A 72,089-nucleotide genomic window follows, 5' to 3' on the forward strand; every position below is an offset into this window, starting at 1 on the left:
GGTCGAAGAGGATATCTACACCGCAAGAGAACTCTTAACTGTATAAGGGATTTTTGTGTTTGACATGTTCTACATAACTGTGACAATAAGACAATGCTGAACCAATTTCATCCACACACTTGTAACAATGTTTGATTTTTGATTAGGGAGGATTCGAGTCTTTTACTTTCTCCATCGAAAAAGAAAAAACAACTGAAAGAAAGAAAAATGTATGGAGAAAGATGTTTGGCTCGATTGCTCCTCCGGAGTATGGTGGCATAATTTCAGTCATTGAAAAAAAGAATGAGTGACTTAATTTAGTCACTAAGGTAGTATAACTGAGGGGACTGGATTTTGAAACTACACTCTGGAAAAGGATAGCGAATGTGGGGCTTAAATAAGCCCCAAAGGAGGGAATGTTGAAGATTTTATTATTTAGAAAATAAGTAATTTAACTGGTTTTTGTACACTATTATTTCCTTGTCTGTGGGTGACTTTGGCTGACTTTGGAACCTGAGAGCACAAGCTGTTGTTACAGCAGAAAATTCTATTTCAGTAATGTCACATGGTACAAAACTATTTCTCAAAATACCTATAGAATGTATTACCATGTTTGGGACAAGGAGAGGGTATATACGTTTGCTGGGCAATTTTTCTTGAGGGTCTTTCTGCAGAGGGACACTCGGCTTTGTTTTGTTAATAAAGTCTAATTTTTTCTGATATCAAATATCTTTGAAGTCATTCCCCTGAAAATAATTAAACAACAACAATACACATCTTAATTTTAACAAATGTATCTTATTCAAACAACTTCCTTCCAGGTGTTATCTGTCAGGATCGGATTGGACCCAGTGGCCAGAGGACCAGTGTTATCAGTACAGAAGGAGATTCAGTGACACTGGAGTGTACATATGATTCAAGCAGCAGCTATGTTCTCCTTTATTGGTACAGACAGTTTTCTAACACACAGCCACAATGTATACTGCTGAAAGGCGGACGATCACAGACATATGAGAATATACCAGACCGTCGATTTGGATCAACTACATCCCAGACATCCACCACACTGACCATTACAACTGTAACATTGTCAGATTCAGCTCTGTATTACTGTGCTCTAAGAGTAACAGCCCAGTGATACAAAATGCCTCGGAGGCTTTACAAAAACTCACTCAGAAAACTTTCTTTGAACAGTAAGTTATCAAATGAATATAAAACCACATTTGTTTCTTTATAAACCACAGAGCCAAACTGCATGATTTGGTAACACCTGCTGGAAATAAACAAAGAGTTGCATGTGGCCTACAGTAAACACGAGCTGAAATGTTTAAATCAGGTCATTTTAGTGATTAATTTGTATGCTTTATATATTCCAAGCATGGTTCTGAATCTTAACAGCCTGTAAATACTGAGTAACTTACATTTTAGAAACAACATTGCAGTTGTTTTTGCTCTGTCAACGCAAATAATTCAATACAAAGCAACAGAAGAAACACGGAATCTCCCAGCAAACAAACTGTGTTTGAACGAATCGATTGAGTGAATGATTCAGTGAATCCAGAGGTCTTGTAACCACTCTTTACTCCATAGTGGTATTGCCAATATCCCGGACAAGCTCCAAAATATCTTTTTGTCATTCTACATGCTTATGGGAAAGTTACAAAAACATCAGAATTTGTTAGTGTAGATCCTCAATTTCCTGGAAAACTGCATGTTTTTCTGAACACATTCTGTGCTCATCTGCTCTGCTGTTCATAGTGTGTATTATTAGTATGGTGTTTACTGAGTTTGATAATATAATATAATTTATTTATTTTAATATCATGTCTAATCAGTGGTTAAAGTGTGATTTGCCAGGTGGGGGAAGCCTCAAATTTTGTGTAGGTGCAACAGGGAAAAATGACTCACCGTGGGACAACATATTGAGTATTGTGGTATAGCAATACTTTTTGGGACAAGAGTGTCACTGTGGCACCAAGTATCACAATACTTATTTACTTGATATTTTAATGGTTTTATTTTGGTCCATCTACATCTACAATGATGACGATACTATGTTAAAATTGCTGAACACCACAATATGGAGCACAACCTTGTTTTTCACAATGTAAATTCAAACATAAAAGTGGCTGAAGACAACTATAACATAAATAAATCACAACCACAATTATGTAAATTTGACATTAGCCTACTTAACCTTTGACTTTTAACTCCACTGCAATACCCACTTGCCCTGGCTAGAACAGCAACTGTCAGGGGCGAACTGGGACAAAAATCCAGCCCTGGCACTGTAGCCACACCAGCCCACATTAGAAATTGAAGGATTTTCGTCTATGTCAGTGAAGAAAGTAAACATAGGCTCAACTGATATTTAGAAGTTTTATGAATCATTTTCTTAGACAAGTTAATTTACGCAAGGCTACCAGGGAAGCTGTAGCCTAAGTCAGTATTGCCAATTGCTCAACCATCATGAGTGCATTTCACGCATTAGTAATCGCTGGCGTTCAGCGGGGAGGGGAGGAAGAACTTTGTCTGCATACGTGAACCAGCGTAGATGCACTCAAATCAGACAGGAGAACCGTGACTGAGAACATAACGTCGGGAAGCGTGTTTGTGAAGGCATTAATTAATCTATTTTTTTTTATTTATCTGAGGTGCCAGAGCGCAGTTCCAGACCGTTCCGGCCCACTTTAACCCCTGTTCACTAGTGAAATGTCACCATAGGCTGCCATTCAAATTCAATTGTTGATATCAACAATTGATTTCTTACTAGTTGAAATTCCAATTTCACATATCAGAAATACAATTCTTTCTAGTAAATCCTTTATTTTCGATATCAAGAATTCAATTGTCACTAGTTGAAATGTCTATTCTTGATATCAACAATTCAATTGCTTCTAGTAACAATGTTAATTTTTCCTAATTTTTCAGACACAGTGGTGTCCGTGCCGGTGTCTGTTCCGAAGAAGTTGGTGTCCATTCTGGAGAAAGTGGTCTCCGTTCCGGAGACGGTGGTGTCTGTGCGAGAGACGATGGTGTCTGTGCCGGACAAATTGGTGTCCGTGCCGGAGAAGGTGGTGTCCGTGCCAGAGACATTGGTGTTCGTTCCGGAGAAGGTGGTGTCCGTGCCGGAGATGTTGGTGTCCGTGCCGGAGACTTTGGTATCTGTTCCGGAGACTGTGGTGTCCGTGCCAGAGACGGTGTTGTCCGTGCACTTGTCTGTGCCGAAGTCAAGTCAAGTCAAGTTTATTTATATAGCGCTTTTCACAACACAGGTTGTATCAAAGCAGCTTCACAGTATTAAATTAAAATAATACATCAATGTTTGTTTCTAGTGGAAAATGTCCACGTTTGGTAATGCTGATCAATAGTACTGATGATTGATTAATTAAATTAAATTAAATATCCGAAGATGGCGGAGACGTGCCAGAGACGGTGGTGTCTGTGCCAGAGACGATGGTGTCCGTGCCGGACAAATTGGTGTCCGTGCCGGAGAAGGTGGTGTCCGTGCCGAAGACTTTGGTGTCCGTTCCAGAGAAGGTGGTGTCCGTGCCGGAGACGTTGGTGTCCGTGCCGGTGTTGTCCATTCAGGAGACGCTGGGGTCCGTGCCGGAGACGTTGGTGTCTGTGCCGGAGACGTCCATGTCGGAAACATTGGTGTCCGTGCCAGTGGTGTCTGTGTTGGAGACTTTGGTGTCCTTGCCGGAGACGGTGGTGTCCGTGCACTTGTTCGTGCCCGAGACAGCGGAGACGAGCCAGAGACATTGGTATCCATTCCGGAGGCGGTGGTGTCTGTGTGGGAGACTTTAGTGTCCGTTCCAGAGACGGTGGTGTCCGTGTTGGAAACATTGGTGTCCGTGCCGGTGGTGTCTGTGTCGGAGACGTTGGTGTGTTTGCCGGAGACGGTGGTGTCCGTACACTTGTTCGTGCCCGAGACAGTGGAGACGTGCCAGAGACATTGGTGTCCATTCCGGAGATGTTGGTGTCTGTGCCGGAGACGTTGGTGTCAGTGTCCGAGACTTTAGTGTCCGTTCCGGAGACGGTGGTGTCCGTTCAAATTACAGACATGGCCGATTCGCACATGCTTAAGATCACAGACAACCTCCGCAATTATTACAAATTACTAGAGGTCCCCAGGTAATACTTATCCCGTGCGAATAGGGCTTATGTAGTCCAGAACACGCTCCCCACTGAGTCTCAAAGGTGAAAGCACTGCATTTTTTGTGAACGTACGAGGAGCATGACACCTTCGAACACGAATCTCGGGAAGCGCTTGTGCTATCTGAATGTGAAAGTATATGCGTCTTTCAGATCCATCGCTATAAACCAGACCAGTTTAGCTTGTTTTATTAGCCTGGTTAAAACCAGACCATTCTCAGTAGTAACTGAGTTATGGTCTGACAAAGCTCCTTTAATAACTCATTTCCAACGGATGTCGCTCAAATGCCTCTGGGCGCAATTGGATAGACCTAAAACTCCTAAAACCAATCAGAGCGATCGGCATCATGTAAAGCCATATGCGGTGTCCCAAAGTTACACTACACCATAAAAGTATGTACTCTTTTTGTGAAGAAAATGTATTTACTTTTGAATGTGTAGCAAAAAAGTAGGCAAGCTTTGGGACATACTACTTCGTCATCTTTATCGGACGGATCTGTCGCGTGCATCCTGTCACGTAAACTGCCCTGTCAATCATCTTGTCACAGTTAAAATCCTCTATTAAATCTAATTTAATTTCCTACCGTTTCGGAGAGAAATGTAGTAGCACGTTCATCTGCCAGTGGGTCTTTCATGGAGACTGTCCTCATGTGTTTGCAATTTGAATATAATAATGCATTTAAAAGTTGGTGCGCTTCACCAACGGAGTGGACGTCGCTCAAATGACTCCGAGTGCAATTGAATAGGCTAGACCTAAAACCAATCAGAGCGATCGTCATCTTGTAAAGCCCACCTCAACGTTTCTGATTGGTGCTGTGATTTCGAGGCCATGTAAATGGGCTTGAATGAGCTCTTTGCCAGACTACTTGCAGAGCAAATCTAAATTTGCCAGAAGTTGTCTGGGTTTTCCCAGGCTATTGTTTTATGCCACTCGGTACCAATTGAAGATACTCTTTACCACTATGGATTTTGTCATGTCTAATGTATTAGTAATGCCATCAGAATGTAACCAAAGCACAGAATAGCAATGAGTAGATGGTTATAAGTAATTGTAAATCATACAAAATAAATGCCATGATCACCAGATTTTATACAGGTGTTACTATAATGATTTTGTTAATGGTGATCAGCAACCAAATATTGATAAAGTGGAAGTTACTGCCTTTTGCCTTGGTATGACTTCTCACTTTTTGAATACAAAACAAAGGCAGAGTACAGTAACTTTAAAAAAGTAACTTTCCAAGGTTTTCCAAGGTTAAGGTTTTTCCACACTCTAGCGATTTAAGGTCTTTTGCCTTTGTAGGGCAGAATATTTGAGAGAAATGGGCCTTTACAGTTTTAGATCTTTGAGTTTAGCTTATGAAAAATGGGGGCAAAAACAAAAGTATTGCGTTTATAATTTTGTTCAGTGTAGTATAACGCGAGAATAGTTGCAAAAGTCAAGGAGTGAAATTTGAAATTGCAGTGACAGATTTGAGAAGTTGCAAGTGCCTAATTGTGATTGTACTGCAAATGTGAATGTAAGAATAAGTGCAACTATGTACTACAAGTTTGTGTCTGTCATTGTATTTTTGTGAATGGCATTTTACACATTTTTGACTACTTGTCTGCAACTGCAAATTCAGAATACAGCTTTGAGACTTATGTCTGCGAGTGCAAAATCTCAACATTCAACTTCAGATTTTTATTTTACAGGTTTTCACATTGGAGCTGTGAGTGTAAATTTTAGTGTGCAAGTAAATATTTATTGTACAAGTTCTCAAATTCACATCTACATGCTCGAGATTTGCTACTCTTTTACCTTCATAATACTGTCACTCAGTCTGTTTTTCAATGCCGTTTCAGTTGCTGCTTTAAGGGGAGGAGCTTGTTTGAGGCATCTTCTGTTTGACAAGGAAAGAATGCAAAGTTTAGCTGAACAACAGAACTACAACTTCATCATGCTTATCAACATGTTACTCTTCTTAACTGGTCTGATTTGTTCTTTTGTATGTAAGTATTCCATTGCAGGCAGAATATTTGTTTGTCTCTTCTATTCTTTTATGTCTTGTTATTAATAAGTGTGTTGTTTGTGTTAGTTAGTGTTTTCGTTTTTATGTACATTAAATTTCCATGAATTTTGATTCTAAATTTTGAAGGTGGCAGTTTTGCAAATATCACGCCAGTCCAGACTGAAGTTTATGAGAAAGAGGGAGAAAATGTTACTCTGTCCTGTAACTACTCCTCAGCATCAACACTACAGTGGTATCGACAATATCCCGGATCAGCTCCAGAATTTCTTCTTCTCATTATACAGTCCACAGGAAAAGTTTCACAAAAGTCAGAAATTGTGGATCGAGATCCTCGGTTCTCTGGAAAAGTGAATGAAAAGAAAACCCATGTGGATCTAGAGATCTCCACTGCTAAAGTGACAGACTCTGCAATGTATTACTGTGCCCTGGTGCCCACAGTGACAGGAAACACAAGAACACTGTACAAAAACCCTCTCAACTGCAACAGGTTAATGTACAGTGCATTGCATGTCTTTATAAAATATCTGCAAAAAAAAAAAAAATAATAATAATAATAAAATAAACCTTGTCCATATATTAAATGCATTTTTAGAAGTAATCAATAATTCAATAAAATAGCTTTATCATATATTAAAATATTTTTCATGGGAAAAAAACTGAATCACAAGAATACTACTCAAATACATAACTCACCAACTACTACAACTTTTAGTAACAATAGGCTTTTATGGACAAGAGTACAAATTATGCTCAGAAATATAGTACTTGTATGATATTAGCTCGCCACCTGCTGGAAATCGTAGGAACAGTTAACACAGGAACAGTGGAACCTACAAGTCTTAGAGAAGTGCAGATGAATCATATGACAAACAGTTGACATCATTTGTACTTCCTGCTTTTGCATTCACCCCAAGACATTTAAAGATCAACATCTCAAGAAACATTAAAGGTCCCATGACATGAAATTTTCACTTTCTGAGGTTTTTTAACATTAATATGAGTTCCCCTAGCCTGTATATGGTCCCCAAGTTTCTAGAAATTTCAATCGGTGTAAATCGAGCTTTTGTTATCTTTCTCTGCCTTTGAGAAAATGGAAGCTCAATCGCGCTGATCTTGAATCTCCTCCTTGTGACGTTATAAGGAGGAATGTTACCTCCCTTGTCTCTGCTTTGCCCGCCCAGAGAATATTTCTCGCCCATGAGAAAATGAGCTAGGAAGGAAGTAGGAACGCGCGCGCGCGATTTTAGTTTGTCCACGAGAGATATCATGGCTTTTGAGCGAGCGAAGCATAACAATTGCTCAATAATTGGATGTCCAAATGAACACGAAAGGGTCAATACAGAGCTGGGCTTGCTGAACGTCTGAAACTAAAGTCTGGATCACTCTCTTTGGCTCAGCTACACACCTCGGAACAGTAAGTCAACTAATGATATATAAGTGTGTTGCTTTACTGTTTATGTTTGCCTAGACTGTTACACGTAGAATGTGGCTGTCACATTAGCTATGCAGCTATGCAGTTTATGTGTGTGAATACACACACTGTAACGCGAGTGTTGTACACTTCTTTGTTATTTGGATAACCGTTTTCCTGTTGGTTATACGGCGCGCGCGATATCCGCATTTCAAGATCGCAGAGCTTGATGATGTAATTGTAATAAGATAAATTACAGATGTTACAGATCTCTCATGAAAAGGCAACAGTAGGTTAGCGTTAGCTACATGATAACTGTAAACCATCCGAATAAAGTACCGTATCCAGACATAATATTTTAAACTAACCATTCGGAAACGTCCTGCTGGAGCCGCTGAGTTGCAACTTCTTCATCCGTTGCTTCTCCATCCGGATCAGATTCTGGGTCAAACTGAAATGCTTGAACGACTGCGTGTCTCCGTGCCATTGCAATGTAAACATGCATGGTCTACCGTTGCCGCAGATGGTCAAGGCCACACCCACCCTCCACCTTGCGCCGCCTTTCTCCTCCTTATTAGTATTTAAAGCTACAGACACCGAAACGGCCTGTCTGAAGGAAGCTCATTCTGGGACTGGCTTATAGTGGCTATAATTCTGCACTGAGACTGAATTTTTGAAAAGAGATTTCAGATACAGTACTAGGGACCACTAAGGCCTATATTAAAGCCTACAAAAAATAGCATGTCATGGGACCTTTAAGACTCATCTGATGTGATCATGGAAAGAGTCCAAATGGCCAGTCAACAAATAGAAAAATATCTGGTGATTCTCCTTATAGTATCAGGTACAATCCACAGTTCAAATACATAATTTGCATGCTTATTCAGATCTTTAAATATCTATACATATCTTAATTTAAACAAATGTATCTTATTAAAACAACTTCCTTCCAGGTGTTATCTGTCAGGATCGGATTGGACCCAGTGGCCAGAGGACCAGTGTTATCAGTACAGAAGGAGATTCAGTGACACTGGAGTGTACATATGATTCAAGCAGCAACAATGTTCTCCTTTATTGGTACAGACAGTTTTCTAACACACAGCCACAATTTGTGCTGGTGAAAGGCGGACGATCAGAGAGATATGAGAATATACCAGACCGTCGATTTGGATCAACTACATCCCAGACATCCACCACACTGACCATTACAACTGTAACATTGTCAGATTCAGCTCTTTATTACTGTGCTCTAAGAGTAACAGCCCAGTGATACAAAATGCCTGGGAGACTTTACAAAAACTCATTTAGAAAACTTGCTTTGAACAGTAAGTTATCAAATTAATATAAAACCACTTTTTTTTCTGTATAAACCACAGAGCCAAATTGCAGGATATGGTAACACCTGCTGGAAATAAACAAAGAGTTGCATGTAACCTACAGTAGGCTATAGGGGGACATGTTTACATCAGGTAATATTAGTGATTACTTAGTGAGCTTTATATTGTCAGCATGGTTCTGAATATTATTAACAACATGTAAATACTGAGTTACTTACATTTTAGAAACATTGCCAGAACTTTGTTTTTGCTCCGTCAACGCAAATAGTTCCGAACGAAGCCGCAGAAGAAACGCGGCATCTCCAAGCAAACAAACTATGTTTGAACGAATCGATTGAGTGAATGATTGAGTGGATCACTAATTTGTTCTTGAATGAATCAGAGTTCTGGACGAATCAGTTAAATGAATCAATTAATGACTCACTGGAACTGGATAATATTTTGAATGTTCCATCCAATCTGACTTCTGACCATGTTGCCTTATCATACACTGTTCGTTCGTTGCTGAGCCCTCGGCTGAGCTTGGTTTCTCCCAAGGTTTTTCTCTCCATTTGTCGTCCTGATGGAATTATGGTTCTTCAGCCACTGTCGCCTATTTCCCCTTTGTCGCCATTGGCTTGCTTAGTTGGGGACATTTAATTTAATGTTCAACAATATTATTGATCTGCCTGCATTGACACCATTGATGAGAGCTGAACTGAGCTGGATGATGGCATCACGTTTTTCTCCAGAGCGGCTATATATATATATATATATATATATATATATATATATATATATATATATATATATATATATATATATATATATGAACTAAATGAATAACTTTTTTTACAATAAAAATGAAACATCATGCACTTAACTTAATTAAGCTGGACTGTGACGCTATTTTCTTCTGGAAACAAACTCTGCTGCATTATTTTCCTGTTATCTCTGTAAGCTTTGAAACAATCTGCTTTGTAAAAAAAAACGCTATATAAATAAAGGTGAAATGACTTGACTTGACTATCAAAGAAATTTCCAGTCACTTGTCGCCACCTGTTTTTGTGTTTGGATAATGGGGCTGCATCAATTCTGCATTGTAATGTGGTAACATGATGAAATGAGCCAATCAAACACTAACAATAATGCCCTTGCATTTATAAGAAGCTGACAGAACAATCAAAGGATTCGCTGCTCAGGGGTATAATTTATGCACCGTATTACATATTCATTATCATTTTTAATGTCCTTCAATATTTAATGCATGTTTGAATAAATCTGGAAAGATTTTTTTTTTTGACAGCCACCATTTAATTTTTTATATAATTTCATATAACTTTATTATTATAAAAATAAATAAATGTGTATTTTAAGTGTTTGTATATAAATCAGTTAATTTTTACCTTCAATATTATAATAGGCTAATGAAGCCATATAGGCTACAACTGACTCCCATAGTTTACAATAATAGTTAAGAGATTTGTTTTCCTTGAGAAAATTTGCAATGTATTGTAGCCTACCAGATATCCAAAATAATCAACATTGAATCGAATCGTAATCAAAATCGAAATCGAATTGAAAGCTTGTGAATCGAAATCGAATCAAATTGTGAAATTTGTGTCAATACCCAGCCCTAATAATTACTGTACAATGTGGAGATGTCTACATCACTTCTCTTCTGTATCACATTGCTGGCAGGTACAAAAACACTATTACTTCAACATCTAACAAACAGTTTAGCATTTTCTTAGTTAAATGTCCATTGATGTTTTTTGCAGAAATCACTTTCTGCGCTCATATTGCACCAAATACCAAAACTGACACTGGCAGAGAGGGGGAATCTGCGACTCTCACATGAATCAAGCAGCTCTCATGTGTTGCTCTTTTGGGGTAGGCTGATCCCAAGACAGGCACCCGAGCTTTTACTGCAGAGGGGTGCACGATCAGAGATGGACTTTCAAAGCATAGATCCTCACTATGATTCTGCAACTTCAAAGACATCCACTTTTCTCATCATTAACAATCTAAAGCTGGAGGACACTGCTTCTACTACTGTGTGCTAGAAGAACACTGTGGTGAAATGTATCTGGCTGTACAAAAAATTATGTACAAACCTGTGGTCTTTCAAACCACAAAATAGTTTTCTTCCCTACAGTAAATAGTAGTCTGACTCTGAGCAGCAAGAGATGTGGTCACACCTGGAAAATGGAAGATTACAAATTTACTGTACAAACCTTTAGGCCTGATGATCATGAATTTTGAGTTGATTATTAATTGTTGTCATACAAATAATTGTGCGTTAATTCTGTTTTGTTTTTTAATGTCACTTACAGTGTAAAATAAGTCATTGTATGACTTGGAATAACAAAAATTATAATAAAATAAGCCTACATGATTTACTTTAATGCTGTGAAAATGTATAATATAATATAATATTATATAATACTGCAGATGATTAAACACACAAAAAATATTTTGTAGGAAAGTAATACCTTTGACTAACTTAATGTACTTTACAACAGTGTTTTATATTCTTTGGCAAAATGTTATTGAAATTTTAACTGCACAATTATTGCATTTATCTCAAATAATTGCTATTAGATCGAATAACTGCCATTAGACAATTAATCAATAATTTCTACAGGTCTATGGCTGGCTTGTAAATATAAAAAGTAGAGAAATACTTCAAACAACATAAGATTGTACAAATGTCACACTAAGGAAGGAGGCGGAGCTTCCAGAAGAGACTTCAGATTTGTCACTTGTCTTGTTACTTTATTTTGCTCTGCTTAGGCTCACAATGTTGCTGTACATAGTCATTTGGATCTTAACCGTAGCAGGTAAATATATTTTTTCTTTTTCCAGTTTGTGTGACTGTATTACTGAAAATATCCTTCTTTAAATGCCAACTGAGCTGTGGAAATCAACATATTTCTCCTATGTTTTTATCTTTAAGATGTCACTCTTGCAGATACCATTACCTCAGAACACACAGAAGTGCATGCAGATGAGACCGAGAACATAACACTATCCTGTAGTTATTCCTCAGCATACAGTCTCCTTTGGTATCGACAGCATCACAGTTCAGCTCCTCATTTCCTCATGCTCATCCTTCAAAGCTCTGGAAAAGTAATACAGAGTTCAGACGAGCGCCTGTCAGGAAAACTGAACGTGGAGAAAAATCGTGTAGATTTGGAAATCGCCTCTTCCACTGTACAAGACTCAGCACTGTATTTATGCGCTCTGCAGACCACAGTGACAGGAAATCAAACATTACTGTACAAAAACCTAACAGCATGAGAGTTTATCATGCTCATTATTCACTCTTAGTTAGGGGGAGGAGCTTCAAGCTGCTTTAAGATCTCAAGACAAGTGCCATCACAGACGTGCCATTTCAGCATAATGCTGCTCATCACAATGATCCTGCTCTGTGCTGTTGGGAGTGAGTAACTCAATATTGCTTAGTCAACTTTATTTGTTTGTCTTAATAATATACCATATTTGAATATAATTACACTGTAAATGATGTCAGACTTTTGCTGAATAAAACTAAAATGTGTTTTATAGTTCAGAGTACAATATTTTTCTAATTCTTTTTATCATCATTTTCAGGTGGAAGGTTTGAGAGTCTCATTACATCAGACCAAACTGAGGTCTTTCATGAGGAGGGTGACATTATCGCTTTGTCCTGTAGCTACTCAACAGCAATTAGTTTACATTGGTACCGCCAGTATCCCAAATCAGCTCCTGAATATATTTTATTAATTCTGCAAACCTCTGGACGGGTCCAGAGAGCAGAGAATCTGGACTCTCGGTTTTCGGGGAGACTAAATGAAAAGAAAAACCGTGTGGATCTCATCATCTCCTCTGCTAAAGTATCAGACTCTGCACTGTATTACTGTGCCCTGGAGCCCACAGTGACAGGAAACACTAGAACACGCCACAAAAACCTGCCTAAGCATAGTAGAAAAGATATAGACCCATAACAAACAGTTCCTTTAATTCATTCCAATTTGAGGACATTGCAAAAAGGCAAAGATTTTATGCTCAACTGTAGATAATATTCTGATTTTGGTTTCTCCAAGCCAAACAATTGCTAATAATGTTCATCATTGTCTCATTTATTTCACGAAAACAAATGATTTCAAGACTCTGAAAAACAAACATGTTCAACTCCTGTCATATAATCCCCCTTCAACCACTTAAGATACTGTATCACTCAAACAATGTAACAGTGTAATAGCCCTATGTACGGTAGAAAATATAAAGACTATCATTATGAAAAAAAAAAAAAAAAATATCATAAAGTTAATAAATTTTAAGATTAATCTGCCATCTAGTGGTCCATTAGGCTCACGACACTGGTCGGAAAAACTTGTGAAATATGTTTTTGAGGCTTTATGATATCATATCAAACAGTGAAAATGTAAAATATCACTGTCATCAAAGTGGCAAAAATATATACATATATTTAAGATATTGCATGTATTAATTTCTGTTCTCCATTTTGGTGGAAGGCCATAAAATATTATTTGTGATGATATTTATTCTTTTAAAGACTACACAAACATGTTTTATATGAAAACACTGAACATTGAATGAAAGAAAACAAAAGCAAGAACCAGTTCGATATGCATAAAAACATATTTCAGCACATTTCAGCACTTCAATGTGTAACTGTGATTGTCACTGTGAACATAATTTCTTGGTTTCTGAAATTAATATGTTTTAACTTATGTTTAAATATGTTTAAACTTTTTTGTCTTTCTAAGCTTTCTCTTTGGTCCTGAGTCTGATTTAGAGAAAATTTAATGAAATGATCATGAGAATGATTCTGCATTCTTATATTTTACCAGCAGGGAGCACCCAGAGTTTTGATCTACATAAGTCGGTTATGTTGTGTGAAAGGATACTCAACCCTGATAGTTCAGAGGCTGAACAGACTGTGAGAGCGGGTGTCAGGTCTACGTTAAGCTATTGTTTTAGTTCTTTAGTAGATTGTTTTTGGTCAATCATGAGAACTTGGCTGAGGGATATCCTTATTGTTATATTCTGTCTAGGTGATGTAGCACATTTTTATTAATTTCATTCTTTTAGGAAAATGTTGTTTGGGAATGTGTTGTGAGAGGCAGTATGAGTTAAATAATGTTACAGTATGTGCTCTCCACAGAATGCAGAGGACAACATACTATACGTCAACCAACAGCAATAACTTCAGCTTGCATTGGAGAGACTGTAACCCTGAAGTGTGAATATAATACAACAGACACTATGCCTGCTTTGCTGTGGTACAGGCAAACTAAGCATTTACCTCCAGAATATATATTAGTAAGACACAATTTTGGAAATGGAAGTAATTCCAAAGACTTCCCCTACAAGCGATTTCAGTCCCTGCTGGATTCTGCAGCAAGAAGAACTACACTGACTGTCCAGAACCTTCATCTGTCTGACTCTTCTGTGTACTTCTGTGCTTTGAGGCCCACTGTGAAAGCAGGATATTGAGTTCCCTTTCAAGGGAACTCCCGTTGCGTCGAGAATGACGCTATGGGGAACGCTTTGCGTGATGACGTCTTGAAGCACATGTAAAATCAGTCCAATGGTGTGGCGGAACGTCAGAGGCGGGTGACGTCACGTACCAGGAAGCTATAAAAGCCGGCCCGAAACAGAAAACGAAAGCTTTCTGAGTCTTCAGTCGCGCTCTGTGTTGAATCTGTCCTTGTTATTTGGTGTTGTCTGTCTATATATATATATATTCAGTATGGCGAGCAAGCAGCAGTTTAGAGTGTGTGTCCATCCCTGCCCGCGTTATTTAACGGGAGGTGACACACACACTCTTTGTGTTGTTTGTTTGGGAGAGGAGCATGCCCAGTCAGCACTCGAGGGTGGTGACTGTGTGCATTGCTGTGCGCTTCCATTGCGTACGCTCCGATCCCGGTTGGCACGGTTCAATCCCGATCACGTTCCCCAGGGCTCTGGTCCCGCTGCTGCCGAGGCACAGCGTCGATCTCAGACCTGGGGTTCGCAAATGGATCTATCAGTGGATGTTGAGACGGGCTCTGCCTTATCTCAGCAACCTTCTGATAGATCCAGTGCCTCTCATCAGGGTGTGGAAGCACGCGCTGCGGTTTCTTCCCCCCCGATGGAGGCACCAATACTGCAATTGTCCAGCTCTGAGGAGTTGGACGTTGTTAGTGTTGAAGCTGAGTCTGAGGATTCGCCACCTCAGTCTCATGCTTTTGAGGAATTGCTCGATGTTGTCACGAGAGCAGTTCACAGATTATCTATTGAGTGGCCAGAGGATAGGCAGGACGTTCGCTCGAAAAGTAAGCTCGACGAACGCTTCCTGCCATCTCGTGCACAGCCTCAGAGAAAAAGCCTTCCGTTTTTCCCCGATCTCCACACCGAGGTGTCGAGATCGTGGGGGAAACCTATGTCTTACAGAGTTTACACAACACAAACCTCTCACTACTCTTCCATTCACAATTATAAAGAGCATGGTTATGGGGAGATGCCGAAGGTGGAAGAGACGCTCGCGAGCTATCTCTCTCCAGCGACGGCATCTTCCTTGAAGGCTCCCTCTCTTCCCTCTAAACCAGTAAAATTTACTTCCTCGCTGGTTCATAAATCATATGCAGCCGCTGGTCAAGCTGCAGCGTGTCTGCATACGATGTCTATCATGCAGGCCTATCAGGCTGAATTATTGGGGGATTTAGAGGAGGGCGGGGGTATTGGTCCAGACACAGTGGCTGAACTACGCAGAGCCACGGATCTGTCTCTCAGGGCCACCAAGGAGACCGCTAAATCAATCGGGCGGTCTATGGCAGCCCTGGTGGCCACTGAGAGGCATCTGTGGCTCAATCTGAGCGACATAAAAGAAAAAGAAAAACATGTTCTCTTAGATGCTCCGGTTTCCACTGATGGTCTATTTGGTGATGTTGTGAACAGTGCGATAGCTAAATCACAAGAGGCCTCTAAACAGGCAGTTGCACTCCAAAGACTTCTCCCCCGCCGTTCATTCTATGAGGCTGCTGAGCGGGAGCAGCCTCACTCCTCTAAAAAGGGCGTTGAGCACCGTGCCACTCAGAAGCAGAGCGTGTCCTCCCGTGCTCCCCCACAAAAATCTCGGGGACACGGAGGGCGCGCTCAAACCCAGCAGTCTTCGAGGGGTAGGACGGATCTGCGGACCGTCATTACCGCCAAGAAGGCTGCTGGGAAAAAGTCCTGACGTCCGAGGGCTCAGGACAAATGAGGGTAGTCCCCCCCGAAGCAGAGCGGTTAACACCTCTTTTTACGGTGCCCGTCTCTCTTCGGTACCCTCAGGGGACCGTTCTGCCAACCCTGCCGCCTCCGGTGTTACAGGGCGCAGCGGTCTCCGGCGAGCACATATCTCAAGGACCACCCGGAAACGTAGTGGCCTCGGGATGCCCGCCCCCTCCGAGGAGGGTGTTAGAGCAGTCTGTTCGGTCGTTCCCTGCCGGTGCGCCGTTACAGGGCGACGAATTGACTACTCAACAACAACGAAATCCAGAAACCAGTCTCGAGAGGCTGGTACCTCTAGTAGAATCTTTGACAGCGTGGAAGCTACTGTCGAATGTTTCTCGTTGGGTCCTGCAGACCGTGGAAAAAGGGTATCAGATACAATTCAAAAAACGCCCACCTCGGTTTATGGGGGTCCTGCCCACAGTGGTGGGCCCCGAGCAGGTTCTGGTTATGGAACAGGAAGTAAACACTCTGTTAGAGAAAGGGGCCATAGAATATGTACCTCCCTCCAACAGGGAAACCGGATTTTACAGCCGGTATTTCATAGTTCCGAAAAAGGACGGGGGATTGCGTCCCATTTTAGATCTTCGAGTTCTGAACGAGTCAGTCATGCAGCTCAAGTTCAAAATGTTAACATTGAGACAGATCGTGCCACAGATCAGGTCCGAGGACTGGTTTGTCACGATAGACCTCAAGGACGCATATTTCCATATTTCCATCCGTCCGTGTCATTGGAAGTTCCTGAGGTTTGCTTTCGGGGGCAAAGCATACCAATATCGTGTTCTTCCATTCGGCCTAGCTTTATCACCCCGCACTTTCACCAAATGCATGGATGCAGCTCTGGCGCCACTACGCCTCCAGGGCATTCGCATTATGAACTACATCGACGATTGGTTGATTTTAGCTCAGTCGCAGCAGATGGCGGTTCAACATCGAGATGTTGTTCTCGCCCATATGAAAGAGCTGGGGTTACGGCTGAACGCCAAGAAGAGTGTGCTTTCTCCACTACAGAGGACCACTTTTTTAGGCGTGGTGTGGGATTCAGTGTCGATGCAGGCGCGCCTGTCACCGCCACGTATAGAGTCAATTCTTGCAGCTGTGAAAAGTGTAAAGCTAGGCCAGCTACTCACTGTCAAACAGTTCCAGAGACTGTTGGGTCTCATGGCAGCAGCTTCCAACGTGATACCTTTTGGACTGCTGCACATGAGGCCCCTGCAGTGGTGGCTCAGGACCAGGGGGTTTTCCCCGAGGGGCAACCCATTTCGCACAATCAGGGTCACGCGGCGATGCTTACGTGCCCTGGTTATGTGGAAGAAACCTTGGTTCCTGTCCCAGGGCCCAGTGTTGGGAGCTCCTTGTCGTCGCAAACTGCTAACGACGGATGCTTCCCTCACGGGTTGGGGAGCGATCCTGGAGGGTCGCTCAGCTCAAGGTCTGTGGGAAGACCATCATCGTTCCTGGCATATCAATCGCCTAGAGATGTTAGCTGTCTTCCGGGCTCTGAGGAGCTTTATCACAGATCTCAGGGGACACCATGTGCTAGTACATACGGACAACACGTCGGTAGTCGCCTATATCAACCACCAAGGGGGTTTGCGCTCGCGCCCGTTATCCAACTTGGCACGCCATATCCTCTTGTGGTCCCAGGGGAAGTTACTGTCACTCAGGGCAGCTTACATCCCCGGGGTCCAGAATTTAGGAGCAGACACTCTGTCGAGGCAGGGGCCGAGGCCCGGGGAATGGAGGCTCCACCCCGAGGTGGTGGAGCTGATATGGAGGGAGTTCGGCCAAGCACAAGTAGATTTGTTTGCGTCTCGAGAGACTTCTCACTGTCCACTTTGGTTCTCCCTCACGCATCCAGCTCCTCTGGGACTGGATGCTATGGTTCAGGCGTGGCCGAGGCTACGTCTGTACGCCTTTCCCCCAGTGGCTCTGCTCCCGGGAGTTCTGGAGAGAGTTCGCAGGGACCGGGTTTGCCTGCTTCTGATAGCCCCGCGCTGGCCGGGCAGAGTATGGTTTCCCGATCTGGTCTCCCTCCTCGACGGGCATCCTCTGGAGTTACCCGTCAGGAGAGACCTTCTGTCCCAGGCAGGGGGCTCAATATATCACCCCCGCCCAGAACTGTGGAACCTGTGGGCTTGGCCTCTGAGGGGGCCCAGCTCATAGAGTCAGGTCTCTCAACTGAGGTTGTTGAGACCATTCTACAGTCCAGAGCTCCCTCCACGAGGAAACTTTATGCCCTGAAGTGGAGAGTCTTCACTTCTTGGTGTAGTGACCGTCGGTTGGACCCAGTTAACTGCCCAATTGGTACAGTGCTGGAGTTCCTGCAAGACCGGTTCACGGCAGGTCTGACCCCGTCCACTTTAAAGGTTTATGTGGCGGCCATAGGTGCTTACCACATTCCTTTGGGTGGAATGTCTGTGGGGAAAGACCCTTTGATATCTCGTTTCCTTCGTGGCACTTGGAGGCTGAGGCCTGCAGTTCGCTCTAGGGTTCCGCCATGGGACCTGTCCATTGCATTACAAGGCTTGTCCCTGGCCCCCTTTGAGCCCATTGAGGAGGTTCCTGAGAAGTTTTTAACTCTGAAAGCTCTTTTTCTCCTTGCTATTTCTTCTCTCAAGAGAATAGGGGATCTTCAAGCATTGTCAGTTGCTCCGTCATGCTTAGAGTTTGCTCCGGGTATGGTTAAAGCGTTTCTTCATCCAAGACCGGGTTATATCCCCAAGGTCCCCACTAATGTGGTCAGACCTGTTGTTCTGCAGGCCTTCTGTCCTCCTCCCTTTCAAAATGCTGACCAGGAGGCTAATAATTTGCTTTGCCCTGTGCGGGCGTTAGACGCATATGTCCACAGAGCTGCCCTGTGGCGTAAAAGTGATCAATTATTTGTGTGCTTTGGGTCCCCTAACAAAGGAGGTCCAGTGTCTAAGCAAAGGATGAGCAAGTGGGTGGTCGAGGCTATCTCACTTGCTTATGAAGCGGCTGGGCAGCCTTCTCCTTTGGCTGTCCGGTCGCACTCGACGAGGAGTATGGCGGCCTCTAAGGCCCTTATTTCAGGAGTTTCTTTACAGGACGTCTGTGATGCGGCAGGCTGGTCCTCACCGCACACTTTCGTCAGGTTCTACTCTCTGGATCTAGACTCTGCTCCAGGGTCTCATGTTTTGTCTTCCTAGTGCTGCTCTACTAGATTTCACACAGGACAGACATTCGTAGCTATGGAGGCGTTGGTATAGACGTTCCCCATAGCGTCATTCTCGACGCAACGGGAGTTCCCTTGAAAGGGAACGCCTCGGTTACGACTGTAACCTCGGTTCCCTGAAGAGGGAACGAGCGTTGCGTCGCCTTGCCATATCTCCTTCATGCCTGTCAGCTCGACTTCAGACTTTTACGAAGCTTTCGTTTTCTGTTTCGGGCCGGCTTTTATAGCTTCCTGGTACGTGACGTCACCCGCCTCTGACGTTCCGCCACACCATTGGACTGATTTTACATGTGCTTCAAGACGTCATCACGCAAAGCGTTCCCCATAGCGTCATTCTCGACGCAACGCTCGTTCCCTCTTCAGGGAACCGAGGTTACAGTCGTAACCGAGGCGTTTTCTAACATAAACCTGAACTTAACAGCCCACATATTACAATTTGTTGCCACTCTCATTGTCTGTATACACTCTAAAAAATAAAGGTTCCAAGAGTTTTTTTTTTCTTCGCAGTGATGCCATTGAAGAACCATTTTTGGTTTCCCAAATAACCTTTCACTGAACAGTTCTTAAAAGCATGGTTTCCTTTGAGGGAAGACATTTTTAATAATCTGATTAACCTTTTTTTTTTTTTTTTTTACTGTAAAGTAGCTTTTGTGCAATGGAAAGTTTACATGAATGTTTAAGGTTCTTAAAGTAACAACATGTAACTTTTCAACCTTCATAATATATTTCCAAGACCCTTGTGATAGTACATCGACTTACAATAGGTTGAATGAGACGTCTGCCAGAGCCTGACGGGGTCTGTATCGCTTTTACTGGCACTATGTAACTTCGGGGTGCGGGTAGTAACCAGCGCTCAAAAAGAACTACAAAATTCGACAGCTTTACGGCATACGTCACTTTGCCCACCACTTCCTCAAATGTGGCCAACCAGCGCGTTTGTTTTCGTACGTCTGTTTTCGTCATGGCTGAAGCAGCAGCGAAACGTAAGAAGTCCAAGGTTTTGTCGGAGTAGAGTCGAAAGAGGAAAAGGGAGAGTGATAAACTGAAAGGCAGGACGAGGATCAATATGGGTCGAGCGTTTGCTCGCTGGCGTTAGCTTATGGAGGAGGAGAGTTACCAGACCGATGCTGACTTGGCCGTCATGCTGTTGAACTAGTAAGTAACTGTAAATTGCTTGCATACTATCTTTAGTTTTTCTAATCTGTTGTCTGCCTGGCTACGTTATGGAAACTATCTGATCCTCCATTTATTTATCTTCATGAATCAGCTAGTAGATGAGCGAATTATCAATCTGGTAGCTAGTAAACACATAACATGGTAGTTTTAGATGGTTATGCTATCGCTATCATTCTCGTTCAGATTTGAGCATTGCAATCGACATGCAAATCGCAAATGTTTGAGTTAAAATGTTTAGTCAACTAAACATGTATAAATTATGAAAGGGGGAAGATTAATAATATTATCATTGCCCATATGAAAAAAAACCTGCATGCTTCATATACAGTAACCGTAAATCATTTTACGACAGCGGTAATGGACAATTCCGCTTCCAACCTGTAGGGCGACCGCAGAGGAAAAAGTTCCATGTTGTTGCTTTAATGAGACCATCAATGCCAAAAAAGAACCTTCATTTTCAAGAGTGTATGATAAAACACTGCTGATATATATATATATATATATATATATATATATATATATATATATATATATATATATATATATATATATATATATATATACATATATATATATAATATATTATATATATAATACATATAATTTATTATATATATAATACATATAATTTATTAATAAAAGTTTATATATGATTTATATACAGTATATATATATATATATATATATATATATATATATATATATATATATACACAAAATACAAAAAATACAAACACAATAATTTAATATGTATAATAAATCTTAAAATGTTCTGGATCAGCATAATTACACAAATTTTCCCTGGGGGAAAATGCTGAAAATAAAATAGACTTTCCACAGATTAAAACTTCTGTCTTCTGTCCTACCAATGTGATATAACCTAAAATGTCAGACAGTAACGCAACACCAATTTGAAATCTTTCATCGTCTGATTGTGATGTTTTGCTTATATGGACAGCACTTATAAAAAGTTATTGAGCTGGTAAACATACATCAGCTATATTAATTTACATAATGCCCCATTTTAAATGAATTGCCCTAACACCTGTGAAGAGATGACTTGCGAGGATAACAGATGATGCAAACTCTGAATCACCAGTGCTAAAATTTCTATATAATCATTATTTTCACAACATGTAATAATGACTTAAATGAGCTCATTGTGTCTGCCATAAATTAATACATTGTTAGCTAACAGTGTGATTTATACTTTGACACAATAACCTGTGATAACAGATCACTCTAAATTGTAATGTAGACACATGCCTTTTCTGTATTGTGAAAAGTGCTGTACAAAATTAATATGAATTGAAATGAACATTTACTTTAGACCACTGGAGATGCCAAGAACATCAATTTAAGAGTTTGTAACAGTCCTATCTTCCGGTGACACCTGCCAGTGACATCACTGCACTGTGATTGGTTGTTGACAGCACTGACTGGGAGCTTCAGTTGTCTAAAGGATTCTGTTATGGCAGTTCTGTGAAGTTCAGTGAGGAAACCATCATTTAAAACAATGTCTTTCTGTTTGTTAATAGTTTTAATGGCATTTATTGGTAAGATTTCTGTTCTATATCTACATGCATTTACTTTCTTTCCACATTAGTAGTGCATATTTGATGCTAACTTTAGTGGCTTTGCAACATTGACATGAATGAACTGAATTAAATCAACAATGAATTAAATTGAGCTGAATAATGATAATATTGCCTTCTATAGAGCTGCTTTGTAGCTGAATTTAAGTAATTTAAATTTAGCAATGCTGTTATTTTCCTGTTTATTTCTGTAAAGCTGCTTTTAAAACTATCTAAAGAGTTTTACAAATAAATGTGACTTGATTTGCTTTCAAATGCTAATTCATCATTCTTCCCATGCAGGTGACAGTATACAAGACAGAATTAATCCAATATCTCCGGCTGTCCATACAAAGGTCAATGAAAAAGTGACTATTTCTTGTAAATACCATTACACCGTGTCAATGAATAATCTACAGTGGTATCGACAACACCTCCACAATACCCCACCGGAATTCCTGATTCTAATCATGGAGTCGGGACAAAAGCAGACCGCTACACCTCCTCATCCTCGGCTGACAGCCTCAGTTGATAAAGAAAACAAGACGGTGAATCTGGAAATCTTCCCTGCAGATGTGGCGGATTCTGCAATGTATTACTGTGCACTGCAGCCCACAGTGGCAGGAAACACCATGAACTCCATACAAAAACCTGCTCAAAGCTAAAAGGTTTAGATGCCAGGCAGAAACCATGAGCCAGAGAGTCTGCACACACACCACAAGAGGGCAGCACTTTTCATGACTCTCAACAACATAAGCGTGTGTGTGCATAAAGCTGAAAGTTATACTATCAACCACTTGAGACTACACAGAAACAAATCAACACCTCAAGAGATTGTGAAGAGAAGCACACAACTGATCAGTACATTCAGGATGAGGAGATCGCTAGTACTAATTCTCATTGCTACATCAGGTATTTGAAAGCCTGTAAAATGTATATGAATTTTTAACATTAATGTATAATTTCAAAGCTTAATAAATCAGAATTTATCACAAAGCTTTCACATAACAATTTTTAATTCCTTTCCAGTTGCTCTTGGTGATCACATTGGACCAGATGAAGCTGTTATTATTAAAAATGAAATGGACCGGGTGACATTTAGATGCTCATATGAAACAAGCAGTGAAAATGTTGATCTTTATTGGTATAGACAGTTTCCTAACAGTGAGCCACAGTATTTACTGTGGAAAGGTGCGCGATCAAGAGATGGCGAGAGTGATATACCAGATCCTTATTTTGAATCATCTACAACCAGAACATCCACTGAACTGATTATCAAAGCAGTTGCTCTGAAAGATTCAGCTCTTTATTACTGTGCTTTTCAAATACCCAGTGATACAAAGTTTAAGAGAAACTGTACAAAAACACACATACTTTGAACTCAAAAACATCAAAGTATTAGCCAAACCAAGACGAATTATCAGCCATAACCATTACTGTATGTGGGAACACCTGCGACTGATACGGTAGCAAAACCAAAAGAATAATAGATTTAATGAAGCAGCATTTACTGTGAACACAGTGTAATCACTCTGGAAGATGCAATCCTTGTGGTTAGTATTAAAGTTTGAAGCCACAATAAGCTAAAGGTATGAAACATAAGCTACTAAAACATATAGTGTCTGTCTCCTGAGGTTAGTCATATATGTTTCAAAATTTAAGACTAGATATCCTATTTTGCATATAAGTTTGGGCTTTGATTTGTGTTTGATTGCTGTAAGTTCAGTATAAAATAAAATAAAAAATAATACAAAATAAAATCAGAATGTTCACCTTAAATTTCTAAAGTTTGTTCTTCTAATAATTTAGGAGCTGTCTTCAAAAGCTGGACCCCCAACTCCTAAACCATGTGTGTTTGGGGTCAGAAGGAGGGGCTTTAGTGTTCTGACACCATCTAGGCCATCCTGAGGATGTGGTTTTGAAATAGATTAACTACAAACTGAGCTGTCAGTCAGAGCATCGGCCTGAACAATGTTACTCTGTTTACTTAGCTTTCTATCTACATTCGGAGGTGAGTAGCTCAATAGATGATTATATTTAATAACTTCCATTTTGCAACCACAAACTTTTCAGATTTTTCATTATGAGTTCTTTATAATCCCTGCATGTACAATTAATCCTCCAGAGGTCAGGTTCACGAAGATAAGCGAAAATACAAGACCATAATGAACCTTACAAACACTAATTTCTCTTTTTCAGGTGGCAGTTGTGAAGATGTCATCACTCCTGTCCAAACTGAGGTTTATAGGAAGAGTGGGGATAAAGTCACGTTGTCTTGCAACTACTCTTCAGCCCTTTCTTTGTACTGGTATCGTCAATATCCAAGGTCAAGTCCACATTTCCTTCTTCTGATCCTGCAAAACAGCGGGGAGTCTGAAATCATGCAGTCTGGCATGTCTGTGAAATTAAATGAAAAGAAAACCTCTACGGATCTGGAGATCTCCTCTGTGAAAGTATCCGACTCTGCAGTGTACTACTGTGCGTTGAAGCCCACAGTGAGAGGAAACCCATCAGCGCCGTACAAAAACCTGAATCTGGCTTGACAAAGTGTTTTTAAGAACTGAAAAATATACTAATACTATACAAACACTGCATCCTCTTGATTATACATTTGTACCACATCTGTTCTGAATCACACTAGCACTATGTGGGGAACATTTTAAAATAAGGTTCCATTTGTTAACTTTAGGTAACCACATTTTTATTATTTTCTAACATAAACTATAAAATACTTCTAAAGCATTTATTAATCTTAGTTAATATTTAAGCATTTACCAATACATTATTAAAATCAAAAGTTGAATCTGTTAATATTGTTTAATGGACCTGAGCTAACATGAACTAACAATGAACAGTTGTATTTAATTAACGTTAAAAATGATGAATAAATTAACAAAAGTATTGCTAATTTCTTTTCTTTTTTTCTTTCTTTTTTTATGTTAGTTAATGCATTAACTAATGTTAACTAATGAAAGCATATTACCCTCATGTCACGATTTGATATATATCACGATACTGAACTCACGATACAATATTATTGTGATACTCCAAGACATATGATAAAAGGTAAACAAAATATTTACGATTGATTAAAATGCTAAATTTTATATTTGTCGGTGTAAACGAGTAGGCTTGGACTTGGTGCTGGTAATCCCAATACACTGGATAACAGTGACACCAAAATAAAAATATTCATGATTCTGAAAATACAGAATTATTCTAGACAAATATGCTTGCACTCTGTCACTGATTAGATATTTTAAAATAATGTAGGCCACTTTTTACTGGTAACATAGACATTTCATATTTTCAGGACCCACAAATATTCACCCATTGCATTATTATATATTATATTCAACATTATATGTAGCAGTATAATGTGTGACACTAGATTTAGATTTTCTTCTCACACAGTAATTTTGATTTTGGGTGAACTATCCACAATACATATTGTCACTATCCATGATACATATTATTGCATTTTTGTATTGTATTTGTATTGTATTTTGTATCGTATTATATTAACACCACACTTAAAAACGAATTGTTCCGCTATTCATTTCTCTCTTTGTGCACAGCTAAGTAATAAATCTGACAATGATATTCAGATACATATTATTTACATATATTTACAAATGAGTACATTTTTTTAGGCATATAGCTCTCAAAAATCCATATGAATGGGTGTAGACTCATTTTTTTGCATGTGCATTGTCGCTGCTTTTTTCCCCATTCTACTTTTTTTAACATTAACCTGCCCCAATTCTTGTTTGTTTACACTGAATATATCGCAATATGTTGCAAGTTTTTGTAGTTATATACAGTGTGGTTTGTTTTTAGTGCTTAGTCTAAAAATCTCCCTATTGATCTTTATATTCTGTTTTAACAATGCTGAATCTGCTTGTCATGATCAAAGAGCCTGTGCATCAGCTCCTGACACACATGAATGAGAATTCAACATTAGGATCATTTCAGTATCAATGTTTTTTCCCTCCCCGTAGGTACAGTACATCATTGTGTCAAGAGGTGGAGCTCTCTGATTAGTTTAACTTGACTTTGCATGGCTTGTTTTCTGTTATAGAATGGAATCACATCATTGTCACACTTTGTAAGAGCATCAACCAACATGTGCCTTGCTGTCTTTGTAATTTTGGTTCTTCATATAGGCGAGTATTGATTAATTTCTCAGAATTAATTACTTCAATTATATAATAATTGTATTGATCAGAATTGCTTTTAACAGATATTTAAATGAATAAATATGCTTCTTATTTTACTATGCAATTTTACATCTTGTTTGTTTCATTTTATTTCATTGTTTCTCACAGGGAACATCCTGACAAACATGATAACGTCTCATGACTCACAAACACAAGTTTTAGAAGGTGAAAGCGTAAATCTCACATGTAACTACAGCGGAGTACCTGATACTCTCCAGTGGTACATTGAATATCCCGGATCTACACCAAAGTACCTCCTCTACATCTATGAAAGTGGCTTGAAAAGTGACAACATACCAGAGAGTTTAACGCCAAGAATTAATAAAGATACAAAACGTGTGTATCTGGAGATCTCCTCTGCTGAAGTGTCAGACTCTGCTGTGTATTACTGCGCTCTGAGGCCCACAGTGACAGGAAACACAACTACGCTGTACGAAAACTTCAAACAGAGAGAAATGTATTTAACAAGTGGAGAACTGTACTCCATATTTTTTGTTTCTCTGAAAAAAAAAACTCATTATTTTATATAACACAGTTTTGTGTTTTAACCACTGTTAAATCAATTCAGTTGAATTTGTGCATTGCTGTGCTTTTATTTTATTTTTATTGATTGATTTTATTGTACAAAGTAAAATGTTGTAAAGCTGCATCTCCTATAAGTTTAGGTTGTCACTGTGCTGCTTCTTGATCAAGAATAACTTATTTTTAGCACAGTTCTAGTTAGAACTGATATCCATCTCTGTCTATATTAGTGCTGTCTTTGAAGAGCAGAGGAGTCACCAAACCTGATTTGGGTTACAGATAAATTAGGACATGATGAGTTTTTGGTAACACCTGCAGGTGTCTGAAACTAAAATAGACATGTACGTTAACGCTATACATCCGCTATATTTAAAAAGGAAAGGGGGGTTAAGAAAAACATTCACTACCCAAAAAAATCTAAAAATATATAATAGCAAAAAAAAAAATTGCTTTGTTTGTCAATTTGTTTTGTTTGATTAACAATGCTTCATTAACCTGTTTAAAAGTAAGAAAGGAATTATCTAATAGTCGGTTCTATAGCATGATCTAAAGCATAGTTATTACTACAATAAGGAATTTATTTATAAATGTTGGTTAAAAAAACAGTGATGGTGTCTAATTTCACTGAAAATATAGCTCTAATGTCCTCTGTAGTATTAATTTGTTCTCAGAACAAAATAAATGAAAACCCAAAACAAGCATTACTTGTAAATCAGTAATCAGAATGTTTGTGGTTTGACATTTTATATGTTTTATGTTTGTCTATTTTTTTTTTTTTGCAATCATGCATTCTTTTCTCATAGTTTCTCTCCCATTCATTTCTCCTGGCCAATTTCATTTAAATATTGAACCCTGAGATGATGAGATGTGTGGGTGGAGCTTTCAGAGACATTCAATTCAAGAGAAATTGTCATTTCTCAATCACAAGCATCATTTGTGTTTTACAGTGCAGTCATGGTGTTCCTGTGCTCTCTGCTTCTGCTGACAGTAATACAGGGTATGTAAGAGACTGGCTTAAATATAAATATATTTAGAACTATATAACTATAATGCACCTGTTAATGTCAAATATCGGATTTTGTGATTCACCAATTTTCCATGACTTTTGACAATTATCATTCATTTTAATCAACATGTTCTACACACATTTTGCAGATGAATGTTTTGCACAGACAATAACACCACTGCAGGGCAGAACACAAGTTACTGAAGGGGAAACAGTCATTCTCTCATGCAAATATGATGTCAGTGTACAGAATTTACTTTGGTATCGACAATATCCTGGATCAGGACTGGAATTTCTGCTCCTTGTCGTTGAGTCAACCAAGAAGACTGTAACATATGCAAATCCCCCAATTCCTAGACTGGATGGCAACATGAACATGGGAGATAAGAAAGTGGATCTGGAGATCTCCTCTGCTGAAGTGTCAGACTCTGCTCTGTATTACTGCGCTCTGAGGCCCACAGTGACAGGAAACATGATAACACTGTACAAAAACCTCCAACCACACTCCATATGCAATAAATTAATAATGTTGAAATTAAATCACTTTCAAACCATTTCTATCTTCTTCTAATTAAACTCCATGGCCCTGCTTTAAATATGGTAATTAATTGCTTATTGGCAAGGCAAGGCAAGTGTATTTATATAGCACATTTCATACACTATGGCAATTCAAAGTGCTTTACAGAAAGGAATTAAAATAATCACAAAATAAAAGCAAGGAAAATTAAAACAGTTATAAAATAAATTAAAAGAGATATATGATACAGTTATAAAATTAATTAAAAGAGTAAAAAGATGATACATAGATAAACTTCACCGGTGTATCATATTTTTCACAACTCCCAGTTTTACTCTGAGATTTTCCCATGGTGATTACACTGTGTCTGTGGTGTTCTTTCTTTTGGCGCGCCTAAGAAATCTATTGGACGTCTCCAATGGACCCGATTTTCCCCTAAAATCAGACAGGAGGAGCTCTAGGACTAACTCACAGGGTAACCTCGGGTTCTCTGCCCCATCAGTCCGCACCCCAAAAACCCATTTGTTCGGAAGCTCTAGGAATGGAATCAATCCAGTCCACACCCCACAGAACCTCGAGTTTAATTACACATCAAACTCACTACTCCAACACAGACTCTACAGATTATTGTTTTAGTGCAGGAACTATTTATTATTTCTTTATATAAAATATATTATACAATAGTTTGCCTTCTCTAAAATATAAATGCTTGCTAACTAAATGAGATTAAAGCATTTAACAGTTACATGCAGTTGAATCTTTTTTTATTAGTATATGAACTGTAAAGTGCAATTAATAATTTATCAAATAAACAAAACAATAAATAAACTTAATAAACTTGCTTAAAATAAACCAATAACCACCACGCAGTATGCACTGTAATGTGATGTAATATGTAGTACTAACTGGAGTCAGCTAATTTTCTGGTTCTTTAAAAGCATCGAAATAAGAAAGTTCAAATATCCACAAATATTTTACTGAAATGTTTTTTCAACAGGCCAATGTGAAATTTCTACAGTTGGCGCCATAGAAAACTGTGATGTGATGTCTGAAATTATCCACAAGTGGGCGCTACTCAACCAAAAATGAAAATAAAATGAACCAAATCTTCAAAAGCACTAAGAGGAGGAGATACAAGGTAATTACTTCAGGCATGCAGAGGTTTCACAGATAGTTCAATAGTGGCTCTCATTTGTTCCTCGTCAGAAATGATATCCCTTTTTTGTATATGGCTTATCTCAATCTTAACAGGTAAGATAAATGCAATTAACCAAATAAGCATAACTGAGAAGAGAAAACAATTCAAAGTATACTTCACTTCATCTCCATTCATTATTCCTATCTTTCTTCCCCTCTTTCTCTTAGGGAATGCTTCTAGTGAGGGAATAGCACCAGTCTCTCCTAATGAATTTGTCTCAGAAGGTAAAACAGTCACCCTGTCCTGCAATTACACTGGATCAGCTGCTACAGATGCTCTCCATTGGTATCGTCAATACCCGAGATCCAGGCCAGACTTCCTGTTTCTGATTAATGAAGCTAAATTTAAGCAATCAGCTGACCCTCCAATTCCAGGAATATCTGCTAAATTAAATGAGGAGAAGAATCGTGTGGATCTGGAGATCACTGGCACTGCATTAACTGATTCTGCTCTGTATTACTGCGCCCTGCAGCCCACAGTGACAGGAAACATACATGCACTGTACAAAAATGAGACACATTGAAAATAGAGGCTGGAATCTGTGTTCATTGTCTCTACACAATGGCTGGAAGTATTGAATGATTATACATGTTTGCATTCAGGCATTTTGATCTAGCAACTTTAAAGGTAGGGTTAGCAATTTTCAGAGTGGCTAGCAATAGCAAGCTAGCTTTGGAAGCATGAGATCCAACCCTCACTTCAGAGCATCTATAAAGCCACGTCTCCAAAAGACATGAACGCACAGCAGATTCTGCAAAGCGTCACGAGACGGCGTTAAAATACTTCATAACATTACAATACTAATGAACGAAAGCAACTTACAGAGCTCTTACTTGTACCACCTGACTGCTTCAGATTAATTTCAGCATTTATAGTGTTGACATAGAGACACATAAATCCGAGTATGAGCTCCGGGTAGAACGTCACTGGTTGCCATCTCGTAATTATGGTTATGACATGGCGTGAACAGCATAAGCTCATTGTTTTGGTTCAGGAGGAACTGTAGAAGGCGCCTGCTGTTTGTTTATGGCGCTCTGTCTACAACTGTGCATCGCTTAACAGAACGTGCTGATGTTGTGTGATGTCTGCTCGAGCAGGGTGCAGGGAGGTATGGAAATACATGCACTATATTGTCAAAAGTTTTGGGACGTCTGCCTTTACATGCACATGAAGTTTAATGACATCCCATTCTTAATCCGTAGGGTTTAATATTGAGTCGACCCAGCCTTTGCAGTTATAACAGCTTAAACTCTTCTGGGAAGGCTTTCCACAAGGTTTAGAAGTGTGTTTATGGGAATTTTTGACCATTATTCTAGAAGCGCATTTGTGATGTTGGACAAGAAGGCCTGGCTCGCAGTCTCTTCTCTAATTCATCCCAAATGTGTTCTATTGGGTTGAGGTCAGGAATCTGTGCAGGCCAGTCAAGTTCCTGCACACCAAACTCGATCATTGTTTATGGACCTTGCTTTGTGCACAGGTGTGCAGTAATGTTGGAAGGGGCCATCCCACAAAGTTGTGAGCATGAAATTGTCCAAAATGTCATGGGTATGCTGAAGCATTATATTTGGCAGACACTTTTATCCAAAGCAACTTGCATTGCATTTCAGTACACATTTACATTCTTATCAGTTCTTGCTTTCCCTGGGAATCAAACTCATGACCTTGACATTGCAAGTGCCAACACTCTACTGTTTGAGCTACAGGAAAGTTAAAATGCTCTATCACTTTGGCCTGCAAATACAATGGGTCTTACAGCAGTGATTCTCTCCTGTGGTATCGTCAATACAGCAGCTTTAAACCAGAGTTCTTGTTTCTGGTTAGTGAACCCAATCTTGAGCAGCCAGCTGACCCTCCGATACCTGGAGTGTCTGCTAAATTAAATGAGGAGAAAAATCGTGTGGATCTGAAGATCTCCTCTGCTTCAGTTACGGACTCTGCAATGTATTACTGTGCCCTGCAGCCCACAGTGACAGGAAACTCAAAACCCCTGTACAAAATTAAGATGAAACATCTAAAATGACGAACTACACTAAATAGAGCATGATGCTCTAAAATATATATATATATATATATATGCATAAAACTACAACATGTACATAACTGGAAAGCTAAGCAGAAGGTCGAGCGGTTTTAAATTGTGTTTAAACCGTTTCAGGTGAAAACAAATATATCTAAAATATATCATATCTAAATGCTCTGAAAGTTGATGTGGCAATACAGTACATTCCACTATCATGCATTTCTAGTGATTAAACTGTTACTTGTCAATCAAGTGGCAATACAGATGCTTTTTCTCATCTATTACTGAAGTGACAGACCCTGTTCTAAAAGATGTTCCCTCAATTAAATCTTATGTTGTATATGATCTCTTTTGTATAGCTATAATCCTATAAAAGATGCATATTAATGAACAGATACAATTACTGAAGGTGCCTATTCTTCTTCTTCTGTGAAAAGTTATTAGTAAAAGCAACAAAAGAAAAATTACAGGAGCTTCATTACAGGAGCTTTTTTTTAGCTCCTGTAATGAAGTGAAACACCCTGATCTAGACCTGGAGTGGGACAAGAAATGCAGAAACATTCATCTGACTCAGAGGGTGGAGTTTTGTGTCTCTGAATGGATCTCACTAAAGTGCAGGTGCCCATGCATATTACAGTATGTGATGAAACAGACATCATGATTTTGGCATCCAATACATTAACCATTATGTTTATTTACACACTTATGACTTTATGGATCCATCTGGGTGAGATAAACTCATGCACACACATTTTGCCTTCCTCTAAATTAATATAATTAATGTTGAATTAAATCGGAATCTTATGTAATTTTATTTAATGACTCCTGTCGAGCTGCTTCCCTATAACCAAGCTATTTTATTTTGTTAGGTGAGACAGAGGCAAATGCAATCTTCCCACTATCACCTATAAAGAGCACTGTTGTAGGTGGAAATGTAACTATATCCTATAGTTACAAAGGATTCAATGGAAGTGTGCTAAATGTACAGTGGTACAAACAATATGGAGGATCAAAACTAAAGTTTATTGTCTACAGCTATCCACAGGGAGGTCCAGCCTTACCCATAACCATAGCACGATCTTCTGGCAAATTTGATCAAGACCTTCAACAAGTGGATCTAAAGATCTCAAATGTTGCTTGGCCAGATTCAGCTGTGTATTACTGCGCACTGCAGCCCACAGTCACAGAACACTAAGAGCTTACCATACAACAACATCATATACTTTAGATTTAAGGCATTACATGTTTTTACATTTACATTACATTTTTTGTTTTTGTTTTTGGGGAGATTTCAAATTCATACATGACATGATTTGGAGTCAATCCCAATACCATAACAATTCAAATGGTTGATAAATGAAAAACAACATTTCTTCACAAACTATGTAGCAACACACTTCTCCTTAATTCACAGATGCCCTTATGACACATTTAAGATGGATATTATGTGGATGTCTTTACTTGTTTGTTGGAATGAGTTGTTTTCAATTACCAATAAATATGAGAACATTTTCAAACCAAACCAAATCTTTTTCTTTTTTTTTTTTTTTTTTTTTTTTGCAATTGCAATAAAGAAGTTAGAGGTAATTTCGGTAATTTCTAAGAATCAATAGACTAGAGGGTCCCACAATCCATTGGGTGGAGCTTGGTGAGAAGGGGTACAGCAGAGGGCAGTCCTGTGTTTCCCCAGAACTCATTTTGTATGTCATCTCCACCAGTCATAATGTTTTTGTTTTACCTCACCATTTTGGCACTTCTTACAGGTACAGTATTTACATTTGATATTTACATTTGTTAATATATCTATATACCTCTATAAAAATATACTAATGAAGAATTAAAATACTGAATGTTCCCCAATATTACTATTCCTCTGTTGTTTATAATTTCCCAGAGAGTGTTTTTGCAAATGCAATTACACCCCTATCTCCTGAAAAGCATGCTTTAGAAGGAGAGAAGACGACTCTTTCCTGCAACTACAGTGGAAGTAATATACAGAGTTTGCAGTGGTACAGACAGTATCCCAACACTGCCCCTGAATTTCTGTTGCGAGCTTTTGAAAATCTGGGTCCCGTGGAGAAGGACCGCTATGCCGCTGAAGCGCTGAAGGACAAAAAACAACTAAATCTGGAGATCTCCAAAACTGAGATAGCAGACTCTGCAATATACTACTGTGCCCTGGAGCCCACAGTGACAGGAAACCCTTCTACGCTGTACAGAAACATGAGATGATGAAAAGTTAATAACATCTTGAAAAAACTTTCTCAAATTTTAAACAATATCAGAACAGCAACATCTGTTACCAAACAAAATGTTTATCTCTTTGAAGTCTTGTCACATATACAAGTACAAGTCCAGTATTTATCAGAGAAAAACGACTCAAGACCTCAAAGAGGGTGGAGCTCTCTCACTAAGAGGGTGATACAAAGTTTCTCTACGTTTACTGACTTTGTCATCACTCCAAAGATCACCCATCATGTTTCTCTTTTGTTGGATATTTTCATTATTCATCGGTAAGAGATGTTCTAATTTTCAGGGTATCATCCCCCAATATGCTAAAGAATGTGAAGTAAATTTCGAGCAACCAATGCATGAGTTTATGATGACAATATCTAATTTCTGTTTTATTAACAAACATGCATTTCTCTCTTTTTTTTACAGGAATTTCTTTTGCAAACACAATATACCCATTATCCTCTGAAAAGCATGTTTTCAGAGGTGAAAATGTGATTCTTACTTGTAACTACAGTGTTGATGTAGATAATCTGCAGTGGTATCGCCAGAATCCTGGATCTCGACCTGAGCACCTCATTCTCATCACAGAATATTCAGATCCTGATCCTTCACATCGTCTGTCAGCAAAAGCTAAAAAAAGACATAAAACAAGTGAATCTTACAATCTCATCAGCTGAAGAAACAGATTCTGCTCTGTACTACTGCGCCCTGCAGCCCACAGTCACAGGAAACCTGGGAACACTGTACAAAAACATGGGATGTATTACATTTGTGTTAGCATTGATTTTATTTTATTTTATTTTTTTAAAGACATCATAAAAATATACTTCCCAAACCAGTTAATTTCAAACCATTTTAATGTGTTTGTTTGGTGTTTCAAAAGTAAAGTCACTCACTCAGCCCAGAAGAGGGCGCTGTGCTCCACACACTGTAGTCCTCATGCATATCATGATCACACAAGTCTTTGACATCCAGAAGCAAGCCAGTTATTTCCCCAGAGCATAGCATTATAGTCAATGATGATTATAGAAATCTAAATCCTGATCCATTCATCACAATTTTTTTAAATTGAACAATTTTGATATTCAGATAAATCATAAAAATATTGCATAGGCCTACTGTATATATATATATATATATATATATATATATATATATATATATATATATATATATATATATATGTGTGTGTGTGTGTGTGTGTGTGTGTGTGTGTGTGTGTGTGTGTGTGTGTGTGTGTGTGTGTGTGTGTGTGCTTAATTCAGATTAAAGTAAAAAACTTTTTAAATTGCCAAAAGGGTGAAGCTCTAGACTCAAATCATATTGTTGTAGTCAGTCAGAGTCTGTCATATCATGCTGCTCTGTGCAGTGTGCACTTAATATATTTTTGGAGCTTGCAGATGATATTTATCCCAACATTAATTAATAAATAAAGTGATACTGCTTTGCAGGCGTGATACAAAATAGCCTAAATAATTGACTCAAAATAAAAATCCTGTATATATACTCACTCTCACGTTTCTCCAATACATCAGACACTCTACAGTACACCATATAAGGAGAAGAAGGCGGAAAACAACAGCACACAAATCTCATATAGATTTCACTTAGATTTGAATGTAGGCCTATGAAAGTGAATAAGATTTGAGAACTTACAGTAGAAAAGTCTCACAGGTCACAGGGTGTGGCTACAAAAGAAACACAGAAGGCACTTGCTCTTTCTCCAGGATGCTGTTTTTTTACTTCACAGTCATGGCACTTCTTTCAGGTGATTGATTTATATTTATTTCAAAGCTATAAATGTTGTCTTTGAGCATATAAAAATGTTTTTTCCCGATGCTGAATTAATGTTAGTTTTTTCTTCTGTTGTTGTATTTCCAGACAATGTTCTTGCAAATGCAATAACATCCCAGTCTACTGAAAAGCCTGCTTTAGAAGGAGAGAAGACAACTCTTTCCTGCAACTACAGTGGGACGTCTATTAACAGTTTTCAGTGGTACAGACAGTATCCCAACACTGCCCCTGAATTTCTCTTGCAAGCTTTTGAAAATCTGGGTCGCTTGGAGAAGGAACGCTATGCCGCTGAAGCGCTAAAGGGCAAAAAACAACTAAATCTGGAGATCTCCAAAACTGAGATAGCAGACTCTGCAATATACTACTGTGCCCTGGTGCCCACAGTGACAGGAAACCCTTCTACACTGTACAGAAACATGAGTACAATCCTCATTTCACAAAATATCTGAACAACAACACCTCTCCCGCAACCATGCAAAAGATTCAAATATGATACTGCAAGTTCATATCACAAAACTGTCTCATTCTGCTGTGATCAACAGCATTAAACTGACCCTTCAGTGCTCTTAAACTTGCAGGATTTGTTTTCTTCCACAGAATTATTATTTTATTACCTATGTTTTCTTTTCCATTTTGACAAACTACACAATGTGTGTCTTTTAAACTTTACAATTTTGCAATTTTGTTAAAAAAAATTTGCAATTGCAGTAAAGAAGTGAGATGTAATTTCCTCATGTCTGTTGAGGGAAATCGGTAATTTCTAAGAATCAATAGACTATAGAGGGTCCCACAATCCATTGGGTGGAGCTTGGTGAGAAGGGGTACAGCAGAGGGCAGTCCTGTGTTTCCCCAGATCTCATTTTGTATGTCATCTCCAACAGTCATAATGTTTTTGTTTTACCTCACCATTTTGGCACTTCTTACAGGTATTTACATTTGATATTTACATTTGTTAATATATCTATATACCTCTATAAAAGTATACTAATGAAGAATCAAATACTGAATGTTCCCCAATACTATTCCTCTGTTGTTTATATTTTCCCAGAGAGTGTTTTTGCAAATGCAATCACACCCCTATCTCCTGAAAAGCATGCTTTAGAAGGAGGAAAGACGACTCTTTCCTGCAACTACAGTGGAAGTAATATAAAGAGTTTGCAGTGGTACAGACAGTATCCCAACACTGCCCCTGAATTTCTCTTGCAAGCTTTTGAAAATCTGGGTCCCGTGGAGAAGGACCGCTATGCCGCTGAAGCGCTGAAGGGCAAAAAACAACTAAATCTGGAGATCTCCAAAACTGAGATAGCAGACTCTGCAATATACTACTGTGCCCTGGAGCCCACAGTGACAGGAAACCCTTCTACGCTGTACAGAAACATGAGTACGATCCTCATTTCAGAAAATATCTGAACAACAACACCTCTCCCGCAACCATGCAAAAGATTCAAAAATGATACTGCAAGTTCATATCACAAAACTGTCTCATTCTGCTGTGATCAACAGCATTAAACTGACCCTTCAGTGCTCTTAAACTTGCAGGATTTGTTTTTTTCCACAGAATTTTTTTTATTTTTATTTTATTATTTGTTTTCTTTTCCATTTTGACAAACTACACAATGTGTGTCTTTTAAACTTTACAAAGGAACAAGCTATGTCTTTTATATACCATAGCATGTGCAATATGTCCTTTAATAAATGGAAGTGCATGTTGCTTTAAAAAAAAAAAAACACAATAACCATTACCCATTAATAAATGTATTCTAATAAACTTTACATCTAATAAATTAGCAATCAAAATGTGTGTGTGTTTTCAGGTAGAGGAAAGACACATGGGACAGAGGGTGGAGCTCTCTCACAAAGTGTTTAATGTGCAAGAGGCTGTCTCAGAGTCACTCGAATTTGCCATCACTCCCTCATTGACCATACATCATGTTTCTCCTTTGTTGGATATCGTTTTTATTTATAGGTAGGTGTTTTCATTTTTAAAAGCTTGATAAAGATTTATAAAATGAAAATGTAGTATATGTAGCAGCATTAAGTGGAGCAATTTATACATGTGTTAATGCCAAAATAAGTTTTCTGTTTAATGAATAAAGATGCATGTCCCTTTTTTTACAGGAAATTCCTCTGCAAACACAATATACCCATTATCCTCTGAAAAGCAAGTTTTCAGAGGTCAAAATGTGATTCTTTCCTGTAACTACAGCGTTGATGTAAATAATCTGCAATGGTATCGTCAGTATGCTGGATCTCGACCTGAGCACCTCATTCTCATCACAGAGTATTCAGATCCACCTGATCCTTCACTCCGTCTGTCAGCAAAAGCTACAAAAGAAATCAAACGTGTGGATCTGAAGATCTCCTCTGCTACAGTATCAGACTCTGCTGTGTATTACTGTGCTCTGGAGCCCACAGTCACAGGAAACACTACAACACTGTACAAAAACCTGTGATATATTCAATCACATTTAACATGCATTTGAAAGCCTTAGCATTACAAACATGATGTTAAATACTAAATAAAAATGTTCAGTTGTGAACATTTGTCCAGTGTCTTTCAATCAAACAGCAGAAACACCAACTAAAAATGACCAAATAAATACAAGTGAACAAAAAAAAAGACAGAGGCATAATGTATTATCAATATTACACAGTGGTGTCAAAAAGTCTGAGACGCTATAGTGAAAATACCTCTTTTACATTTCTGCTTAATTTAAAACAGTTATAATACTTTTTTTCAGTGATGTCCATTATTTGAGAATATTCCAAAAAGCACCTTGTACTTCAGTGGAAACAGGAAAATCTGATCTTTGCATGGTCAGTGTCATAAATCTGTTTATTTTATTAGTGACCCAGAAATGTATTTATTTTTCAGATTCTTGGAGCCTACTGTATAATGAAGCTTTAACGTTTGAAGCAGTCATTCAGAAGCAGAAGCTGCTTCACTGTATAATTTATGACTAAACTATTCCGCCTGCTACTCAATCTTTTAAGTTCATCTTACATTAGTCACTGAAAATAACTGTAGTCATATTTATACAGTAAATCTTTCACCATAGAAAATAATTTCCTTATGAATAGTCTCAATAGAATATAAGTCTGTTGTTGCTCACTTCCTTGCCACAGGGTGGAGCTCTGCAGAATGTTGTTAGAAAGCAGCTCAAGTTAAATGTGATTGACTCAAGGTTGAGTGTAACACTTAAAGCATTCAGTCACTCGAGTCTCGAGGTTGAGTGAATTCTACTGAACAATGGCCAGGTTTACTGTAGTCTTGTTTGTATTTTCACTGCTTAAGGGTAGGTAATACTTTAATTCTGATTGTTGTATTAGTGTCAACAGCAGCTGACCAAACATGTAACAGTAACTTAGTTTGTTACACAATCTGTATCAAGTATTTAACAGTTCTGTTGAGCAGTAATACTCTTCTTCTTTTACAGAGAGTGCTGATGCATATTCAATAGAATCTCTCTCACCAGTAAAGCATGTTTCAGTTGGAGAAAGTTCTATTATCTCTTGCAAATACAGCGGACTTGGGCCCAGCTTCCAGTGGTATCGCCAATATCCAAGATCCAGACCAGAGTTCCTTATTTTTCATACAGAGACTGCTGTTTCATCCGAACCTACTTTACGTCTCACAGCGATACCCAAAAAAGAAATGACAGAAGTGTATCTGGAGATCTCTTCTGCTGAAGTGAAAGACTCTGCTGTATATTACTGCACCCTGGTGCCCACAGTGACAGGAAACACACCTGCACTGTACAAAAACATTAACACATCTTGTATTATACAAAAATTGTGACACGCCAGCATCCAATCACCTACAATAAATTACTGATGAATAAAACGCTGTCGGGTCTTTTCATTTTAAGAAAAAACAGCCTATCAGAGAAAATCAAGTCTCAGCAAGAGGGTGGAGCAAATTCACAAAGACTTGAATGTGTGAAAGGCTGATTCAGTTGAAGTATTCCTGCTTTGTTATCTTTACAATCACTCTTCATCAGAAACCATCATGTTTCTCTTTTGTTGGATACCACTGTCATTATTTATAGGTAAATCATTTCTTATATTATTTTTGTTCATTTAAAAAAGAAATTATGTGGTATATTTTATATAAAATGGTGACTTTAGTATCAGTTTAATAAATACAGATGCCTTTTGTCCATTACAGGAAATTCCTTTGCTGACACAATACAGCCATTGTCTTCTGAAAAACATATTATCAGAGGTGACAATGTGACCCTGTCCTGTAACTACAGTGGCCTTGTATATGACCTGCAATGGTATCGGAAATATGTGGGATCTAGACCGGAGTTCCTGATACTTGTAAATGGAAATTCAGAGTCTTCTGAGCCTTCTCTTCGTCTGTCAGCAAAAGACTCAAAAGACAAAAAACAAGTGAATCTTACGATCTCTTCTGCTGAGGTGTCAGACTCTGCTCTGTACTACTGCGCTCTGAGGCCCACAGTGACAGAAAGCCCAGAAACACTGAACGAAAACCCTGATTCCAGTCATGTGCCTTTGTGCTGTTACTGATTTTACAGTTCAGTTTGACATCTCAATAAATAATCCAAAAGCTTCTTTAAGTTTTATTTGTGTGGAAAGCTTTAATATGATGTTTGATTTCAATTTCTTAAAACGGAGAAGAAATATGCAATGTATCTTCACATGAGGTGTTCCAGTAATTTCCATGTGCATACACACATTTTATTTTGTCTCATTTATAAGAAAGCTTCAATAACAAAAAATGAATGTTTTCTCATTTGTTACAATTTTCTTTTCTTTTATTATTTTTTTCTAAAAACCAACAACTGAAAAATCTATAAATCGTGACAACAGCTTTAAGATGGATGCATGTAAGAACCTTCTATCATGACCAAAGTCTTTTTTAGAGGGTAAAAATACAAAAACTGAGCAAGTCCTTGGTGATTCATGAAGGTCTGAATGTGTTTGTTTTCACCCAGAAGAGTGTGTTCTCCTCATTTCTGTAGTTCTGTACACAAAGAGCTCAAGACTCATCATGGAAGATCAAATCTTGCCACAGGGTGGAGCTCCAGACTTAAATCACAGTGTTCCAGTGAAGAAAAGACACATCTGAGTTTGTCATTTCTCTCCATCATGCTGCTCTGTGCACTTGTAATATTATCAGTACTAGCAGGTGAGATTCATTTATTTTATCACCACATCTTTTGATTTAAACATGGTAATATTACATTTATCGGATCACAATAGTGAATTTAGTATGTTTTTTTCTTCAGGAGACTCTCTTGGTGATCTAATAACTTCTCATGGTCCTGAAAAAGAAGCTCACGATGGTAACAGTGTTACTCTCTCCTGTAACTACAGTGGTGCTGTTTACAATCTACTGTGGTATCACCAGTATCAGAGATCCAAACCAGAACTCCTTCTCTACATGACTGAATCTGGAGATCCAGTTAAAGCAGATCCATCAGCCCACTGGTTTTCTGCTGAAGTTGACAAAGACAGAAAGCTCATGGAACTGAAAATCAGCCCTGCTAAAGTAACAGACTCTGCACAGTATTATTGTGCCCTGGTGCCCACAGTGACAGGAAAGCCTTTTCCTCAGTACATAATCTTCCTGCAGATCAGCCATGCTTTTCATTGATGTTTAACAAGCACAAGTATTCTGTGTGTTTCTGTGACTGCATTAGCCATCAGTAACTGTAAGATCTCTTCATGAATCCACAAGTAGGCCTGCCAACACAACACATATTTCCATAGAGAACACACACACAAGTGGGGGCAGTGTCGGCGCCATGAGTGGACCCTGGGGGCCCTTCAGTCACTGTGCCCCCTCACTTCTAATCTTAAAAGTAATATATCCACATAATCTAGCATTTCCAACCCTCCTTCAGATTTCTTACCAGACATATTTATTTGAAGCTGGTGATGTTTATTTTTCAACAAAAATTAGCCAACAACCTTATAAACTATTAATTTCCTTACAAGTGGAATCCTGAACACATAAAGAAAGGCCATGCAGGGAAAATAAATCTAGTTAAACCTTCTTCCTTCAATAATAGGACTCTACAAATCTCTCTCTCTCTGTAACCAAATATCACAAATGTATTTAGTTGTCTTCACTTTCTCCACAGCAGACTTCTACCTGACAGTCAAACCTGCATTACGTCACGAAAGTGTGTACTCGAAGGAAGACTGCAAGGGCTTAGGGTTCCATTTGGGACAGGGCCTAAAGACAGAAATACAGAAGTAAATCATTTTGCCAGAAGGCAGAGCTTAATATCATGATGTAGAAGCATTTTCATCTGAAGGAGGTTGTCAGAATTCAAAGGCATCCAGTCTGTATGATACTCTTGATACTCTCTGTAGTCATTCAGATTCTTCTTCAGATATCTGCTATCATGATTATTTTCTCTCTCCTCAGTTTTTTGTGGACATTTATTGGTAAGATAAAGTTTTTTTCTCTCCAATCTGGATCAGTTACTTTTTACTTATTTACTGCTATACTTTTTACGGTTAAATTACTGTTTGATTTATCTAACCAGGTGTTTATTCTCAATTTATAGGCCACACAGAGGCAGATGCAATAAAACCCTTGTCAGGGGATGAAAATAAACTTGTTGGTGACACTGTTACTCTGTCCTGCAGTTACAAAGACTATACGGGTCTTGTAAAGAATTTACAATGGTACAGACAATATCCCAGATCCAAACCGGAGTTCCTCCTTTACATCTTCCCAGGTGGAGAAATGGATGATAGACCAGACAGATTTTCTGCTGGAGTTCAAGATAAACAAGTGGATCTGAAGATCTCCTCTGCTGTACAGGCAGATTCTGCCATGTATTACTGTGCCCTGGTGCCCACAGTGACAGGAAATCTAACAGCATCATACAAAAACCTCCGATGCATCATTCAAGATGAAGCTCTAAACACTTGCTTCATCTGGTCTTAAATGCCAGTGCATCATCACCACAATAGTCTGTCCTTTTGCTGAAACAAGTCATAGCATATACATTAAGATAGTCAAAGGTTTACAGACAGTGGCGAAACTAGAGTTTTATAAATGGGGCTGCCACGGGGTGGCCACTGCTACTTCCGGGGGTACACAGTGCACACACACACACACACACACACACACACACACACACACACACACACACACACACACACACACAGTGGAAAAGCTTGTGGAAGGAACTGGGTGACTCTGTTTGTGTCTGTAAGTGTTGAACATCCAAAATATTTGCAGAAAACAAAGCTGAAGCACCAATGAGATAAGATACCGCATGTGTCTGAGATAAGATACCGCATGTGTCTGTTATGAACTGCTGCGTTTATTTACATTTTTTTTTTATTTAGATATAGCAGGCATCAAGCAGACATGTCCTTGAAAAATGTAAACAATTTTATTGCCCATCAATATAAAATCTTATCCTAGGAAGATTTAATACAACATAATTATTTCTTTATAATAATTTATAATAATTCTTTCTAATTATAATTATTTAATTTATAATTTTTTTTTTTTTTTTTTTTTCATTTTTGGGTGAACTATCCTTTTAATCTGGCGAAATCATCTCAACTTAAATTCCTGAATTGGGTATGTAATTGACTGCCTGTGTCTGGTAGATGCTCTGACCTGTTGCTGGTTCTGAAGTCTGACCACACTGACTCTTACTAGCCAGTGGTGATGCAAGGGCTGGGGTCTGTTTGCACCTGATCTGCCAGTTAGTCCAGTCATTTTAAGACAAAATGGGGGTCAACCTTGAACAAATTGCAACAGAAGCAAACTCAACTGATTTTGTATCCTCAAAATGTCCTGAGTAAGGAAAAAAAAGTTCCGAAGAATCCCATTAGGGGAACAGATCTAAACATTGGGTCTAGCCAGGTGAACATGTCTTGTTGAATCTTGTTGACACATAACAGTAAAATACTTAATGTTAAGGTCTGAATGGAACCCATTTAGGCTACCCATGAGCATTAATACATAGAGGCAGGAAGAAGTACTTTAGAAACCAGCCTTTATTAATTATTAAGATGGGGTTTGGGGCTGGGTCCATAGGACTGTTTGGGGACGAGTCTGAAGGAAGAACAGGAGACATTGGTAAGGAGAATGCAGAAGACAAAAGGCAGGTAAAATAAAAAGTGAATCCCCAGAAACAGTTTTCGAAACTTTCCCCTAATGGGATTCTTCTGGACTTTTTTTCCTTACTCAGGACATAATGAGGATACAAAATTATTTGAGTTTGCTTCTGTTGCAATTTGTTCAACCTTTTTTCTTAAAATGACTGGACTATGTTTGTGCTTATTTAAAAAGAGCTCTGATATCTCTCCCTTTCTTTTCATGTTTAATTTGACAAATTTAAAATATGATCATATTCATATTCTAATCATCATCATACCAACATTTTTATCTTAACTATTCTCGCCAGTGTAAAAAAAAAGAAAGAAAAAAAAAGTGTTTTTGGTCATTTTCACAATTTTATGGTGTTCAACAATTTCAATAATGTTTTATTCTAGCTTCGTGCGTCTTTTTTTATCAACACTTGAATGTAAGTTTCATAAAAAGCAACATGAGCAAAAAGCTGAGAAAATCGCATTTTTATCAAAGACTACAACTAGATCAGATTCATAATGATGATCAAAACACAGTAGATCGAGTCCATCAACACCCTACACCCATAAAGCTTCATAGTCCTAAAGTGATCGCATTATGACATCGCTTGTTTCTGCTCTTCTTTGCCTGCGTTTTGATCTCCTATCCTCTCATTAGCTAGAACATTTGTATACTGTAACGTACACACGGCAAGTACTGCATATGCGTGTATTAGGCCTAATGTAGGCTATTCGGAGCAAACCACCCTGATGCTAAACCTTAAAAACTTACTTCAAATATGTTTTCTCTCGTCCTCTGCTCGTCCGTTTGAAAACTGCGCGCGAGCCGCGCTGCTGGCGAACGTAATTTTTTTTTTTTTTTTTTTTTTAATCAGCATCAGCAACTGCCAGTAGCAAATAAAATTTTGCTACTGGCACCCGGGGTGGCCAATCACATGTCAGGGGTGTCCAGTGCCACCCCGGACCCCCCTCTGGCTCGAGTAGGGTATAAACGGAGGCTACGCCACTGACTTAAATGTTTTTTCATCAAGCCAATGTGAAATTTCTACAGTTGGCGCCATAGAAAACTGTGATGTGATGTCTGAAATTATCCACAAGTGGACGCTCCTCAACCAAAAATGAAAATAAAATGAACCAAATCTTCAAAAGCACTAAGAGGAGGAGATACAAGGTAATTACTTCAGGCATGCAGAGGTTTCAGAGATAGTTCAATAGTGGCTCTCATTTGTTCCTCGTCAGAAATGATATCCCTTTTTTGTCTATGGCTTATCTCAATCTTAACAGGTAAGATAAATGCAATTAATCAAATAAGCATAACTGAGAAGAGAAAGCAATTCAAAGTAGGCCTATACTTCACTTCATCTCCATTCATTATTCCTATCTTTCTTCCCCTCTTTCTCTTAGGGGATGCTTCTAGTGAGGGGATAGCACCAGTCTCTCCTGATGAATTTGTCTCAGAAGGTAAAACAGTCACCCTGTCCTGCAATTACACTGGATCAGCTGCTACAGATCCTCTCCATTGGTATCGTCAATACCCGAGATCCAGGCCAGACTTCCTGTTTCTGGTTAGTGAAGCTAAATTTGAGCAATCAGCTGACCCTCCAGTTCCAGGAATATCTGCTAAATTAAATGAGGAGAAGAATCGTGTGGATCTGGAGATCACTGGCACTGCATTAACTGATTCTGCTCTGTATTACTGCGCCCTGCAGCCCACAGTGACAGGAAACATGCATGCACTGTACAAAAATGAGACACATTGAAAATAGAGGCTGGAATCTGTGTTCATTGTCTCTACTCAATGGCTGGAAGTATTGAATGATTATACATGTTTGCATTCAAGCATTTTGATCTAGCAACTTTAAAGGTAGGGTTAGCAATTTTCAGAGTGGCTAGCAATAGCAAGCTAGGTTTGAAAGCATGAGATCCAGCCCTCACTTCAGAGCATCTATAAAGCCACGTCTCCAAAAGACATGAACGCACAGCAGATACTGCAAAGCGTCACGAGACGGCATTAAATTACTTCATAACATTACAATACCGATGAACGAAAGCAACTTACAGAGCTCTTACTTGTACCACCTGACTGCTTCAGATTAATTGCAGCATTGATAGAGACACATAAATCCGAGTATGAGCTCCGGGTAGAACGTCACTGGTTGCCATCTCGTAATTATGGATATGACATGGCGTGAAGAGCATAAACTCATTGTTTTGGTTCAGGAGGAACTGTAGAAGGCGCCTGCTGTTTGTTTATGGCGCTCTGTCTACAACTGTGCATCGCTTAACAGAACGTGCTGATGTTGTGTGATGTCTGCTCGAGCAGGGTGCAGGGAGGTATGGAAATACATGCACTATATTGTCAAAAGTTTTGGGACGTCTGCCTTTACATGCACATGAAGTTTAATGACATCACATTCTTAATCCGTAGGGTTTAATTGCAGTTATAACAGCTTTAACTCTTCTGGGAAGGCTTAGAAGTGGTTTCCACAAGGTTTAGAAGTGTGTTTATGGGAATTTTTGACCATTATTCTAGAAGCGCATTTGTGATGTTGGACGAGAAGGCCTGGCTCGCCTTAGAGAGAATTAGAGAAGAGACTCAATTGTTGTGTCACTTTACCTTCTCATCTATCCAATCACATTATAATACTCGTGGTATAAAAGATTGGTACTTACACACGTTTGAGTTCGCAGATGCTGACGCTTCCATTCACCTCCATCAATAAAGTTAAATAAAGTTATTTGGCGTAGGCCCCATCCGTAGCTCGCAATCTGAGGGTCCGGACTCTGTATATCCTTCCTGAAGACAAAAGCAGGGGCGCAGCCGACCCCCTGTGAGGTATGGGAAGGGGCCATCCTGGTGGTGGTGGGGACGGTGGAGGGAAGGATCCGTCTTGGAGGTGGTGGGGTGCCTTTGTCTTCAGGCAGGATATGCAGAGTCCGGACCCTCAGATTGCGAGCTACGGATGGGGCCTACGTCAAATAACTTTATTGCTTGCTGGGCTGTTAATAAATGTATAATTGTCACAGTATTTATTCTCCCGAGTCTTTCTGGTAGAACTATCTATCTATATAATCATATATATAGCCAAAATGTATTTCACATTCTTCCATGTATGACATGTTTTGTGCATCATAATCACACTGAGATGTGTGGGTGGAGCTTCAAGAGATTGAGTTGGCATTCATCTCTTATGATTTCAGTCTGTTCTTCAGCAGTGCAAAAATGAGATCGCTTTTTTACCTACTTGTACTATTAGCCATTCAGGGTGAGTAGGATTAAGTAACTTCTTCATTATTTTATACTATTTGAATTCTTGTATATTTACAAAAAAATTACTATTTGTTTATGTAAATACATAGTAAAAAAATAATAATTCATAACTGTTCAGATTATAGATAATGATAATGGCTGAACTTTTTTTTTTTTTTCTGATGACTATTTTTCATGCTCTATTTGCAGAATCCTTTGGCCAGTCAATAACACCATTGCAGACCACAAAACATGCCACTGAGAGAGAGCAAGTCCTTCTCTCATGCAAATATGATAGCCAAGCACGTACTTTACAGTGGTATCGACAATATCCTGGATCCAGACCTCAGTTTCTGCTCCTTGTTTATGAATCAGGCAGTGTAACACACGCAGAACCCCCTTTCCCAAGACTGAATGCCAGTGTGGATAAGGTGGAGAAGCAGGTAGATCTGCAGATCTCTTCCGCTACAGTCACAGATTCAGCGCTGTACTACTGCGCCCTGGAGCCCACAGTGACAGGAAGAACAGCCACACTGAACAAAAACTTCTATGAGGAGTAATGTGAAACTAATGTTAAAGTCAGCATACAACTTTTCTTCCCTATTGTGATGCATATCTGAGTGATGTAGCTACTTAAACAAGAAAAAATTAGGGTAAGATTTGATTTTGTCCATTGGAAATTGACTGGATCTTTGTGGTTTGCTATTGCTGTGATCTCATGTGAGTGACAGGTTGTCCCGCCTTCACGTCAGAAAACACCTCATCAGAGATGGCAAGAGATGTCTTGCCAAGAAGGCGAAGTTATTTTGATCAAAGATTATTAGGATACATAAAAAAAAAAGATGCGCACAGTTGAATCATATACACTAAATATTGCAATATTCAATAAAAAAATAAACAAAACTGAATTGTCCATTTTGATTTTTATGGAGACTTTAAATGTCCTGTAAGAATATAATATAATTAAAATGAAAGACAATATCATGTGTTCTTAACCTTCCATATAATCTAATAGTCACGGCCGTAGCCAGCTATGAGGTCACCGAGGTCCGGACCTCGGTCATTTTTTTATATTCAAAAATAAAATTTCAAGCTCTCTGAATGATTAATTAGCCGTTTAAGCTACGTCATATGTGTGTTTGCAATTCATGTCGCTGAGAGAAGGAACAGTGAACGGGGCTTGAGAGCGCGTTGTGAGCTTACAGTCTATGGTTGTGAGTGAGGGCGCGGGTGCAGCCTCTGTGTTGCCAGATCCACCTATTATACGTCTTTTGGACTCGTTTTTCCCATTTATTGTGACACTTTAGGACGTTAATAAAGTGGAAAGTTGAATGTTAGGGCTAGTGATATATTAATTTTCTTTTCCAAAACACAAGCTTTGAACTTTTTTCTCATTATTATTATTTTTTTGTTTTTTTTTTTTAATGTTTTTCGTGGCATTAATAAAAAGAAGAAGCTTAGACAAACTGTAATTGCTGACAGGAAGATACCAAATTCGGTAAGACAAACGCAATGATCATGATTATCTGTAAGAAATGTAGGCTACAACACTATCAAAAACAATAGCATAATACAGATCTGTATCATTATTCTAACGTTATTTGTAACTTGTTACGAAATAAAAAGTCTCTCACCTAAAAAAAACGTACTTTCCTGTCCCGTCAGTCTCGTTGCGCGTCCTCTTCAATTACACGCGCAAATGCGGCAGAGCGCTTTATGTCACTTTATTATAAATAAAGCGCAAAAGAAACTACAAGCATGATGCAACAACATCGTAGTTGATGTCAATTTGTAAGTCATGAAATTACCAAAAAGTGCCAATAAATTCCGCAACTTACTTCATGTTTGGAATGATTTACATGCAGGTTTATGTTCATTCAATTTTCATTCTATTCATCAGGATCAGTGGTCATGTTCATTAACAGCTCATGTTAGTATTGTGTATTTACCATGGTTACTGTTGTTTCCTTAACCCAAAAATGCCACTTATTTTCACTGTGTTTTTGCACTATATTTCTAAATGATTGTGGTCTGACATACCAACTTATTTGTATTTACAAAAACTATTTTGGAACTGCTATTTAATAGCCTTATACTTTATTCATCATCAGTAGGCCTATGTGTCATATTCTTATACAGTATATATATATATACATATAATATATATATATATATATATATATATATATATCACTAATTGTTTGGCATACTAAAACACCAGTGATAATGTAATGTAGACAAACTCTATATCATAACTAAAAAATAAGTTTGAGCCCCCTTTAATGTCCAGGTACAAGTCAATGTTTTTTCTTTTTGCACAGTTCATGGGTTGAAGCCCGTTGAAGCTCTTAATTTTGAGCTCTCAAAGAGCACCAGATTGATGCATTTAGCCTTAAAATGTACAAAATTTTCTTACGGGGGAGCATGCCCCCGAACCCCCCTAGAGGGACAGAGGTCCACCCATCATAGTTTTACAAAATCCTATGGGAAAGAACGATCATTTATGAAATTTACTCCAGCATAGTACAACAAAGTTCCTTTTAAGTCAGTAAACTAAAACTGTTAATGCAAAATTCAAATATCCTTCGACAAACTATACATTTGGCCTGCCTAAGGGGGGCCTACAACACATTGTGCCCAGGGGCCTCCGAATTCTTAATCCGGCCCTGCACCTCACCCCGGACCTCACTAATTTTCAAACCCTGGTTACGGCCATGCTAATAGTATTGGTTTAACGTCACTGTTGTGATCATACACTTAAATAAAGATTTTGGATCTTTGACTTAAACAATATAATACTTTAATATATTGCTTTCTCTTCTTTTGAAGTTTGAAAGAAAGGTAAAAAAAAATATATATAAAAAAAACTTTTTTTGCTTTCAAACAAAAAAAGAGGAAGATTTTACACTTGCAAAGCTTGACATTTTCAGAAAAGTTTAATTTAATTATAGAATTCTTGCCTCATTTTTTAATATCATTCTTCAGTTAATGAAATAGTATTTGTGTCAATCTTATTTCAAGACCAAACTAAATCTGATTAAGATAGCGCTATGTCTCTGAATGCTTTCACTGATTGTTATGGGTGGAGCTTTGAAGGATCTCACAAAAATCTCACAGTTCTGTCTGCAGTTTTCATTTATGGTTCAGGATGATGCTCCTGTGCTCTCTGCTTGTGTTTTCAGTAATGCAATGTAAGTAGTTTTGTTTAAAACTGGAATAGTAATTAATTTTATTTAATGCAAGTTCATAGTATTCATTTGCAATTTGATTTACATTTTCTGAACGCCTTCATCTTGTTATTCTTCCTAACTGAATGTTTTCTATTCTATGCAGATACATTTGCTCAGTCAATAAGACCATTGCAGAATAATGTGCATGTAACTGAGGGGAAGCCGGTCTCTCTCTCATGTCAATATAATGGCAGTGCAAACAGTCTGCATTGGTATCGACAGTATCCTGGATCCAAGCCTGAATTTGTGCTCCTCGTCCGGGAGTCATCCTCAAACCATGTAACATATGCAACTCCCCGTATCCCTGGAATGGATGGACAAATGAGTATGAGTGAAAAACGTGTGTATCTGGAAATCTCCTCTGCTACAGTATCAGACTCTGCTGTGTATTACTGCGCCCTGCAGCCCACAGTGACAGGAAACACTAAAACACTGTACAAAAACCTAAAGAAAGAGAAAGAACATAATATCTGTCTTTCATACACTCATGTTTCTTTGCAGATTGAGCAGATTAAATTGATTGAACAGATTGGAATTGTCAAAATGCTTGAGTACTTTCCATAAATAAGAATAAAAAAAAAAACTAGCTTTATAAATAATGTAAAAAAAAGAATGGACATTTTAACATTAACATGGTAAAACGAATAGATGATACTTTGTGGGCAAGATTTTAGGTTTACATTTACATGAGTGAATAAAGGGAATGTGAATGTATTTTGTCCTGTAACTGGTCACCCTTTTATTTTGTCTCTCTTCATTTTTAATCTCTTTCACTCACTATATAAAAAGAAAGATAGCTAAACTTTCTAGACAAAATTGTGGATTTAGTGGTCCAGTAAAGTAACTCTGTTCTTTGTGCCCAACAACTTTATTTTATATAAATTGGTTGCCCATATTCAAAACCCTCATACAACACCCTTACACTCTTAAATATAAAGGTCCCAAAAGGGATTTTTGCAGCAATGCCATATATAGAACAACCATTTTTGGATTCCCCAAAGAACCTTCCAGTGAACAGTTTAAAAAAATAAATAAAACAATGTCTTGGTGTCAAGAATATGAAAATTACAGAGCCCCAAAAGGGACATGGTGGTTGAAAAAATATGGGATGGGAGGAAAGAATATATTTCAAGGCTTTTGCATTCACCTAAGACACTTTGTGTGGGGTCACAAAGAACTAAAATGTTTTGAGAGAGCACGTTCAATTTCTCGGGGAACACGAACATTTTACGTAAGAATGCAAGTTTGTTTGGGAAAGCAAAACATTTAAGATGTCCTACAAAATATGCTGTACCTTGAATTACATTGTTCTCTCACAGCTGATTGATTTAAATTCATTATTGCAGCCACAAGGTGGCATTATGTCCATACATAAGTCTCATAACACACTAGCCCATTAGTGATGCTTATGTTTCATCTATAGCACTGATATAAACTGGTATAAATCAACAGTAAAATATACCATTTATATCAGGCAAACTACTTGTCCTTAAATAGCTACTGAAATTAGTAATACAAACTAATCAGTAACCAGTAAAATAATAGCATAAAATGTACAGCAGATGGCAGCGTTCACTCAGATTACAGAAGATTTGAACCTTGGTGTCCAGAATCAGCCAAAATCTCTTAGTTATAAAGTTTGGGCTGCTTGAGGATCCGTGATGTTTCTATGCAATGTCTGGTTCATTCTTCTCTTTTCAGGTAAGCTATCTGACATTTTTAAGTAAACCTTCCAAAAATAAGTCATCGTTAGACATCAATTATTTGTGTTGAATGGGTAATAAACTGCAATGCTCTGCCTGTTTCAGGTGATATAAGTGGAGAAGGAATAGCGCCTCTCTCCTCATCTGAATTTGTTAGCGCTGCTGGCTCTATCACTTTGGCCTGCAAATACAATGGGTCTTACAGCAGTGATTCTCTCCTGTGGTATCGTCAATACAGCAGCTTTAAACCAGAGTTCTTGTTTCTGGTTAGTGAACCCAATCTTGAGCAGCCAACTGACCCTCCGATACCTGGAGTGTCTGCTAAATTAAATGAGGAGAAAAATCGTGTGGATCTGAAGATCTCCTCTGCTTCAGTTACGGACTCTGCAACGTATTACTGTGCCCTGCAGCCCACAGTGACAGGAAACTCAAAACCCCTGTACAAAATTAAGATGAAACATCTAAAATTACGAACTACACTAAATAGAGCATGATGCTCTAAAATATATATATATATGCATAAAACTACAACATGTACATAACTGGAAAGCTAAGCAGAAGGTCGAGCGGTTTTAAATTGTGTTTAAACAGTTTCAGGTGAAAACAAATATATCTAAAATATATCATATCTAAATGCTCTGAAAGTTGATGTGGCAATACAGTACATTCCACTATCATGCATTTCTAGTGATTAAACTGTTACTTGTCAATCAAGTGTCAATACAGATGCTTTTTCTCATCTATTACTGAAGTGAGAGACCCTGTTCTAAAAGATGTTCCCCCAATTAAATCTTATGTTGTATATGATGTCTTTTGTATATCTATAATCCTATAAAAGATGCATATTAATGAACAGATACAATTACTGAAGGTGCCCTAATATTCTTCTTCTTCTGTGAAAAGTTATTAGTAAAAGCAACAAAAGAAAACATTTTTATTTAATTTTTTTATTTAGAGCTCCTGTAATGAAGTGAAACACCCTGATCTAGACCTGGAGTGAGACAAGAAATGCAGAAACATTCATCTGACTCAGAGGGTGGAGTGTCTCAGTGTCTCTGAATGGATCTCACTAAAGTGCAGGTGCCCATATTACAGTATGTGATGAAACAGACATCATGATTTTGGCATCCAATACATCAACCATTATGTTTATTTACACACTTATGACTTTATGGATCCATCTGGGTGAGATAAACTCATGCACACACATTTTGCCTTCCTCTAAATTAATATAATTAATGTTGAATTAAATCTGAATCGTATGTAATTTTATTTAATGACTCCTGTCGAGCTGCTTCCCTATAACCAAGCTATTTTATTTTGTTAGGTGAGACAGAGGCAAATGCAATCTTCCCACTATCACCTATAAAGAGCACTGTTGTAGGTGGAAATGTAACCCGTTCTCATACCCAAGGCGTCACTTTCGACCATGCTTCAATATCTGACGCTCAAAGCACCCTTTAGCGTCCATATGAGACGCATAACCCTACCACAGACCTAAACCTACCCATAACCGAAGCGTCACATATGGACGCTAAAGGGTGCTTTGAGCGTCAGATATTGAAGCATGGTTGAAAGTGACAAAAAGTGACGCCTTAGGTATGAGAATGTGTTGCCTATAGTTACAAAGGATTCAATGGAAGTGTGCTAAATGTACAGTGGTACAAACAATATGGAAGATCAAAACTAAAGTTTATTGTCTACAGCTATCCACAGGGAGGTCCAGCCTTACCCATAACCATAGCACGATCTTCTGCCAAATTTGATCAAGACCTTCAACAAGTGGATCTAAAGATCTCAAATGTTGCTTGGCCAGATTCAGCTGTGTATTACTGCGCACTGCAGCCCACAGTCACAGAACACTAAGAGCTTACCATACAACAACATCATATACTTTAGTTCTCTTACGAGAGGTCTCTCGTACTGCGTTGAAAACGCTAGGGGGAAAAACTCTTTTTCACGAAATACTGAAGCAAAAAATTATCCTTTAATTTTGAAATAATGTAAAGCGCATTGCAGCAGCACGCAGCCATGGGCGAGACGGCTCGCTCGCTCATTGGCTGCTCTGCGGCAACTGCATAAGCCTATCGAGCGAGGCCTGTGGTGACGTCAGGCCAATGAGGGCGCTTCGCGCCCTCCTCGCCACTTCCCGCCGAAACGGGCGTGGCTTAGTCCTATAAAAGGAGCTCGAAAAGGCTGATTCACTGATTTTTCATCTCTTCAGCGAAGCTCACGCATCGTTGGATCACGAGAGGAAGCAACGCGTCGTCTGAGAAGCACTTCAGCGGGACGAGTCACTCACGGAAGCTGCTGGCCCACGCCGCCTTCGACTGCCGTTCCTGCTGCGCTTTCCGGCGCCCATATCCTTTTTCTGTTTACTCTCTGTGTGTGTGTGTGTTCGCCCTGCGACATACACTCGTAAAAGAGCTCGCGTCTTTTTCAAGATGCCTTCAAAATGCGGCTCGTGCCGAGCCCCACTCAGCGAGGGAGACCGTCACGTCATCTGTGTCTCCTGCCTGGGTGAAGACCATGCAGCGCTCGCGCTCGCTGACGGCGGCTGCCCTCACTGCGAGCTTATGCCTATGGTGACTCTGAGGACTCGCCTGGCAGTATTCTCCGAGCCTGCATCTCTCGCTGTACTGCCGCGCCGTAAGAAGCGCCGCTCTCAGCGGGTCCCGGAGCCTTCTCCAACCCGACTAAGCTCGCCGGTTCGCCCGCCTGCTTCACCGGTTTCGCCTGGATCACTTCCTGGTGCTCAGCGACCGCTGTCTGCCGCCGCTTCAGCAGAGGAAGCTGATTCTAAAGCCGCGTCGGGGGATGATGACTCGTGCTCTCTGTTAGCCTCGGGCAGTGAAGACTGGGCGAGCTCTGCGGATCTCGCGCTTCCTGCCCATACACCTAACAGAAGAGCTAACATCGAGAGGGAGCTGATGCGTGTACTCTCGCTGGCCGCGGCGAGCCTCGGCCTTGAGTGGTCCGCTCCGGAGCCCCCTTCTCGGACTCGACTGGATGGTAGCTTTCTCCCTGGTGAGCGCACTTCTCCGGAATCCAAGCCTGCCCCCTTTCTTCCTGAGCTTCATGAAGAAGTTGCGAAGGCTTGGAGCGCTCCCTTCTCAGCTCGAACACGTTCGTCTGTCTCACCAGCATTCGCTACGCTAGACGATGCTAAAAACAGAGGCTACCATTCGCTTCCGCCGGTGGAACAGGCGATAGCGACCCATCTTTGCCCGCCCTCTGCTGGACGGCGGACGAAACCGGTGTTGCCATCCAAAGCCTGCCGCATGACGTCGACGCTGCTCGCGCGAATCTTCTCCGCCGCTGGGCAAGCCGCGTCTGCACTACACACCATGGCTACACTGCAGATCTTTCAGGGAGATCTTCTCCGTCGACTGGATGAGATGGGACCTGACGCGATCTGCCTCTCGGACTTAAGGAGCGCTTCGGATCTTTCTCTCCGCGCTACTAAGTCCGCTGCACAGGCCATGGGACGGTGTATGGCTTCCGCCACTGTAGCTGAGAGACATCTGTGGCTAACGCTCTCAGATATGGCTGATTCTGAGCGCACCGCGTTCCTCGACGCCCCACTATCTTCTGCCGGCCTCTTCGGATCCTCTGTCAACGAGTTCGTAGAGAGATTCGCCGAGGTCCAGAAAGCGTCTCAAGCCTTTAAGCACTTCCTCCCGAAGCGCTCTAGCTCTTCAGCGAGCCGTGCTAAACCGGCCCCACGGAGCTCTCAGCCACAGCCTCCCCCTCCTGCTGCTTCGTCGCAACACCGACAGCAACGCAGCTCGAGGCCCCGCTCTCGCTCTGCCAACCGTCGCCCCGCTCCCCGTGGGCCGCGGCCGAGGATTGTGGTGAAACCGGAAGCCCCGAAGACATCCTAGCGTGCCTAGGAAAGCGCCGGTGTGTGAGTCCCGCTGCGGCCGGACTCTCACCCAAGCGCGCCGCTGTTTCAGTCCCAGGAATTGCAACTGTCTCAGCGTCTTCTGCAACGCGCAAGCCCGTACAGTTGCCCGCTTGCCTGCACACAAAAGCCGTTTTTACGGCTACCCAGATAAATCCTGTAAAGAGTGTATTTTCTGGTATTCCGGCCACGGGCGATGGTGCAATAAATGTAGCGCTGATGTCCACTCCTATGTGCCCATCCCTACACACAAGCACAGCCCTTCACACAGGGCGCGCACCCATAAAATCGACTCAGGTCGATCGCGCAAACAACATAGTAAACGTGCCCACTTCCCAGTGCCCACAAACACTATGTCACACATGTCACAGGGTTTCTGTAAAAACGAAACCTGTGCGCGCTCGCTCTGCCCAGGCAGACAGCGCATCCAAAGCAGTAAATGTGCCCGCTTCCCCGTGCCCACACTTACTCACAGACACCATGAGTCCTCCGGGACCCGCTCAGCCCTCCCTCACTTGGTTAAGAACCGTAGTCGGGTTGAGGACGAGCGCTCTGCCCGCTGTGATCAGCGCGCCCCCCGCCCCGAGTCTCGCGGGCATCCCGCCTATGCTGCAGCACACCGAAGCACCTCTGTCGCCCAGCGAACAGAGCGCGCTTCGCATCCAGCCCTTAGCCATCCATGCGGACGCATGGGCAGCGCTTCCAGGGGTTTCGGAATGGGTGCTAGGCATTATAAAGAAAGGCTACTCGCTACAGTTTTATCGACGTCTTCGCCGCTTCACAGCGCGCGTCGAGACTACGGTGAATTCAGAAGTAGCACACCTACTTCGCGCCGAAATATCAAAACTGTTGAGCAAAGGGGCTATAGAGCCTGTGTCTCAGGCTCAAAGCGAAGAGGGGCTGTACAGCAGATATTTTCTGGTTCCCAAGAAAGACGGGGGTTTCAGACCCATACTGGATCTAAGACGGCTGAACAAAGCATTAATGAAACGCAGTTCCAGAATGCTCACGACCAGGAAAATCCTCGCGCAAATTCGCAGAGGAGACTGGTTCATGTCGATAGATCTGAAGGACGCGTATTTTCAAATACAGATAGCGTCGCGTCACAGGCGATACTTGAGGTTCGCTTTCGAGGGCCAGGCATACCAGTATACAGTCCTGCCGTTCGGCTTATCCCTGGCACCCCGTACATTTACGAAGTGCATGGACGCAGCGCTCGCGCCTCTCAGACTCAGAGGCATGCGAGTGCTGAACTATTTGGACGACTGGCTGATTCTAGCTCAATCGCGATCAGAGCTCGTGGAGCACAGGACCATTTTACTCGATCACCTCGAGAATCTTGGTCTCAGAGTCAACTGGACGAAGAGTTCGCTGAACCCCAGTCAAACGACTTCGTTTCTGGGCACAGTTCTGGACTCACAGTCTATGATAGCGCGGCTGTCTCCACAGCGCGTGCTAGACATTCAGCGCACGGCGAAACTTTTTCGCTGCGGCGCGACCGTCACGCTCAGGAAATTTCAGAGGATGCTAGGTCTTATGGCCTCAGCATCATCAGTTCTCCAGCTGGGCTTGCTCCGCATGCGCCCTCTGCAGTTCTGGTTGAAAGAGCGGGTACCGCGCAGAGCGTGGGCATCCGGTTGGCTGCGTCTCAGGGTCAATCAGAGCTGTGTGAAAGCTCTAAAGCCCTGGAAGTCGAGCGACTGGTACCAATCAGGTGTAAGCCTGGGGACTTCCTCGAGAGTGTTAGTGGTGTCGACAGACGCCTCCACGTCGGGATGGGGAGCGCTGCTCGAGGGCAGAGCGTTTTTCGGCCTGTGGTCAGAACGCGAAAAGCTCCAACATATCAACTGCCTGGAAATGATGGCAGTGGACAACGCGCTGACGCGTTTTCGTCCCCAAATCAAGGACCAACACGTCTTAGTCCGTTCGGACAACATGTCTGTGGTGTCCTATATAAATCGCCAGGGCGGTCTCACATCCTTAAACCTGTACAGGCTGGCGGAACGCCTCCTTTTATGGGCTCAGCGCAACTTGCGCTCGCTGAGAGCAGTGCATGTGCCAGGGATCCAGAATCTGGGTCCAGACAGACTGTCCAGGAACAACATTCCTACGAGCGAATGGTCTCTACACCCACAAACAGTCCGGCTGTTGTGGGAGAGATTCGGCAGAGCGGAGGTGGACCTGTTCGCGTCCCACGAAAACGCTCACTGCCCCGCGTTCTTTTCCAAGAGGGAGAGCGCGCTGTCCCGAACGTGGCCGCGCTGTCCGCTCTATGCTTTTCCCCCCGTCTCCCTCCTGCCTCAGGTGTTAGAACGGATCAGGGAAACGAAATGCTCAGTGCTGCTCGTAGCGCCGCTCTGGATGAACCAGCCGTGGTTTCCAGTCCTGATGCAGCTAGCAGACACTGCCCCGTGGCCAGTGCCATTGAGGAGGGACCTCCTCTCGCAGGCCAGGGGTTCGATTTGGCATCCGCACCCGGAGTTGTGGTCCCTCCACGTGTGGGCGCTCAACGGGTACCCGCTGATCTCTCAGTAAGGGTGCTAGACACTATCACTCAGGCTAGAGCACCGTCAACCAGACGGCTTTACGCCTCAAAGTGGTCAGTATTCTCCAGCTGGTGCACAGCTCGGGGTTTTTCACCCCTCGATTGTGAGGTGACGGAGGTTCTCTCCTTCCTACAGGAGCTGTTGGATAAGGGCAGAGCCCCTTCCACGCTCAAAGTCTATGTGGCGGCTATTACAGCGTTCTCTGAAACAACGCTTGGTCAGTCATTAGGGAGGAACGATCTAGTCATCCGCTTCCTCAGGGGAGCGAGGAGGCTGAATCCTCCCAGACCTCCTTCAGTCCCTATGTGGGACCTCTCTACAGTTTTGGAGGCCATGAAAGGTGCCCCTTTCGAGCCCATCCAAACGGCTAGCCTCAAACATCTGTCATTCAAGACAGTGTTTCTGTTGGCTCTCGCTTCAGTTAAGCACGTAGGTGACCTTAGAGTTTGGGCCAGGTGACTCGAGAGTCATACTCAAACCTAGGCACGGTTATGTGCCAAAATCCCTCAACACACCGTTTCGGGCTCAGGTTATCTCCCTGTCTGCCCTGCCGGTGTCAGACGAGGAAGGGGACTCAAGTTTTCTCTGCCCTGTAAGGACCCTGAGAGCTTATGTGTCTCGCTCTTCTGTCTTTAGACAGACTGAGCAGCTATTTGTCTCGTTCAGTGGACGTTCCAAGGGAATGGCTGTTTCGAAACAAAGCCTGTCCAGATGGATAGTCGATGCTATAGCGCTAGCTTACACTGCCAAGGGTCTTCAATGCCCGTTGGGTGTCAGAGCGCATTCCACGAGAGGCGTTGCCTCATCGTGGGCTTGGTCTAGTGGGATTTCCTTACAAGACATATGTATGGCGGCAGGCTGGGCCTCGCCGTCTACATTTATTAGGTTTTATAACCTAGAGGTCCCCGCTCTGCAGGCTAAGCTATTGTCAGTTTAATCAAATCAGTGGTCTGATTAGGTCGCTGAGGCCGCGAGCGCAGTGCGCTACCGGCTATCATTTAGGCAGTATTGCGTAAGACCCACATATTCCCACATTAGTTCAGGCTCCCCGCCTTGTCTATGTGATGTCATGTTACTGCGTCAGTGGACGTCACCATATAAGGGCAGAAGGGTTCCCTTTTCTGTTCCAGGACTCTCTGTGAGTCCCTCTAGTGATTTATGCTTGATAAATCCTGGGTTCCAGGTTTATGGGTGATTAATCACAGTACGCACGGCGTTTTGCACTGGTTCCCCTAGCGTTTTCAACGCAGTACGAGAGACCTCTCGTAAGAGAACGTACTCGGTTACTAACGTAACCTCGGTTCTCTCTAGAAGAGGGAACGAGTACTGCGTTTTCTGGCCGTGCGTATGGTTCACTCTGGTTCGCTTCGGCGATGAATAAAATCAGTGAATCAGCCTTTTCGAGCTCCTTTTATAGGACTAAGCCACGCCCGTTTCGGCGGAAAGTGGCGAGGAGGGCGCGAAGCGCCCTCATTGGCCTGACGTCACCACAGGCCTCGCTCGATAGGCTTATGCAGTTGCCGCAGAGCAGCCAATGAGCGAGCGAGCCGTCTCGCCCATGGCTGCGTGCTGCTGCAATGCGCTTTACATTATTTCAAAATTAAAGGATAATTTTTTGCTTCAGTATTTCGTGAAAAAGAGTTTTTCCCCCTAGCGTTTTCAACGCAGTACTCGTTCCCTCTTCTAGAGAGAACCGAGGTTACGTTAGTAACCGAGTACGATTTAAGGCATTAAATGTCAGAGTTTTTTTTGTTTTTTTTGTTTTTTTTGGGAGATTTCAAATTCATACATGACATGATTTGTGCAGGAGTCAATCCCAATACCATAACAATTCAAATGGTTGATAAATGAAAAACAACATTTCTTCACAAACTATATAGCAACACACTTCTCCTTAATTCACAGATGCCCTTATGACACATTTAAGATGGATATTATGTGGATGTCTTTACTTGTTTGTTGGAATGAGTTGTTTTCAATTACCAATAAATATGAGAATATTTTCAAACCAAACCAAATCTTTTTCTTTTTCTTTTTTTTTTTTTTTTTTTTTGCAATTGCAATTGCAATAAAGAAGTGAGAGGTAATTTCGGTAATTTCTAAGAATCAATAGACTAGAGGGTCCCACAATCCATTGGGTGGAGCTTGGTGAGAAGGGGTACAGCAGAGGGCAGTCATGTGTTTCCCCAGAACTCATTTTGTATGTCATCTCCAACAGTCAAAATGTTTTTGTTTTACCTCACCATTTTGGCACTTCTTAAAGGTATTTACATTTGATATTTACATTTGTTAATATATCTATATACCTCTATAAAAATATACTAATGAAGAGTTAAAATACTGAATGTTCCCCAATAATACTATTCCTCTGTTGTTTATATTTTCCCAGAGAGTGTTTTTGCAAATGCAATTACACCCATATCTCCTGAAAAGCATGCTTTAGAAGGAGGAAAGACGACTCTTTCCTGCAACTACAGTGGAAGTAATATACAGAGTTTGCAGTGGTACAGACAGTATCCCAACACTGCCCCTGAATTTCTGTTGCGAGCTTTTGAAAATCTGGGTCCCGTGGAGAAGGACCGCTATGCCGCTGAAGCGCTGAAGGACAAAAAACAACTAAATCTGGAGATCTCCAAAACTGAGATAGCAGACTCTGCAATATACTACTGTGCCCTGGTGCCCACAGTGACAGGAAACCCTTCTACACTGTACAGAAACATGAGATGTAGACAAATACATTAATAACATCTTGAGCAAACTTTCTCAAATTTTAAACAATCAGAACAACAACATCTGTTACCAAACAAAATGTTTATCTCTTTGAAGTCTTGTCATATATACAAGTAAGTCCAGTATTTATCAGAGAAAAACGACTCAAGACCTCAAAGAGGGTGGAGCTCTCTCACTAAGAGGGTGATACAAAGTTTCTCTACGTTTACTGACTTTGTCATCACTCCAAAGATCACCCATCATGTTTCTCTTTTGTTGGATATTTTCATTATTCATCGGTAAGAGATGTTCTAATTTTCAGGGTATCATCCCCCAATATGCTAAAGAATGTGAAGTAAATTTCGAGCAACCAATGCATGAGTTTATGATGACAATATCTAATTCCTGCATTCCTGCAAAACATGCATTTCTCTCTCTTTTTTTTACAGGAATTTCTTTTGCAAACACAATATACCCATTATCCTCTGAAAAGCATGTTTTCAGAGGTGAAAATGTGATTCTTACTTGTAACTACAGTGTTGATGTAGATAATCTGCAGTGGTATCGCCAGAATCCTGGATCTCGACCTGAGCACCTCATTCTCATCACAGAATATTCAGAACCTGTTCTTTCACATCGTCTGTCAGCAAAAGCTAAAAAAAGACATAAAACAAGTGAATCTTACAATCTCATCTGCTGAAGAAACAGATTTTGCTCTGTACTACTGCGCCCTGCAGCCCACAGTCACAGGAAACCTGGGAACACTGTACAAAAACATGGGATGCATTACATTTGTGTTAACATTGATTTATTTATTTTTATTTTTTAAAGCAGAAAAGATTAAAGACATCATAGACGAAAAATATATTTCCCAAACCAGTTAATTTCAAACCGTTTTAATGTGTTTGTTTGGTGTTTCAAAGGTAAAATCACTCACTCAGTCCAGAAGAGGGCGCTGTGCTCCACACACTGTAGTCCTCATGCATATCATGATCACACAAGTCTTTGACATCCAGAAGCAAGCCAGTTATTTCCTCAGAGCATAGCATTATAGTCAATGATGATTATAGAAATCTAAATCCTGATCCATTCATCACTATTTTTTTTAAATTGAACAATTCTGATATTCAGATAAATCATAAAAATATTGCATAGGCCTACTGTGTGTGTGTGTGTGTGTGTGTGTGTGTGTGTGTGTGTGTGTGTGTGTGTGTGCGCGCGCGTGTGTGTGTGTGTGTGTGTGTGTGTGTGTGTGTGTGTGTGTGTGTGTGTGCTTAATTCAGATTAAAGTAAAAAACTTTTTAAATTGCCAAAAGGTGAAGCTCTAGACTCAAATCATATTGTTGTAGTCAGTCAGAGTCTGTCATATCATGCTGCTCTGTGCAGTGTGCACTTAATATATTTTTGGAGCTTGCAAATGATATTTATCCCAACATTAATTAATAAATAAAGTGATACGGCTTTGCAGGCGTGATACAAAATAGCCTAAATAATTGACTCAAAATAAAAATCCTGTATATATACTCACTCACGTTTCTCCAATACATCAGACACTCTACAGTACACCATATAAGGAGAAGAAGGCGGAGCAGAAAACAACAGCACACAAATCTCATATAGATTTCACTTAGATTTGAATGTAGGCCTATGAAAGTGAATAAGATTTGAGAACTTACAGTAGAAAAGTCTCACAGGTCACAGGGTGTGGCTACAAAAGAAACACAGAAGGCACTTGCTCTTTCTCTATCCCAGTATTAGGATGCTGTTTTTTTACTTCACAGTCATGGCACTTCTTTCAGGTGATTGATTTATATTTATTTCAAAGCTATAAATGTTGTCTTTGAGCATATAAAAATGTTTTTTCCCAATGCTGAATTAATGTTAGTTTTTTCTTCTGTTGTTGTATTTCCAGACAATGTTCTTGCAAATGCAATAACATCCCAGTCTACTGAAAAGCCTGCTTTAGAAGGAGAGAAGACGACTCTTTCCTGCAACTACAGTGGAAGTAATATAAAGAGTTTGCAGTGGTACAGACAGTATCCCAACACTGCCCCTGAATTTCTCTTGCAAGCTTTTGAAAATCTGGGTCCCGTGGAGAAGGACCGCTATGCCGCTGAAGCGCTAAAGGGCAAAAAACAACTAAATCTGGAGATCTCCAAAACTGAGATAGCAGACTCTGCAATAAACTACTGTGCCCTGGAGCCCACAGTGACAGGAAACCCTTCTACGCTGTACAGAAACATGAGTACAATCCTCATTTCAGAAAATATCTGAACAACAACACCTCTCCCGCAACCATGCAAAAGATTCAAATATGATACTGCAAGTTCATATCACAAAACTGTCTCATTCTGCTGTGATCAACAGCATTAAACTGACCCTTCAGTGCTCTTAAACTTGCAGGATTTGTTTTCTTCCACAGAATTATTATTTTATTACCTATGTTTTCTTTTCCATTTTGACAAACTACACAATGTGTCTTTTAAACGTTACAATTTTGCCATTTTTTTTTTTTTAAATTGCAATTGCAGTAAAGAAGTGAGATGTAATTTCCTCATGTCTGTTGAGGGAAATCAGTAATTTCTAAGAATCAATAGACTAGAGGGTCCCACAATCCATTGGGTGAAGCTTGGTGAGAAGGGGTACAGCAGAGGGCAGTCCTGTGTTTCCCCAGATCTCATTTTGTATGTCATCTCCAACAGTCTTAATGTTTTTGTCTTACCTCACCATTTTGGCACTTCTTACAGGTATTTACATTTGATATTTACATTTGTTAATATATCTATATACCTCTATAAAAATATACTAATGAAGAATTAAATACTGAATGTTCCCCAATAATACTATTCCTCTGTTGTTTATATTTTCCCAGAGAGTGTTTTTGCAAATGCAATTACACCCCTATCTCCTGAAAAGCCTGCTTTAGAAGGAGAGAAGACGACTCTTTCCTGCAACTACAATGGAAGTAATATAAGGAGTTTGCAGTGGTACAGACAGTATCCCAACACTGCCCCTGAATTTCTCTTGCAAGCTTTTGAAAATCTGGGTCCCGTGGAGAAGGACCGCTATGCCGCTGAAGGGCTGAAGGACAAAAAACAACTAAATCTGGAGATCTCCAAAACTGAGATAGCAGACTCTGCAATATACTACTGTGCCCTGGAGCCCACAGTGACAGGAAACCCTTCTACACTGTACAGAAACATGAGTACCAATCCTCATTTTACAAAATATCTGAACAACAACACCTCTCCCGCAACCATGCAAAAGATTCAAAAATGATACTGCAAGTTCATATCACAAAACTGTCTCATTCTGCTGTGATCAACAGCATTAAACTGACCCTTCAGTGTTCTTAAACTTGCAGGATTTGTTTTTTTCCACAGAATTTTTTTTTATTTTTATTTTATTATTTGTTTTCTTTTCCATTTTGACAAACTACACAATGTGTGTCTTTTAAACTTTACAAAGGAACAAGCTATGTCTTTTATATACCATAGCATGTGCAATATGTCCTTTAATAAATGGAAGTGCATGTTGCTTTAAAAAAAACACAATAACCATTACCCATTAATAAATGTATTCTAATAAACTTTACATCTAATAAATTAGCAATCAAAATGTGTGTGTGTGTGTGTGTGTGTGTGTGTGTGTGTGTGTGTGTGTGTGTGTGTTTTCAGGTAGAGGAAAGACACATGGGACAGAGGGTGGAGCTCTCTGACAAAGTGTTTAATGTGCAAGAGGCTGTCTCAGAGTCACTCGAATTTGCCATCACTCCCTCATTGACCATCCATCATGTTTCTCCTTTGTTGGATAATGTTTTTATTTATAGGTAGGTGTTTTCATTTTTAAAAGCTTGATAAAGATTTATAAAATGAAAATGTAGTATATGTAGCAGCATTAAGTGGAGCAATTTATACATGTGTTAATGCCAAAATAAGTTTTCTGTTTAATGAATAAAGATGTATGTCCCTTTTTTTACAGGAAATTCCTCTGCAAACACAATATACCCATTATCCTTTGAAAAGCAAGTTTTCAGAGGTCAAAATGTGATTCTTTCCTGTAACTACAGTGTTGATGTAAATAATCTGCAGTGGTATCGCCAGAATCCTGGATCTCGACCTGAGCACCTCATTCTCATCACAGAGTATTCAGATCCACCTGATCCTTCACTCCGTCTGTCAGCAAAAGCTACAAAAGAAATCAAACGTGTGGATCTGAAGATCTCCTCTGCTACAGTATCAGACTCTGCTGTGTATTACTGTGCCCTGCAGCCCACAGTCACAGGAAACACTACAACACTGTACAAAAACCTGTGATATATTCAATCAGATTTAACATGCATTTGAAAGCCTTATAGCATTACAAACTTGATGTTAAATACTAAATAAAAATTTTCAGTTGTGAACATTTGTCCAGTGTCTTTCAATCAAACAGCAGAAACACCAACTAAATGACCAAATAAATACTAGTGAACAAAAAAACACAGAGGCATAATGTATTATCAGTATTACACAGTGGTGTCAAAAAGTCTGAGACGCTATAGTGAAAATACCTCTTTTACATTTTTGTTTACTGTAATTTAATACAGTTATAATACTTTTTTCAGTGATGTCCATTATTTGAGAATATTCCAAAAAGCACCTTGTACTTCAGTGGAAACAGGAAAATCTGATCTTTGCATGGTCAGTGTCATAAATCTGTTTATTTTATTAGTGACCCAGAAATGTATTTATTTTTCAGATTCTTGGAGCCTACTGTATAATGAAGCTTTAACGTTTGAAGCAGTCATTCAGAAGCAGAAGCTGCTTCACTGTATAATTTATGACTAAACTATTCCACATGCTGATCAATCTTTTAAGTTCATCTTACATTAATCACTGAAAATAACTGTAGTCATATTTATACAGTAAATCTTTCACCATAGAAAACAGTTTCCTTATTGCCACAGGGTGGAGCTCTGCAGAATGTTGTTAGAAAGCAGCTCAAGTTAAATGTGATTGACTCAAGGTTGAGTGTAACACTTAAAGCATTCAGTCACTCGAGTCTCGAGGTTGAGTGAATTCTACTGAACAATGGCCAGGTTTACTGTAGTCTTGTTTGTATTTTCACTGCTTAAGGGTAGGTAATACTTTAATTCTGATTGTTGTATTAGTGTCAACAGCAGCTGACCAAACATGTAACAGTAACTTAGTTTGTTACACAATCTGTATCAAGTATTTAACAGTTCTGTTGAGCAGTAATACTCTTCTTCTTTTACAGAGAGTGCTGATGCATATTCAATAGAATCTCTCTCACCAGTAAAGCATGTTTCAGTTGGAGAAAGTGCTATTATCTCTTGCAAATACAGTGGACTTGGGCCCAGCTTCCAGTGGTATCGCCAATATCCAAGATCCAGACCAGAGTTCCTTATTTTTCATACAGAGACTGCTGTTTCATCCGAACCTACTTTACGTCTCACAGCGATACCCAAAAAAGAAATGACAGAAGTGTATCTGGAGATCTCTTCTGCTGAAGTGAAAGACTCTGCTGTATATTACTGCACCCTGGTGCCCACAGTGACAGGAAACACACCTGCACTGTACAAAAACATAAAACATTAACACATCTTGTATTATACAAAAATTGTGACACGCCAGCATCCAATCACCTACAATAAATTATTGATGAATAAAACGCTGTCGGGTCTTTTCATTTTGAGAAAAAACAGCCTATCAGAGAAAATCAAGTCTCAGCAAGAGGGTGGAGCAAATTCACAAAGACTTGAATGTGTGAAAGGCTGATTCAGTTGAAGTATTCCTGCTTTGTTATCTTTACAATCACTCTTCATCAGAAACCATCATGTTTCTCTTTTGTTGGATACCACTGTCATTATTCATAGGTAAATCATTTCTTATATTATTTTTGTTCATTTAAAAAAAAATGATGTGGTAGGCTATATTTTATATAAAATGGTGACTTTAGTATCAGTTTAATAAATACAGATGCCTTTTGTCCATTACAGGAAATTCCTTTGCTGACACAATACAGCCATTGTCTTCTGATAAACATATTTTCAGAGGTGACAATGTGACCCTGTCCTGTAACTACAGTGGCTTTGTATATACCCTGCAATGGTATCGGAAATATGTGGGATCAAGACCGGAGTTCCTGATAATGGTAAATGAAAATTCAGAGTCTTCTGAGCCTTCTCTTCGTCTGTCAGCAAAAGACTCAAAAGACAAAAAACAAGTGAATCTTACGATCTCTTCTGCTGATGTGTCAGACTCTGCTCTGTACTACTGCGCTCTGAGGCCCACAGAGACAGAAAGCCCAGAAACACTGAACGAAAAGAAAACCCTGATTCCAGTCATGTGCCTTTGTGCTGTTACTGATTTTACAGTTCAGTTTGACATCTCAATAAATAATCCAAAACCTTCTTTAAGTTTTATTTGTGTGGAAAGCTTTAATATGATGTTTGATTTCAATTTCTTAAAACGGAGAAGAAATATGCAATGTATCTTCACATGAGGTGTTCCAGTAATTTCCATGTGCATACACACATTTTAGTTTGTCTCATTTATAAGAAAGCTTCAATAACAAAAAATGAATGTTTTCTCATTTGTTACAATTTTCTTTTCTTTTATTATTTTTTTCAAAAAACCAACAACTGAAAATCAAGAAACTGTGACAACAGCTTTAAGATGGATGCATGTAAGAACCTTCTATCGTGACCAAAGTCTTTTTTAGAGGGTAAAAATACAAAAACTGTGCAAGTCCTTGGTGATTCATGAAGGTCTGAATGTGTTTGTTTTCACCCAGAAGAGTGTGTTCTTCTCATTTCTGTAGTTCTGTACACAAAGAGCTCAAGACTCATCATGGAAGATCAAATCTTGCCACAGGGTGGAGCTCCAGACTTAAATCACAGTGTTCCAGTGAAGAAAAGACACATCTGAGTTTGTCATTTCTCTCCATCATGCTGCTCTGTGCACTTGTAATATTATCAGCAGAGCCGGTTCTAGACATTAGGAGGCCCTAGGCAAAATTCATGTTGGAGGCCCCCCACCCCCAATAAAAAAAACACTTGAAACAAATATGATTCCTAACCTTTTTATTTATACAACATTTAATTTTAAAAGCAGTATATTTTTACTTACACAGTACATAAGTTTGGACACATTACTATTAATGTTTTTGAAAGAAGTCTCTTATGCTCATCAAGCCTGGATTTATTTGATCAAAAATACAGAAAAATAATATAGTGAAATATTATTAAAATTTAAAATAAGGGTTTTCTATTTTACTATACTTTATATTTATGTGATGCAAAGGCAGCTGAATTTAGTGTCAAGTGATCATTCTGATTTATTATCAAATGTTAGAAAGGGTGCTTAATATTTATTTTATAATCTGTGATGCTTTTTTTCAGGATTTTTGATTATTAAAAAGTTGTTTTAAAAAAGTATTCACTATCATTTTTTATATATTTAACACATCCTTGCTGAATATTCCTGTTTTTTTTCTGTATTTTTGATCAAATAAATGCAGGCTTGTAGAGCATAATAATAAACTTCTTTCAAAAAACATTAAAAATAGTAATGGGTCCAGACTTTTACCGGTACTGTATGTACATATTAATCAAACTTTATCTAAGGTAATCTCTTTTTTGTTTAATGAAGATGTTATTGTTGTTATTTTGCTGTTTTATTCAATTTATTCACAGTTCCAGAATCCCACTTCAGTAAATGAGCATTAGTGCTTTTATATTGCATTGCTACTTTATATATGCTATACACAAATCAAGTGGAAGAGAAAGACACGATCGCTACTGAGCAGAAAAAAATGGATAAAGTGATATTATTGGCGTATATGTCAGGGTATAATCTAATCATCAGCAGAATTTAGAAGATAGACCCATGAGATCCTTTATTTGAAACATTTAAAAATGTTGTAGTGTGTTGGCTTTTTAACTTAGAATACAGACGTCTTGTCTTTTAATTTTGTAGCTTTTTTACTAGTCAGCTCCCGACGCGATGTTATTCATTGTACGCGCAAATTCAAAGCGTCGCGTCTGGGCACGTTAATGACGCTCGCGCTCTTTTAAACTCGTAATAAAGCGGTGAATGATTTTTCCAGAAATGACGCTGATCTACAGTACAAGTTTATATTTAGAATACATTGCAATCACTCAAAAATAGATGACGACAACTCACACACCTGCATTTTGAGCTGTGCTTCTTTGTGTGCTTAGGCTTTTGCCTCGCAGCACCTGATGGATGCGTTCGTTACACATACTTTTAGAAGCCGGCACCCGTTTTGTAACGGACACATTAATTGGTTTAACTGCAGTAATGTAACAGTCTATGGTGAAGATAAACATCGTCACTATTTTTAGTTAATTGATAAATATTGAAATAAATTGTAGATAGGACATTTGTACATTATTATTTTTATTTTTATTTGTCCCTCTATCTGGGCCCCATCCCGCCAATCGGGCCCTAGGCACGTGCCTAGTTTGCCTTTGCGTTAATCCGGCTCTGATTATCAGTACTAGCAGGTGAGATTCATTTATTTTATCACCACATCTTTTGATTTAAACATGGTAATATTACATTTATCGGATCACAATAGTGAATTTAGTATGTTTTTTTTCTTCAGGAGACTCTCTTGGTGATCTAATAACTTCTCATGGTCCTGAAAAAGAAGCTCAAGATGGTAACAGTGTTACTCTCTCCTGTAACTACAGTGGTGCTGTTTACAATCTACTGTGGTATCGCCAGTATCAGAGATCCAAACCAGAACTCCTTCTCTACATGACTGAATCTGGAGATCCAGTTAAAGCAGATCCATCAGCCCACTGGTTTTCTGCTGAAGTTGACAAACACAGAAAGCTCATGGAACTGAAAATCAGCCCTGCTAAAGTATCAGACTCTGCACAGTATTATTGTGCCCTGGTGCCCACAGTGACAGGAAACCCTTTTCCTCAGTACATAATCTTCCTGCATATTAACCATGCTTTTCATTGATGTTTAACAAGTATTCTGTGTGTTTCTGTGACTGCATTAGCCATCGGTAACTGTAAAATCTCTTAATGAATCCACAGGTAGGCCTGCCAACACAACACATATTTCCATAGAGAACACACACACAAGTGAGGGCAGTGTCGGCGCCATGAGTGGATCCTGGGGGCCCTTCAGTCACTGTGCCCCCTTACTTCTAATCTTAAAAGTAATATATCCACATAATCTAGCATTTCCAACCCTCCTTCAGATTTCTTACCAGACATATTTATTTGAAGCTGGTGATGTTTATTTTTCAACAAAAATTAGCCAACAACCTTATAAACTGTATTAATTTCCTTACAAGTGGAATCCTGAACAAATAAAGAAAGGCCATGCAGGGAAAATAAATCTAGTTAAACCTTCTTCCTTCAATAATAGGACTCTACAAATCTCTCTCTCTCTGTAACCAAATATCAAAAATGTATTTAGTTGTCTTCACTTTCTCCACAGCAGACTTCTACCTGACAGTCAAACCTGCATTACGTCACAAAGTGTGGACTCGAAGGAAGACTGCAAGGGCTTAGGGTTCCATTTGGGACAGGGCCTAAAGACAGAAATACAGAAGTAAATCATTTTGCCAGAAGGCGGAGCTTAATATCATGGTGTAGAAGCATTTTCATCTGAAGGAGGTTGTCAGAATTCAAAAGCATCCAGTCTGTATGATACTCTTGATACTCTCTGTAGTCATTCAGATTCTTCTTCAGATATCTGCTATCATGATTATTTTCTCTCTCCTCAGTTTTTTGTGGACATTTACTGGTAAGATAAAGTTTTTTTCTCTCCAATCTGGATCAGTTACTTTTTACTTATTTACTGCTATACTTTTTACAGTTAAGTTACTTTTTGATTTATCTAACCATGTGTTTATTCTCAATTTATAGGCCACACAGAGGCAGATCCAATAAACCCCTTGTCAGGGGATGAAAATAAACTTGTTGGTGACACTGTTACTCTGTCCTGCAGTTACAAAGACTATACGGGTCTTGTAAAGAATTTACAATGGTACAGACAATATCCCAGATCCAAACCGGAGTTCCTCCTTTACATCTTCCCAGGTGGAGATATGGGTGATAGACCAGACAGATTTTCTGCTGGAGTTCAAGATAAACGAGTGGATCTGAAGATCTCCTCTGCTGTACAGGCAGATTCTGCCATGTATTACTGTGCCCTGGTGCCCACAGTGACAGGAAATCTAACAGCATCATACAAAAACCTCCGATGCATCATTCAAGATGAAGCTCTAAACACTTGCTTCATCTGGTCTTAAATGCCAGTGCATCATCACCACAATAGTCTGTCCTTTTGCTGAAACAAGTCATAGCATATACATTAAGATAGTCAAAGGTTTACAGACAGTGGCGAAACTAGAGTTTTATAAATGGGGCTGCCACGGGGTGGCCACTGCTACTTTCGGGGGTACACAGTGCGCACACACACTCACACACACACACACACACACACACACACACACACACACACACACACACACACACACACAGTGGAAAAGCTTGTGGAAGGAACTGGGTGACTCTGTTTGTGTCTATAAGTGTTGAACATCCAAAATATTTGCAGAAAACAAAGCTGAAGCACCAATGAGATAAGATACCGCATGTGTCTGTTATGAACTGCTGCGTTTATTTACATTTTTTTTTTTAATTAGATATAGCAGGCATCAAGCAGACATGTCCTTGAAAAATGTAAACACAATTTTATTGCCCATCAATATAAAATCTTATCCTAGGAAGATTTAATACAACATAATTATTTCTTTATAATAATTTATAATAATTCTTTCTAATTATAATTATTTAATTTATAATTTTATTTTTATTTTTTTTAGTTCATTTTTGGGTGAACTATCCTTTTAATCTGTCAAAATCATCTCAACTTAAATTCCTGAATTGGGTATGTGATTGACTGCCTGTGTCTGGTAGATGCTCTGACCTGTTGCTGGTTCTGAAGTCTGACCACACTGACTCTTACTAGCCAGTGGTGATGCAAGGGCTGGGGTCTGTTTG

Source organism: Scardinius erythrophthalmus, assembly GCF_964197995.2.
Source record: "Scardinius erythrophthalmus genome assembly, chromosome: 9".
In the NCBI taxonomy this organism is placed as follows: Eukaryota; Metazoa; Chordata; class Actinopteri; order Cypriniformes; family Leuciscidae; genus Scardinius; species Scardinius erythrophthalmus.